Source organism: Vitis riparia, chromosome 15 (assembly GCF_004353265.1).
Source record: "Vitis riparia cultivar Riparia Gloire de Montpellier isolate 1030 chromosome 15, EGFV_Vit.rip_1.0, whole genome shotgun sequence".
Lineage (NCBI taxonomy): Eukaryota > Viridiplantae > Streptophyta > Magnoliopsida > Vitales > Vitaceae > Vitis > Vitis riparia.
The window spans coordinates 21,725,203-21,797,291 of NC_048445.1; the positions used below are offsets into that span (position 1 = coordinate 21,725,203).

General features: G+C 36.6%; 2 protein-coding genes across 3 annotated transcripts; one reads left to right on the forward strand and one right to left on the reverse strand.

Annotated features, from left to right (window-relative positions):
- The first annotated feature begins 5,341 nt into the window (after nucleotides 1–5,341).
- LOC117931598 (pentatricopeptide repeat-containing protein At5g15010, mitochondrial-like) lies at nucleotides 5,342–10,386 on the forward strand. Of its 2 annotated transcripts, XM_034852585.1 has the most exons (3): nucleotides 5,342–7,367; nucleotides 10,152–10,223; nucleotides 10,298–10,386. In XM_034852585.1, the coding sequence occupies exon 1, from the start codon at nucleotides 5,598–5,600 to the stop codon at nucleotides 7,299–7,301; it is 1,704 nt and encodes a 567-aa protein (XP_034708476.1). In that variant the 5' UTR covers nucleotides 5,342–5,597; the 3' UTR covers nucleotides 7,302–7,367; nucleotides 10,152–10,223; nucleotides 10,298–10,386. The 2 variants fall into 2 exon arrangements, with proteins under 2 accessions (XP_034708476.1, XP_034708475.1); XM_034852584.1 differs by lacking the exon at nucleotides 10,298–10,386 and having other exon boundaries at nucleotides 10,152–10,230.
- Nucleotides 8,743–10,283, reverse strand: LOC117931599 (endoglucanase 2-like). Its single transcript, XM_034852586.1, has 3 exons — nucleotides 10,230–10,283; nucleotides 9,938–10,077; nucleotides 8,743–9,166 (listed from the first exon to the last, which is right to left on the reverse strand). The coding sequence occupies exons 2-3, from the start codon at nucleotides 10,007–10,009 to the stop codon at nucleotides 8,834–8,836; spliced, it is 405 nt and encodes a 134-aa protein (XP_034708477.1). The 5' UTR covers nucleotides 10,010–10,077; nucleotides 10,230–10,283; the 3' UTR covers nucleotides 8,743–8,833.
- Nucleotides 10,387–72,089: the final 61,703 nt, after the last annotated feature.

A 72,089-nucleotide genomic window follows, 5' to 3' on the forward strand; every position in this document is an offset into this window, starting at 1 on the left:
TACTTGTTGCGATTAAGCCCCTAAAAGCAAGATATGATGTAACAAATTTAGACTTAACTATCCATCCTTTTGGTGTATTGACATTTATTTGAGGATTTAGTCCATGTCTCTTATAATGTACATGACTTAGGTGTATTAGGAGTTTCACGGAAGATACAAGACATGGGTTTCTTGTAAGTAGATACGTTATCTCCAATTGGTTCATGGATTTAAGTAATCCAATAGAGACTGTAGTGCATCACCTCCTAATTGGAAGGATGACTTGTCTTGGCCATCGGGATGGGTTTTCCATGGTGAGTGCATTAGTGTATGTGATGCACACTAGACAGGATCTACGGTGAATCATAACACAAGGTTATCAATTGTCATGATTCGCCAAGCTACTATGTTGCATGGACTCTCAACCTTGAGAGGATGTTGAGCATGTGCCAAAATCAATAAGAGGTTTTGACCTTTAGGTGAGACCTTAAAGTGGTCATATATCCCTATGGATTGGGTTACTATTGATGGAGGTTGGTGGCAATAGGTATTCTCAATATGGACACCATGATATCTCATGGGATTGAGATAGTGTGTCCCCTTGGGTGATTGAAAGGACATGTGACCATGAAACCAGTGGCTATAATAATTCTCTTAATTTAATTTGACATATGCTCTTTAGAGATAAAGTATGTCATTTGATCACATAATAAGTGGGATCTGTAACTCAAGGATCTGAGATCCATGGCAGCACCATAATGTTGATTTGAACTCAAAATCAGGACTACTTCTTGATAGTTTATTAGGTCAAGCTACACATGATTTGAAGCTTAGGAAATCACAAATCCAACGCTTCAAACGTATCGTAATTTGAAGTTGAAACGAGAGAGATATGACCGATTGGAGCAAGGATGTGCAAAGTGCATATAGTGGTGTGAAATTTGAGCCAAAATTAGGCTATTTCTAGTTAGTTTCTTGGGAAAATCACATATGGTTTTGAATCTTAGGAATTTAGGAATCCAATGCTTCAAATGGATCACAAGAGTTTCCAATTTGAAAAATAAATATTTTAAAATTTTTCATTGGAGATAATTTATCATTAAAAAATTATTACCAAAAGGCTTAGTAATTTGATGGAAATAAATTTTTTTGAAACATTTTCTAGATAAAATATTTATTAATTGGAATTGTGTATGGTAGGAGAATTTTATGAAAATAGATTTTAAAATTTTGAGAGTGAATATTTTATCAAAATTCTTTTTGAAAATTACTCTCATGGAAATTTAAAATTTTTCTTGTTGGTATTCTCCTACTATACTAGCTTTCTAATTAAGAAATAAATACTTTTGAAAATTTTCAAAGTAGATGATTTATTCATTAGGGAAATTACTAATGGTTTTAAAATGTTGTTATTTATCTCAAAAGACTAAGTGGGAGAGGGCCTTAGGCAAGCCCACGACCTCCATTGTTGAGCCCATCTTGATTTACGTTCATCACCACCCCCATGGTGGGTTAGCCCTAAGAATCAAGAGATATGGACTCTCCACATGGACAAGACTAGCTATGTCATTAGTGGGAGCGACCACCCCCATGACGGGGTCTTAACTTGGTGACATTGAAAGTTCAAGGACAATAATTATATACTTGGCATTGGATATGAAGTGGTAGAATTGCCCCATGCAGTCCCACTTGCATAGTCCATGGGCCAAATAAAATGTATGTTGATCTTGTCTTTAGATACCTTGATCGTTAAGGCAAGGAGATCAATCTAAGAGGGTCTCTAACTAGTAATAAGGTCATGACCTACCTCACGTAGGCTTGATTTTTATAATACTAGGATACCTTGCAAAATGATATATAGTTTGAAAGCGCTATATTTTTGCTAAATTAATTACCAATTGTCATGAATGCTCAATTATGTCCTATGCTTAGTTACTTTATTATAGATATCATGTTGGTTCTATTATCACTTTCTTTCTTACAATAGGCCAAACCCAACTAATCAATTGGACTAATTTTATTCTGGATATAGTAACTAATTGCATAGAAGCTAGTTTACGTAGAGCTAGCTATTCCTTATGAACTAACCTAGCAAAAAGAAAGAGTGGTATATCAAGGTGGTATTAGGTGGATTAAAAAACTAAGTGTCTAATACTTGAATCTTTGGATAATGTGTTGCAATAGCAACACATGTCTATTACTAAAGACTTTGATATTCTCTTTCTAGTTTGCAATGGTTATTTGGTGATAAGGGTAGGTCAGCTTTGACAAGCTACACTTAGGACTGTTATGAACACCATTATTCATATGATCTTAAAGACCTTGCCATTTTCTTTCGAGATGGTTAAGGGGATTCTCAAAGATTATAAGGTGTTCCATATAAAAGTCAAAGGTTCTTCAGGTTTTTCTCCCAAGAACAAGAAAGACAATATCAAATAAGGAAAGTTCAAGAGAATGAATAAGAGAGCAAGCTCAGGGGCAAGTGATTCCTTTGTGACCTTTTAAGACACTAGAAAAGGAATGTCTAGTTTACTTAAAGGAAAAAAGGAAAATATACATCACTTTCTCATTAGTGAGCATTTAGTGGTGGATTTCACCAATTATGGTGGACAGATTCCAAGCCCACTGTCTGTAAGTCCTTATAGGATATTCAACAAGTGAGAAGGTTAAATGATGGGATTATACTTACCTTAACTTCAAATGCAAGGTTAGTTATGCAGACTAGTAGGAGATAATATCCTCTTCTTTTGTATGTATTCCATTATCACTTTGCCAAGTTATGAGAATAGTTAGATTTCAGGATTAAACTTAGCACTAACTAAACATTTGGTTTCTAGACCTAGGTCATATTAATCTAAATATGATCCAAAGACTGTTAAATTCTAGACTCTTTGATTCTAGAAGATCTTTCAATTTACAAATCCTGTATAAATAGTAAAATGACTAAGAGGACTAGAGCCAAGGAATGATTGGAGTTAGTGCATACTGACATGTATGGAAATTTTAGTGTCCATGCATGAGGAGGGTATGGGTATTCATCACTTTTAGTGATGATTACTCTAGGTTTGGATATGTACATAGGAGATTCGATGCCTTGGATACATTCATTGAATTTAAGGCGGGATCAGATAACCTATTGGGTATACATACCAAGTCACTTTGATTAGATCAAGGTGATATGTTTAGTAAGTTTGATTCTTTCCGTTGGAGCACAAGATTATTTCCTAGTTATGTGCACCAGGGTCTCCGTTGCAAAATAGAGATGTGGAAATAAGATATCAAACTTGGATGGACATAGTGAGGATAGGTTTCTTCTCATCTTATCCCAAATTATTTTGGGGATATGTCTTATAGACTGTGTTATACCTCTTCTTCTTAAGAGGCATATCAATTTATAGGATATCTAAGAGTATTTTTGGGTTATCACCTTTATAGTTAGGATCATTAGAAGATATTTGTTAACATAAATGTTAGATTTTTTTATGAAGACTATATGATAAGGAATAAGACAAAAAGTGATATAGATTGGAGGATATATTAGAAGATAGTCCCATATTGCATAGGATACAATGGATCCAAAGGATTAGAGACATACCATTCCTATGATTTTCTAGTATTCCAGTGCCTCATTGTAGTGGGAGGTTTATATTCCATATATTATACTATTTTTAACGAGGTAGTTGTAATAGTCCAAAAGAATATTATACTATTTTTTCATTCACTTGGGTTTTTCTTAGTAAAGTTTTAATTAGGCATACCCTTGTAATCATTCAATGAGGAGTGTTATTAAATATGAGAATTTATCGGATTGTGGGAATTTGTGATGATAATTCATATTGATGTAAATCTCTTCCTAAATCTTTATAAAAGAAAAAGACCTACTAATGAAATAATATTATACTTTTCTTTAAGTATTTTTGTTTATTCTCTATTCTTTTCTTCTTCTCATTCTTTTATTTTACAACACAAAAAAATATATGAGTTATTTTTTCACTTATTCTTGAGAACAAAATGAAAATATAGAGAATTTTTTTAAAACAAATAAAAATTACATAAAGTAAAATAAAATCTCTATCTATTTCATTTTCTCCCCATCATTTAATACCTAAAATTTTTTAAATATAATTTGTCTATGAATTAAATTATTCTTTAACTTCTCTAATTTTTTTATTTTTTATTTTTTTTAAATTCTAAACTAAGCTGCGAGTTGGTGCATAAAATCTACTAATTTTTTAAAATAATAAAAATTGATTTTGAATGACTTTGATAATTTTTTTTACACATAATTATATATTTCCAGAATTTTTATGAGGAAAATGAATTAAAATCAAGCAATACTTAAGAGTGTGTTTAGTAGTGATTCTAAAAAGTGTTTCTAACCTTTATAACAGTTGAAAAGTTTTATCTTTTAAGTAGTGGAAAGATTGGAAACACACTTTTAGAATGCGTTTGGAAGTGATTTTAAAAAGCGTTTATATCATTTTTAACACTTAAATGATAAAAAATTTCAAGTATTAAAAATATTAAAAGCGCTTTCTAGAATCATTATCAAATAGGCTATTAGAGTGTGCTTGACAGTGATTCTATGAAATGTTTCTAGTCTTTTTGATACTTGAAAGATAAAAAATTTTAAGTGTTAAAAAAAGTAAAAACAATTTCTAAAATAACAGTGAACCGCACTTTTAATATATCAAGTTCATTACCAAGTCTAATAATTTATAGTAAAAATTTAAAACTTAAATTCCAAAATCATTAACATAAAAATTTTGGACAAAATTAGTACAATATGAGTTGTTTATCTTCTACACATAACTATAATTTTTCAATTTTTTTTAATTGATAAATGGACACCTAATTAAGACGGATTTAGGCCTATTACTTCTTGTCTTTTTGGGTTTAAGAAGAAGGTGAAACTGAAACCAAAGTTCCGAATTTTGAGGACACTAAAGGTTTTATTAAATAAAAATTTCTTTTTTAAAAAAAAAAGTCAAAATAGAGTTTTCACGAGAACATTTTTTCCAAGTTAAAAGTTTGGAAAAATAGCTATTTTTAATTAAGTTAATTTAAATAAGACCTTAAATTTATTACTAGAAACTAATTATTTTTATTTTTTTTGTAATTATATATATATTTTAATTTTTTTAATAAGATGTGAATTGAATTGAAATGATATTAATATAAACTGATTTTTTTTTTTTTTTATAAAATCAAAATATAAAAATCATATTTTAAACCAACTAAAACTAATTTATATCAAAGAGTTTTATTTTATTTTTTTGAAAACTGTTTTTAAAAGCAATTTGTGAAACCCTTTAATATGACTTTTTGAGATCAACTGTCTACTTTTTGGCTTTTAGCAAACAAGATGAAACAGCCCTCCTCCCTCCCCAGTCTCGATTCTCCATCCTAGACTCAAGAGCACTTATCTTGACACCTGGGAGTAGATTTCTCAGTGCCCTGTTTTCCTTATACAGAGTTGTTTCTGAGATCTCCTACTGGTTACAAGTTGCAACTAGGATCATGTTCTTTCAGTCATTTTCACAAACACCTTCTGCTCCCAAGTCCCTGTGCAAGTCTAACTGCTCCTCTTCCAATTCCAACAAATTCAATCCCTAAAAATGTGGAAAATATCAACAAGGCCGCCTACCAGGCTTTTCGCTTTCTCTCTTCTGCTTCGTTCCCATCTTCCCATTCAATCTCCCAAGCCCATACTCGTTTCTATTGACTTTCGGCCTTCTCTCACTCAAACCCACACCCCAACTCAACCTCTCCCGAGTGCCCCAACCCTCTTCTCTTCTCTCCGTTATTGCTCCAACAATGTAAACGGGAATTCAGACACCAACAACGGAGAAAACGGGGAATTCGTGAGGAGGATAGTGAACATATTACAGGAACCAGGGAGCAGCAGTATGTCCTTGGTGAAACATAAGCTTGAGAACTGCGGCGTTGCTGCCTCATCGGAATTGGTGGTGGAGGTCCTTTCTCGGGTCCGCAATCACTGGGAAGCAGCATTTACCTTTTTTCTGTGGGCTGCCAAGCAGCCTGGTTATGTACATTCCCTGCGCGCATACCACTCAATGATTTCCATTCTCGGGAAAATGAGAAAGTTCGACACTGCTTGGGCCTTGATTGATGAGATGAGAGGAGGTAGGACCGGCACTTCTCTTGTCACTCCGCACACCCTCTCCATCATGATCAGGAGATACTGCGCTGTCCATGATGTCGGAAAGGCTATAAACACTTTTTATGCTCACAAGCGGTTTAAGCTTGGTGTTGGGATTGAAGAATTCCAAAACCTTTTGTCTGCCCTTTGCAGATACAAAAACGTTCAAGATGCTGAGCAGCTGCTATTTTGCAACAGAAATGTTTTCCCCTTTGATACCAAGAGCTTCAACATTATTCTTAATGGATGGTGCAATGTGATTGGTAGCATGCGTGAGGCTGAGAGATTTTGGAGGGAGATGAGCAACCGTGGAATCCTAAGGGATGTAGTCTCATACTCCAGTATCATATCTTGCTACTCTAAAGCCAGTAACCTTAATAAGGTGCTCAAGCTTTTCAACCAGATGAAGGAAATGGAAATTGCTCCAGACAGGAAAGTTTATAATGCAGTTGTTCATGCTCTTGCTAAAGCTAGTTTTGTGAAAGAAGCTCGCAATCTCATGAAAACAATGGAAGGCAAGGGTGTTGCTCCAGACTCTGTTACTTATAACTCATTGATCAAGCCTCTGTCTAGGGCCAGGAAAATAAATGAAGCCAAAGAGGTGTTTGATGAGATGTTGCAGCGGGGCCTTTCCCCCACAATTAGGACTTACCATGCCTTCTTTCGGATTCTAAAGTCAGGAGAAGAAGTGTTTATGCTCTTGGAGAAGATGAAAGAGACAGGCTGCCACCCAGATAAAGATACTTACATCATGTTGATCAGAAGATTTTGTCGATGGCGCCAACTTGATAATGTCTTTAAGCTGTGGAGTGAGATGAGTGAGAATGGAGTTGGTCCTGATCGTAGCTCATATATTGTGCTGATACATGGGCTGTTTTTGAATGGAAAGCTGGAAGAAGCATACAAGTATTATATAGAGATGAAGGAAAAGCAATTTTTGCCAGAACCAAAGACAGAAGATATGCTTCAGGCTTGGATTTCAGGTAAGGAAACTGCAGATGTGCAGATGATAGATTTAAAAGACAATCAATCAGATCATGGTCAGTCTAGCAAAAAAACCCTAGTCACCTCCAAGAATGTTGATTTGGGAAGAGATTTTCACCAACAACCTGAGACCCGAAAAGTTACAAGAGAGAGGGGCTTTTCATTCTGGGAATAGTGTATGAATATGAATAAGGCAACTCAATGATCTTCAGCAGCAAGGTGCATGCAGGACTCCATACAGGTGCATAAGATTTTCTGTAATCACTTTGTTTGCCGGATTCCCTCTTATATATCTAACCCTTCCATTCCATTATTTACTACTGATAGTGAAAAAAATGAGATTGTGGAATCAATAAAGCCTTAGAAATCCCAACTAGCTAATGTTAGAAATGCTACTATTCAGTTGAGATTCTTGAGGCATAGCCCAAAGTACATAGGATGTATCAAATTTAGTAAATATAGGAGAAGCTAGCAGTTCTCTGGACCTTCTGATCCAACTGCTGCATTTTTTAATTTTTGGACGGTTATCTGTAAATATTTTGGAGCTTGCATATTAGGTTCAATAACACATCGCTGTTCAAATGAGTCTGACTTTAAATTAGGTTTTTTTTTTTTTTTTTTTAAAATAAAAAATTATAATTCCATATGATATCATTACTTAATGACATGATGTTGCTCCTAGTAATTATAAAATCTAACCTACATCTGCAGACTTTACATGCTTGACTTGGAACTTGTAATTTAACAGTTCTGGCTAAACTACCACATTTCATATTGCATAACAGGTTCAATTTTTTTTTGATCAAATTGCCATACTTTCAAGTTCTGACACAGCTCAAACCTGAACGCAGCTCAGTTCTTTCATAAGAAACTAGGATTTCCTTTTTCCTTCTTTGTGCTGTCCATGAAAGGTAGAAGAAGAAAAATGGGATTGACACAAGAATCTCAGGCTACCTGAAAATTTTTGGGGCGAAAAACTCAGTGGTAATGGTGTAAAAACATTTTATGAAAGAGGTGATTAGTGTGAAGATATTGGGCAGTAGCCAAACAAACTCAAGAAAATGTTTGAACTCTCTCTTCACCTTTTCTTTTCCCCCATTCATTTTCAGTAATCTTCTTTTGCAGTGTTGCACTCGGGCACTCCCAAAGCCCCAAAAATGGAAAATTAGGCATCTGACCAGTGTGGTGGTTCATTTTCTCTAAACGTAGTTCCCACTGAAGCTACTGGAGCTTGCAATTAAAACAGTATAAACAATTGGATGTTTAGAGAACACGGGCTCCCCATCAAACAGCTGCCTGCATTGTCACACTTAACTTGGGCCCTAGGGCAACGACAGTCTTCATGTGCAATGAGTCTGAAGGTCCAACATGGAAATGATGCTTAAAACAATTGCAAGTAGTAAATCAAACAAGCTATTATTTGTTTTAAGCATAATTTTCATGTTGGGTCTTCTGATTGATATAAAATGATGGTCATGCCCTTGGATTCCTGAGTTCAAGGAATGATATATCAAATTTGAAATCAAATTTATTTTAAGCAAAAAACCGGTCACTAGCATGATTCTTGACTTTAGCATGCATGCCTGTCCCCTTAGTGAGTGAAAAAGAGATCAATGTAGAGAAAAAATAGAAGCATAGGTAAATTGAATCAAAGACCTAGATTTCATCAGTGTAGCAATATTATAGAAACCATAAAGTTGCACAGGTCTAGGATCCGAAGCTTGCAGCCAAGTATGCTAAGCTTCCAACTAGAGGTGCATTGATGTATGTTGCAGGCTCTGATTGGGCATAGTTATCTTGATCATCGTAGAACTCGTCATCATGGTTGGGCCCCCCAACAACTGCTCCAATTAAGATGTTAGGATTTGGTTCAGAAGTGTAGTAGTAGGACTGGAAAGCATCGCCACAACCAAAAGGCTCAGATTTCTGTTGAAGACTAGGCAAGGAAGAACCTCTACGGTGGATCCTCTGAGGATATTTCTCCCCATACCCGACCATGCATGACATTCCTTTTGGGTTGCCACCAAGTATGTAATTTATCTGTAGGTAACCACAAGAATAAGATGGAAACATACACAATAGAAACATGAGTTTCTACCATCTGAAACACAAAAGCTAGCTCATTCTCCATTCCATCAATATAACATTGTGAATTTGAATGATAAGGGAAATGTGAGCCTGTACCATCTAAAACAACGAGAACTTTTTAAGAAGCGTTAGAGCTATTCACAAACAAATAACCCTTCAAGTGTGCACTGAAGTGAAGCAGCACATCAACCAACTCTAATAATAGAGTGTAGTTTGCTCAAGCCATCCAAAAGCATGTTTTGAGCTCAGTTCATTTGACAAAATAGGTGTGTTTGAAACTAACACATTATTCATTTGACATTGCAAGTGTCAAAGAGCTCTTCTTAAATTGCTAACTGATTTTTATATGAATGATAACCTTTCCCTCACGGATTTGTATATGATTAATGACCTATACAATTGGACACCACACACACACACACGCACACACATGTGAAGCATCATTTTTCAATGTTTAAAGATCAAGTGGCAACATGCACAGTGAGAAATATTTTCAATTGTATTTTATATGCACAGGCTTATTGTTTGTATATCATATTTCTATACAATTTTCTTTTCCATTCTCATTCTTTTGCAATTAGTATACAAAAACATATCTGCCTCTTTGCATGATGCCTCAACAGCGATGGCGTAATTACCATACTACCACAGCTAAAGGTTTCTTTGGAAGTCTTCAAGTACTTAGCATAGGCAGTGAATAGAAAAGTTGAGGTTGTCACATACTGTAAATTGGTGGCATTCATCTTGTACATAAGTCCACCTGGTGTATATTGCAAGTTGGGTAACACGCTGCATATATACCTCTTTGCTTCCTCACCGAATCTGGCAGCAGATTTATCACCCCCATCTGCTACCAATGAATACTGCAATAACAGTAATTATATGTTGATCAATTTGCTATACAGTTTAATTACTCTTACCTCTTCTGTTACTGTAGGTTGATTGATTACTTCAAAAATTGAATGGAAAAATGGGGAGTTAATTTCCAAATTAGTGAAAAACAATGAAGGTATACTCGTGATAATAGCACCCTAGTTCCTGGCAGCTTGTTATCCCAACTGAACGTGTCACAATCGTTTTCAGCTGCTGTGGAAATGGCATACTGGAGGTAGGAAGAATTTTTGGTAGCCTGATAAAGCCATGCTGCAGCCCATTGTAGTTCATCCTGGAAATTCCATAAAGACAAGTTAATGATGAAGAACAGTTTATTGCTGTTATGGAGAATGAGAACTTACAAGGTAGCCAGAGTATGAGCAGTAGAAAGGACAGACAGTAGAGTGGAGGGAGTCACTGTATTTGGCCCTGTCTGTTGGCAAAATCGAAAGCCTTCTCTGCAGTTTCTAAGAGTGTCTTAAGAGTAGTGAGCGTCAAGATGTTTGAAGACGCGAGAAGAAGCAGCAAGTGCAGCAGCTGTTTCACCCGCAACATCTGATCCAGGATCTGATGGTGACCTTGTACACCGTTCGTGGAGTGTCCATATCCTCTGGCCGTACCCAGCACTTGTGGTCGGCTACCGGGTCACCTACCTGCCGAAGAATTGATTGTTTTTTCTTAAATCCATTCGTTAGATCTGTCTGCCTCCTATTTCTATATTATGATACGACTTTCTTACTGAAGTTTTAATTTTTTATTTTTTTTTAATTTGTTTTGGATCGTAATTACTTGCGCTCTCTGATACCTAAACAATAGGATTTGATCTTGTAAATTAGGTTAAACTAACAACTGCATAATCTTAATGCCAAGTGGTTGGCTAATTTTTTTCAGAATCGAATCCAATTTGATCATTGACCCGAAAAATTTATTGGGTCAGGGTTCAATAACTTAACCAAATCAATAGTTCCAACAGCTAGCCCACCTGAACATAGAGAGCGTGTGGCAGCTGAGCAGAGGCCTTGAGGAGGTAATCAGTAGCCCAACGTATGGCTTCATGCACGTTGTCCACCACCTGGTTAGGTGGTGGTGAAGGCCATGGGCAGGCCAAACTTGATGTTATCTCCGGCATCATAATACCCACCAACCAAATCCACCTGATCCATATTCCATCCATTACATATCATATAGCCGGGCATATGCATATGAATGTTGGCTCACCATCTTCGATTTGTTGGCTCAAACCTTTGCACTGTTCTTCCTAAATCTTTTATGGAAAAAACAAGATGATGGAGGCAAGAGGAATTGAAGACGATAAACAGGGATCACAACCCGCATTTACCCACATTTACTCAATTCTGTGATTACTTTGACCTCTTAGTTTCAATTATTTCACTTTGGATCATCTCTTGGCTAGCATTTTTTATGAAGGGTTTTTCCTAATATTTTCAGAACCGGACCAGTGATTTAACCGAAAAAATTACCGGTTCACGATTCACTGGTCGGACCAATGGTCGGATTGTCGTTAAATTGATGACGTCATTAAACAATAATTTATAAATTATATAAAATTTTAAATAATTAGAAGAAATTAAAATGATATATAATTAAAAAATCTAATAATATTTTATTTTTATATTTGGCATATCAAATTAAATGATGAAGATAAATATAGATATATTAATATTTTAAATTTTATTAAATAGAACATTTATAATATTTAAATATAAATATATATTTAAAATGAAAAATTATAATATTCAATTTTTTTTGCATGTCTTTTGTATTTTATTATTTTGAGATTATTATATTAATTAATTTATATTATTTTTTTTAATTACATTATATAATTATTACAAAAATAAATGTGAAAGTGTTTTATACTTTTATACAATAAAATTTTGAAAAAAAATATTAATTTTGTTATATATTCTTTTTGCAAATATAATACAATGAAGAAGTTTCATAGCTTAATAGTTAAGCTTCAATTTTTACACCTGAAGGTCCCAAGCTTGCAAATTTTTTTTCTTCTCACTAACTAGTCCCACATCGAAAATGAATAATATAAGGATTGTGGCGTATAAAAGGCATGCAAGAATCATTAACTTGTAAGATAAAAGCTCATTGGGCTTGATGAAAAATGGGTTGGATGAGCTCCTCATAGAGTGATCCAGTTCCCTTAGGAAACGTCATTTTGGTGCAAAATGCATAAAAATGTTTTTTGGCTTAAAAAAAAAGTTTTTTTAGCTTAAAAATAAAAATAAAAATTGAATCGACCGGTTCGTTCGATTCCAACCATCGGTTCAACCGATTCGATCGTTGGTTCAACCGGTTCGACCACCGGTTCAACCGGTTCGACCACCGGTTCAACCGGTCCGATCGTCGGTTCAACTGGTCCGATCGTTGATTCAACCCTTGGGAGACTCAATTAGTCGGACCAAACCAAAACCATGACCGATCGGTCTAGTCTGATTTTGAAAACCATGGTTTTTCCTATTTTCTTTCTCTTTCATCATTTCTTCACTTCACATATATCATATAAATAGTAACTTAACTTATCTTCTTTTCAAAATTGATTATTTTTTTAAATATTAAAAGTGATTCTAATGAATACTATTTAATTAAAATTGTTCTCCTCTTATATCTTATCTTTAATGTGTATTTTTTTGTTAGACACAATATGCAAACATTTTGCAGACATTGGAATTACATGACACGCCATAATGTTTGCAAATAGATAGTCTAAAAGAACTAATGACATTTACCAAGTGAATATGGATACAAGTACATGAAAGTTAAAAAAGAAAAATTATATTTATAAAGAGGATAAATGAATTGTTTGACCCAAATTATTTATTATTTTTTAAAAAGTCAATATTTATAGAGTTTAGGTTTGGATAAATTACTTTTTTGAATTTGATTACGATTATAAAACTATTAGTTTAGGATTAACCTATAGGATTTCTAAAGAAAGGCGTCGAAAAAGTGAAGAGAGATAAACAAAGAGTATATCAGGTCTTAGATAGAGAAAGATTGAGAGAGTTTTATTGTGTATTTTTAAAATTTATTAATAAATTTGATCTTTCTCTTCCATGAATGTAGGTTATTACGTCAAACCATGTAAATATTTTTCTTCTCTATTTCACTTTATTTTTCTTATTGTGCTTGAGTGTTGCGATTTCCAACGAGTGGTATCAAAGTCATAGTGTAAAAATCGTGGAAAAATTATTTGAAGATGATGTCTAACATAAAATATTATATTAAGCACTTTGATGGAAAGAATAATTTTAGTACTTGACAAAGTACCGATGAAGATGTTTTAGTGCAAGGAGTACATCTCAAAGCATTATAAGACAAGAAACCAAAGAATATGAAGGACGAAGATTTGGAAAAATTAGAAGCAAGAGTGGTAAACATTTTTGGTTTAAGTCTAGTTTTTGAAATAAAAATATAGTATTTTAAATAAGAAATTTACTTTTGATTTATAAAAAAAATTAGAAAAAATTTATATGTTGAAGTTCTTAGCAAATAGGCTATATTTGAAGAGGCATTTATAAGAATTAAAGATAGATGAAGGAATAAATTTTAGGGATCATATAAATAAATTCAATAATCACATAACTCAATTATCGAGTGTAGAGCTCAAAATTGATAAGGAAGATTAAGTTATTATTTTATTATCGTCCTTAACAAATTCATATTAGACTTTGGTGACTACATTATTAGTTGAAAAGATAACATTGAGTATGGATGAGGTCTCAACTACTTTTTTAGAGATAGAAAATATTTGGCAACCTAGTAGTTAGCCTCATATTGAAGAAACACTTGCAGTGGAGTCTGAATAACTTCATTGTAGGAGTAAATGGTGCAAGAGATATTATGATAAGAGACATGATTGACCCTAATAACACTTTTGAAGGGATGTGGAGTGTTATCACTACCATAACAAGGGAAATACCAAGAAGTATAGTAAAAAATTGATGAAGCACCTAAAACAAAGAGAAAACCTAAATTCCAAGAGAATTTAGATTTTACTAATATTACTAATGAAAGTTTGGTAAGGATGATATTTTTATTTCTATTATAGTTGATGACAATTTTTTTGACTATTGTATTTTAGATTTCAAATATTCTTTTTGTATGTGCTTGTATAAGGAGTGGTTTGATATTAGTAATGAAGCTACTAAAACTTCCTTGAATTGTTTTGCTATTTTATTTTATTTTATTTTTTGGCAGTAGGATAAGGAAACTCTTTTCTTGACGTCTTTCTTGCCTTAAAGGCCCTTTTATAGCGTTTCTTTACATGGAAAGGATAGGGTTTATTCTACGCTATCCTTAAGCCTTTTTCCACAAATAGCTAAAGGTGGTTGAAGATATTTTTTCAACATCAGTGGTTCAATGTGATTTTCGCTAGTTTAAAACAAAAAGAACAAAATATGAAAATGATTTGACAATAAAATTTTATTAGAGCAAAGTTTAAACTAGCTTAGTCATTGAAACTTTTAGTTCTTGAACTAAAGAAATAAAAAAGAATTAATAGTTGTATAGCAGTTAGATCATCTTTATAGAGAACTTAGGATTAATAATACTAGAGGTAGGAATCTAGGTGTGAGTGCAAGGAATGAAACATATTTTTGGTAATTTTTGGGAGAGGTAGGAAACCTAGAAACTAAAAAAGAAAAAGAACATAAGCTTCCAAAGAGGAAAGTCACTGAAATTCCTTCTCTCAAACTCAATTCACTCACTTGGTCTTGACCTAGTGCTTATGGCTTTTGGATTAAACCAAGGTGTTGGCATCTTAGATCTAAGCAACAGAAGCAATATCAATATTTCAAAAATCGATCTTTTAGGGTTAAAGTACTAACCTCGAGGTATGGATGTTCCCAAACCTTAAATTCCAAGTGTTGAAGATGACTTTGAAGTTGTTGGAAGTCTTGTAAACCCACGATCTTCCGCTCGATGACTCAACCTTATTCTTAGCACACTTTCGATAGGAAGGAAAGAAGGGTGGAGGTTGTGGTTATCTTTTTCCCTCTGGATGGTGGAAGACAAAAGTGATGGAAACCCTAATCACTAGGAGGTATTTATAGGGTTCTTAATTGGGCTTAAGTGACTTGAGCCTACATAGGCTTCGGTCACTTAATCTAGCCCAAATTGGATCCTAATTGATTAATTAATCCAACAGAACCTACTAATTAATCAATTAAGTCAATCTAGAGAACTTGTTCACTTACCCCTTTGCAACCTTGCATAATTACCAAAATGTCCTTATGCATAAAAGTGAACCTAAAGCCAATCTGACCCTCATAACTTATGCTAATAAGGTATATGAACTCAAAACGAGGACCACTAAGACCATAGGAGTACTGGCTCCCTTAGAATCCAATTCTGAAGTTGATTCGACATTCCACTACAAAGAATCAATTGAACTCCAATATCTTATGTAAATAACAATGAGACAATATGTGTTCAAGTCCCTATGAATTGGTGTCCATAGTATAACAAGGTGAAAGCTACTAGCCTTTCAATACTATCTCTACTTTCATTGAGTTACAGATCCTCATATTGTGTGTTCAATTAACATGTCTTAACTTCTCAAAGAGCCTATGTCAAGTTCCACTTTAAGAACTACTATGACCATAGTTTCCATGAACTCCTCCTTAGGATCACCCAAGGGGACACTCTATGAGATTTCATGGAGCCTTTATTGAGAATACTTATTGCTTCTGACTTCCATCAGTATTGACCTAATCCATAGTGAATATATGATTAGCTTATGATGTCACTCATAGGTCAAATCCATTGTTAACTTTAGCATAAACTCAATATTCTCTTAAGGTTGAGAGACAACATAATGAAGTAGCTTGGTGAGGTTATGACTACTTGATAGCCTTAAGTTATGACTCACTGTAGTTGTTATCCAATGTGTAACCATACACACTAGTGCACACACCATGGGAAACCCATCTTGATAGTCAAGACTAGCCATCCCTCCAATTAAGATGTGGTGCACTACAACCTTTAATGGGTTGCCTAGACCCATAAACCAACTAAGATCAAGTCATTTAATTGCAAGGAATCCATGACTTGGATCTTCCGTGCAACTCTTAATGCATCTAAGTCACGTATAATACAAAAGATGCAAACAAGAATGCTCATAAAATCTAATGCATGGAATAACTATAGATAAAAGTGAAACTAGAATATCATTAAATAATAAATTCCAAATTTTGTTACATCATGTTATGCCATTAAGGGCTTTATCCTAACATTCTCTCACTAGCCCTCAAATCATAGTGCTATCAAAGCATACTAGATACTCATCCGAAACCTATGTTATCCTTATGACCCATAAAGACTCTCCCTATTAATGTCTTGGTGAAGGGATCTGTCAAGTTCTCCATAGAAAGTATCTTGTCAACCATTACGTCACCCCTCTATACTATCTCAACACTTTAGAACACAAGCACATAATCCTTCATTCTTCTAAGATACTTGGGTATATGCTTGACATAGCACAATTTTCCTATTCTTATAATCCCTAAGGGCTTTAAACCCAAGAATATATTACGTCCCTTCTAGAACTAAATAGAAAAACTAATCTTGATTGATGATAATATTTCTACATCATTCCCAGTGAGTAGATTTTCATCTATTTACAAGATCTTAGAGCACCACCACACTTCCCCCTTCTTGTACACACAAGGCCCTTTGATATGAAAATATCTAGTTACATCATGTAGATGTTAATATCAAGATAATCATTTAAGAACACTATCTTAACATCTTATTACAATATCTCATAAATGAGATACACCAAAATGGATAGGAGTACTCTAATGAATTTGAGTATGGATATTGTTGAAAAGGTTTCTAATAGTTGAAACAATGTTTTGAGTTATAACCTTTAGCTACAACCTAGTCACATAAATCTCAATCGTTCCATCTACTCCTTTGTTCCTCTTGTAGACTAACTTACACCTATGGGTTTATCCCTTCAAGTGCTTCTATAGGAACCCAGACTATATTAGAATCACAAGGACTATAACTATCATTTCATAGCTCATTGTCGAGTTATGAGCACCAACACGCTCATTGCTTCATCATAATATGTGGGGTATAAACCTCTCACTATGATGAGGTACTTATGTACTAGAAGTAATAGGAATAGTGTGTCTCTATACCTTTAAATCCATAGTGTCTTGTGTATAGTGGGACTATCTTCTAGTATTCTCCAATCTATGTCATTGTTTGCCTTATTACATATCATATAGTTTTCATAAAAAAATCTGGTATTTGTAGCAACAAACACCTTTTGATATTCATGACCATAAAGTAATAATCCTGAAATCCTCTTGGATATCCTATAAATTAATATATTTCTTACTGTTAGCCCAAGGGTTCTCCTAATAATGTTTTGATGATAACAAACCATGGTTCAGTTACTAATTGATTTGAATTATAAAGAATTTCAAGTGTTAGCTTGGAAATTCATCGAATGACCTAATGGATGCAAGATCAAGACTTTTGGAAGACCTTTAATCATAGGAAACATATGTAAGATGAATGCATGGGCGCACTTAGGATTTACATATCATTTCATGCATCTTTGAAAAACTCGATTTATGCTTTAAAGTTACATTTCCATCAAAATCCGAGATCTATCAAATGAACCTTAGGCAAAACATTTCAAAATTGGCATATAATTCTACCTAAATACCTTGCCTAAGTTCTAGAAGAAAAAAGACTAGAAAAAGATAGGTTTTTGGGCCAAAAATGGTGAATCGGTCGAGGCATTGGCCAAATCGGCTCAACCGAGTAGGGTACCGGTCAACCGGTTCCCCCTTCCTAATCGAGGTTCGGTTGAGAGATGCAAAAAATACCCTCTCTCTTCCAATAGCAATTCTTCCCTAGACACATTAAATATGATTGCCCTCTCTACAAAAGTGAAGCCAAGAAAAGAAATAAGAAGGCAATTATGGCCACTTGGAGTGAAAGTGAAGATGAATCCTCCGAAAAAGAAAAAAAGAAAGAAGTGGCAAACATGTGCTTCATGGCAATGAATGAACTTGATGAGGTAAACTCTAACCTTAGTGATGAAGATATACATGATGCATTTGAATAATTGTATGAGGATTTTGAAAAACTTAGCTTGAAAAATATTTCTCTTAAAAAGAAAGTTCAAGAACTTGAAAAAGTACTTGGAGAAGTAAAAGAAAATTTTCAAAATTTAAAATTTCTAAAACTCATCTTGAAAAAGAGAATGAGATTCTAAAAAAGAAAAATGAATGGTTGATCTCCTCTCTTTCAATATTTTCTTGTGGACAAAAATCTTTTGAAATGATTCTAGCTAGCCAAAAATGTGTTTTTGAAAAACAAGGGCTAGGATTCAAATCTTCAAAAAATCAAAAGTATTTTAAAAACTATTTTGTAAAGGAATCCACAAGTGCAAGTCCTTCCACTACTTTCAACTTTTATGAAAGATGAGGGCACATTAGTAGTACATGTCCTTTAAGAAATGGTTCTCAAAAGAATTCAAATGCAAAAGTAAAAAAGATTTGGATTGAAAAATCCAAGGTCACTAACCCTTAAGGACCCAAAAGGATATGGGTACCTAAATCAACTTGAGTTTTATGTTGTAGGTTTCAAAAAAGGATAAGTGGTTATTGGATAGTGGATTCTCAAGACACATGACCGGAGATGAATCCAAGTTTGCTTTTCTTACAAAGAAAAAGGGAGGATATGTTACCTTTGGAGACAATGCAAAATGAAGGATCATTGGTCAAGGCAACATTGGTAATGACACATTCTCTCTCATTGAAAGTTTTTTATTAGTAGATGATTTAAAACATAATATTTTAAGCATTAGTCAACTTTGTGACAAAGGTTTTAAAGTGATTTTTGAAGCATCTCATTGCATTATCAAGGATATTCAAAATGATAAAACCATCTTCATGGGTCATAGATGTGATAATGTTTATGATATAAATATTTCAAAATATGATGGCCATGATAGATGCTTTTCAACCATGCATGATCAAAGTTAGTTGTGGCATAGGAGGTTGGGACATGCTAACATGGATCTCATTTCCCAACTCAACAAAGATGAACTTGTTAGAGGCCTTCCCAAAATAAATTTTCAAAAAGATAAATTTGTGAATCTTGTCAAGTGGGAAAGCAAATAAAAAACTCTTTTAAAAGCAAAAACTTTATTTCCACATCTAGGCCACTTGAGTTGTTACATATGGATTTATTTGGTCCCTCTAGGACACCAAGTCTTGGAGGAAAGTCTTATGCATATGTTATTGTGGATGACTTCTCTAGATACACATGGGTCTTGTTTTTAAGTCAAAAGAATGAAGCCTTTTATGAGTTTTCAAAGTTTTGCAATAAGGTTCAAAATGAAAAAGGTTTTTCAATTACTTGTATAAGAAGTGATCATGGGAGAGAATTCGAAAATATTGATTTTGAAGATTATTGCAATGAGCATAGAATTGACCACAATTTTTCGGCCCCTAGAACTCCTCAACAAAATGGGGTAGTTGAAAGGAAAAAATAGAACTCTTCAAGAGATGACAAGAACCATGATAAATGAAAACAACCAAAATATTTTTGGGCCGAAGCAGTTAACACTTTTTGTTATGTTTTAAATAGAGTATTATTGAGGTCCATTCTTAAGAAAACTCCTAATGAGCTTTGGAAAAACAATAAACCCAACATTATCTATTTCAAAGTCTTTGGATGCAAATGTTTTATATTAAACACCAAAGACAATCTTGGAAAATTTGATGCAAATCGGATGTTGGAATTTTCCTTGTTTACTCAACTTCAAGTAAAGCTTTTAGAGTTTTTAACAAAAGAACCATGATTGTAGAGGAGTCCATCCATGTTATTTTTTATGAATCTAACAATTCTCTCCAAGAAAGAGAGAGTGTTGATGATGATTTAGGTTTAAACCTCCATGGGAAGATTGCAAATTGAAGATAGAAGACAATAAGAAGATAATGGAGAGGATCTCAAGAAAGAAGGATCACCATTGACACTACCCCCTCCTCAACAAGTGCAAGGTGAATCAAGCCAAGACCTTCCTAAAGAATGGAAGTTTGCCATCAATCACCCACAAGATCAAATTATAGGTAATCCATCTAGTGGGGTAAGAAATAGATCCTCTCTTAGAAACATTTGCAATAATCTAGCTTTTATCTCTCAAATTGAGCCTAAAAATATAAATGATGAAAATGTGATGATTGCTATGTAAGAAGAGTTAAATCAATTTGAAAGAAGTGAAGTATGGGAATTAGTACTAAGACCTTCATATCAAAGTATTATTGGAACTAGATGGGTCTTTAGAAATAAAATGGATGAAAATGGCATAATTGTTAGAAACAAAGCAAGGTTGGTAGCCCAAGGTTTTAATCAAGAAGAAGGGATAGATTATGAAGAAACCTTTGCCCCCGTAGATAAGTTGGAAGCCACTAGGATGCTACTTGCCTTTGCATGTTTTAAACACTTTGTTTTATGTCAAATGGATGTGAAAAGTGCTTTTTTAAATGGGTTTATAAATAAAGAAGTATATGTTGAACAACCACTTGGCTTTCAAAGTTTAAATTTTCCTAACCATGTTTTTAAACTTAAAAAATGCACTTTATGGTTTGAAACAATCACCTAGAGCATTGTATGAAAGATTGAGTAAATTTCATTTGGAAAAAGATTTTAAAATGGGAAAAATTGACACAACTCTTTTCATAAAAACCAAAGAAAATGATATGCTCTTAGTTCAAATATATGTTGATGATGTCATTTTTGGTGCTACTAATGTCTCTCTTTGTGAAGAATTTTCTAAGTGCATGCATAGTGAGTTTGAAATGAGCATGATGGGAGAACTCAACTTCTTCCTTGGACTTCAAACCAAGCAACTAAAGGAAGGACCCTTCACCAATCAAGCAAAGTATATAAGAGATCTTCTCAAAAGGTTCAACATGGAGGAAGCCAAAACAATGAAGACTCCAATGAGCTCATCCATCAAGCTTGATAAGGTTGAGAAAGGTAAATCCATTGACTCTACTAAGTATAGAGGCATGATAGGTTCTTTGCTATACTTGACCGCTAGTAGACCCGACATTATGTATAGTGTATGCTTATGTGCTAGATTTCAATCTTGTTCTAAAGAATCTCACTTAAGTGTCGTAAAAAGAATCCTCAAATATTTGAAAGGGACAATGGACATAGGCTTATGGTATCCTAAGAGTGATAACTTTGAATTAATTGGTTTTTTGGATGCCAATTTTGCCGGTTGTAGGGTTGAAAGAAAAAGAACTAGTGGCACTTGTAATTTCTTAGGACACTCACTTGTCTCATGGCATAGTAAGAAGCAAAATTCGGTAGCTTTGTCAGCGGTGGAAGCCAAATACATAGCAACCGGTTTATGTTGTGTACAAATCCTTTGGATGAAACAAACACTTAGTGATTTTGATTTATCTTTTGAGCATGTGTCTATTAAATGCGATAATACTAGTACCATAAGTATATAAAAAAATCCCATGCAACACTCTAGGAATAAGCACTAAAGATCAACTTCTTGATATATTTACAAAACCTCTAAGTGAAGAACAATTTATTAATATTAGAAGACAACTAGGGGTGATTTCTTTATGATCTAATGTTTGCTTAATGAATTCTTGATAAATATACCTTATGATTGCATGAATTTATGTCATATGCATCATATAGACATATACTTAGATAATGGTCAAATTTCGACCAAAAATCAAAATTCCCTTGGCATTGGGCATAAAAAATTGGGGATTTCAACTGAAAAGGGCAGGAGGAGGATCACAAAATGAAAAAGTGCACAAAATTGAAAATCCAAAATCGTTGACCACATTGACCATGCGGTCAATCGGACTAGGACCGGTCAATCAGTTCTTCGAGATTTGGGGATATTAAGAGACTCCCACGCTTCATTTTCTGCACCGTTCTCCTCCGTTTCTTTAGGGTTTTTTGGTTTTGGCTTCTAGAGACTGATTTTAGTGTGTTTTGGACTAATTGACCTAATTTTGGGAGAGTTTTAAAGACTTTGAAGGTTAGGGCTTCCGTTTTGGGTGGTCTTCTCTTAGGCATGTCACCGTTAGCTTTAGCATTGTTCTCTCTCCATTTCTACATGCCCAAGGTTTCAGGTGTGAGCCTCTCTCTCTACTGCCACTACTCCCTTCCTTGCTCGAGCTTCATCTTCCATATGGCTCCTAGATGAGAGCTTATTGCCTCTAGAGCACAAGGCAAGAGCCTAGCTGAGCCGTCTCAATTGAAGGCATGTCGAAAGGTGAGGTTTGACATTACCTTGTTCAGTTTCATGGAGGACTACCAGCGGTACAAACAACACTTTGCTTAGAGATGAGTAGTTCCCAGGGAAAAATATTAATTTTCCCCAACTTCAGCACTTCGGATTCGAGGGTCTATTCAATTAGATCAAGGTATTATGTCTAATAAGTTTGATTCTTTCTGATGGAGCATAAGATTATTTCCTAGTTATGTGCACTAGGGTCTTTATTGCAAAATGGAGAGGTGGAAAAAAATATCAAACTTAGATGGACATAGTGAGATCGTGGATAGGTTTCTCATTTTTTTCTAGATTCTTTTAGGTATATGTACTATAAACTGTGTAATACCTCTCGTTCTTAAGAGGTATATCAGTTTATAGGATATCTAAAAGGATTTTTGGGTTATTACCTTCATAGTCAAGTGTTGGGAACCCTGAATTACTTTATTCTCATGCCCTGGATCTCATATGGTGCATGCATCTATCCGTAAGGCTCTCTAGATCTAACACGACATAAAATAATGGCTTCAAAAGCGATTATAGAAGAAAGATTTAGAGATTTGAAACTCATACTTGTGATATGGATATTCCCAGATCAAAATTCATCTATTAAAGAATATGCTTGAAAAATTGGAGAGTCTCTCTCTCATGTTGTTTCCCAAGTGTGCATCCCATATGATTCCCATGCACAAGGCTTGTTGTGGACCTCGCATTTCGGCTCAATGCGTTTCCCACTCGATGGCGAGCTCGATTTTTATTTTGAAAAGTTGATTTATATTGATTAAAAAAAAATGACTTGGAGTCGCCACTTATTTTTGTTTTATTTTTAAAAGGGTAAACAAAATAAGAAAGAAAAACCCTAAGTGTGACTCCTTGTTTTGGAAAAGGTGGTCTGTGAAAAACCGGATCGGGTTCGGGGGTCAGGTTACTTATTGGGAAGGTACGGTAAAAACCGTAGCACCCCTCTAAGTCCCTAAAGTCGGGTCTCTACTAATAAAATGAAGTAATCGTGGCAGTCAACAAGAAAATCGATGAATACTCAAATCGATCATGCACAATATGAGAAGCAAAGCATGTATAAAGAATGAGCGAAATATGAATAGATGCGTACCTGGGCGGCAATCATGAACGTGCTATCATGAAACATGGTTAGTGAACAATGAACAGATATAATTAAACACATATCAAGGAATAGAGTAAATCAATCACGCATGTCAAATAAATCACTCAATCAGACAATCAGTCATGAAATCACCTATGTGGGGCCCCCACCACAGCCCGATTTATTTTGCATGAATTAATTCCAATAACTCCATTACTTGGAATTACGGAAATGAATTCTTGCTTATTTTAAAATGTTTTAATATGAAGGAGGTGTGAAAATTGTTTGCCAAAAGGAAAGATGGCAACAAAATTTTATTGGAAATGAGATTTTTGAGTGATCCTAAAAATTCTAAAGATGAAAATTTGAAAAATAAATAACTAAATAAAAATAAAATAAAATTATTTGATAGAAATGGAATTTGGAAAAACTATTTGAAAGCTAGAATTTGATGGATTATTTTAAAATCAACAAGGATAAAATAATAATGATAATAAAGAAAGTAATAATAATAATAATAATAATAAAAGATAAAATAAAATAAAAGAGATGAAAATAAATATAGTAATAATAATAGGAAATAAATAAATAAGCAAAATGAAAAAAAGGCACGCCCTGAGGAGAATAGCAAGAGTTGATTTATTGAAATTAGACTTATTTAAGATAAAAAAAATGATGAGAGATAAAGAATTAAAACCTAATAACAATAAGATTTTAATGAAAACCATTTTGAAAGAGTGCATGGGAACAGAGGAATGAGTCCTAAAGGTGCCATAGAAATCGCCTCATTTATTGCCTCAGCAGTGGCTTCAACATTCCATGGATTGACTTTAATGGCACCACATGTAAAACCATTTTGGATGTGACCAACTTCTCTTTCTCCTTGCGTCAGGACTGATATGATTTCCCCATCTGTTACATCTTCATTCCCAGACACTGCCATGTTTTCATTTTCACCAGTGGATGCATCAAGGGACTTGAGGTTCTTACGCTTGCTAGACTCTTCTATCTCAATACATCTAACTTCCTTGCAAAGGCCATCAGGATCTTCATCAACTTCAAGTGCAATTTCCTCCTGACCAAGACGTGGATCTGGCCTAACAAACCCATTTCTAACTGATGTCGGTAAAGAAGGTCCATCACAACGGAGAAGGGCCTTCAAAGTACTGTGGAAACTAATGATATTTTTCATGAGTATTACTCCCACTGCATCTGCCAGAATACTGAGTAGTATTGAAGCTTTTGACACCTATATCTCGACAGCCAGGATCAACCTCTGATACTGAACAATCATCTTCCTCATCTGGACCTTCAGAAATCCTCTATATATAAACACGTCCATTGATGCTTGCACCAGCTGGAAGATGAACGTCCTTAGCAAAGCAAACCGTGTCGGCCACTTGGATCGTCTTCCGCGGCAACATCGTTTATGAAATCAGATCCTGTCATCTTGCGTCTTGAACCGAATCCGACGTCCTCATCCTCGTTATCTTCTTCATCGACGAGAACTTCATCTTCCTCGGGTTTCAGATCATCGCCATCGTCGTCGTGTCTCCGGTGAGGCATGGTGTGGATCTTTCAGTCTCTTTTATATCATCAACATGCTACGTCTCTCTGGTTCTCCTTACTGTCATGTCGAAGCTTTGGTTTGTAATGTGGATAGACTTGAAACTTCCACCATTACCCACTATTTTTCTTCAGTATGGAACCACCATTCTCTTGCCATAGTATTCCCGTGAAACCACCAAATCTGCCATTCTTTTTATAAATTTAAGTACTAGCCTCTTACCTCATCTAGAGACATTACCTCCAAATATGACGTGCAGAGCCACAACTGCTCAACATATTCTTTAAAGACCCTTTTGGAGGCAAAGATTTTGCAAACACAGCTTTCATTCCTTAGGCTAGAATCCCAAATGGTGATACATAAATCAAAACATCCCTCAACTAGATGCCCAGAAGCCGAGAACCATGAAGAAAGAAATTATTTTAAAAAAAAACAGAGACAAAACGAAGGACTCGAGGATTTTTCTTTTTAGACAAAGCCTCGTTTCATGAATGGTAAACGAGCTGAGAACTAGTGGTACAAACTGAGAGCAACAATATGGTTACCAAATACCAAACCCGAAGATGAATCCGAACATTTACAGGGGAAAATAAAAATATGAGAGGGTACAAAACAGAGCAAGTGCGATGTGAGCTTAAATTCAACGAAACCCAACAAACAGTTTATGATCAACAAACACAAAGAAAGAAAACCCAAAAACTCAAAGCGAAAATACTCGAAATAGCCATACCTGAGCTTTTCAAGTGATGATGGTTCCTTATTCTCTTTCCAGTTTCCTTTCGTTGAAAAACTCTCAAACTGTTTTCTCTCTAAAAAAAAGTCCCTCTGTCAAAACTCTCCTCAAAAAACCCTCCCTAGCAGCCTGCTCTGTTTTTTTTTTTCTTTAGCCTTTCCCCCTTTCTCTCCAGTGAAAACCCTCTATATCTCTCTCCAAACCCGTCCAAAAAAGCCCACCTGCAGCTCTCTGTCTCCACTACCACACTAATAACAGAAGACGCTCCTCAAGACAACGGCCTGCAGATCCTCATGCCACCTGTCAACCTTCCATTGGCACTTCAAAAGCACCATATGATTCTGCACTGTCCTCTCAAAAGAAGACACGTGGTTGAGCAAGGCTCTTCCACGTGGCAAAATGAGCAGCTGCATGAAAGGCCCCAAGTGGGGGTCTACAAATATGCCCCTCTTCGGTAGAGTTCACGAGTGTAAGGAATATAAACACTGAAGTGACAAGTAAGTGTGAATAGTGAGTGGAATGAAGTGAACTCTACCGAAGAACAAAGGAGACCCCCATAGGGACACTAGCAAAACACGAACTCGCTCAGGCTGATAGACGAACACAAAGGCTCTAATCCTAAAACAAAATGATGTCTCAAAATGCCTCTGAAGCCACACTAAGGACCCAGACTCCCTCTAAAACGTCTCCGAGAGTGACTAAAAAAAAACATATCAAAGATGAGCAACGGTAGAACCACCCTGGAGTACATACAAGAACACGTCCAAAGGAGACTGCTCTAGGCGAGCTATATGAGAATGCCGAGTGTAGGGTGCCCAATAACATGACCAAAGTATGTGTCGTGATCTCAAAAGACCGTGTCATATGTAGTGAAAGGGGAAATCTAGAAGAGCATGATGAATAAGCAATAAGCACCAAGCAATCAGGTGAAGAGAACGACTCTAAACGCCCAAAATGAAGAGAAACAAGATGACTCAAAATCGAACAAGACTTAACTATGTAGGCGCGACTCGGAGGCGAACAAGACTCAACACAAACTGATAAAACAATGACCGATCGATATAGGTGCAGTCCCGAAAAAACTCAAACTAACATAGAAAATGACCGATCAATAAAGGTACGGCCCCGACTCAAACTCAACTGAAACTAACATAAAGATGACCGATCGATATAGGTGCGGTCCCAAAAACTGAACTGTCATGGAAAATGACCGATTGATATATGTGCGGTCCCAGAAACTGAACTGACATGACAGGAACATGGCCGATCGATATAGGTGCGGCCCCGACTCAAACTGACACGATAATGACCGATCGATATGGGTGCGGTCCCAGAAACTGAACTGACATGATAAGGAGATGGCCGATCGATATAGGTGCGGCCCCGACTCTGAACTGATAAGATGATGATCGATCGATATAGGTGCGGTCCCAGAAATTGAACTGACATGACAAGGAGATGGCCGATCGATATAGGTGCGGCCCCGACTCGAACTGACACGATAATGACCGATCGATATAGGTGCGGCCCCGACTCAAACTCAAACTGATAGGATGATGACCGATCGATATAGGTGCGGTCCCGACTCGAAAACTGACACGACAGGGAGATGGCCGATCGATATAGGTGCGGCCCCGACTCAAACTGAAAAGAACAATGACCTGATCAAGTGGCCCAAAGCCAAATGATACTAAGATGAAGACACCAGCAGACTCGGTCGGAGGGGATATGCCCCAGTATGACAACTCATGAGGATCGACGACTAGGTCGAAAGATAATGAATCCTGCAAAAGATCCGATGATCCTAGGGAAGGAGGGTATGCTCCAGTATGCAACTCTCGGAGGTCAACAACTAGATCGAAAAGGTGAATGAAACCTGTGGAAGGTCTAGTCATCTGGGGAAGAAGGGTATGCCCCAGCATGTAATGATGAACAGACAGAGATGCAAAATGCCTCAAAACTACTGTACTATGAGATATGCTCATCCATCATGTAATGAAAATGTCCAACCTCAGATAGGTAATGCCAAACAAGACCATGTATCGTGACACCATGCTGACAAAACAAAAATGACTGACTAATAAAAACAATGATGACCAGTGCTCAAAATGCGAAAAACAAGCAAATCAACACTCAACATTCCAACTGTCAAAGTGAAAACATCATCACTAATAAATCAACAATCTGTCAGGCCCTGCTATCATGGAAGATGTTGAACCTAAAGTCCAAAAGAATGTATGAAAACACAACCAAGGTGATCGAGGACTGATCTACATCTCCTCCTAATCGAGAAAAGGGTGAGGTCATGTGCCACGGTGGGATGTGTAGGATAAAAGAAGGTGATGATTAGGCTCTGGTAAGATAGAAAGCATGAAAGTATCAAGGGTGAAATGTCTGAATACAAAATGAAAGGTAGGGAGATATCTGAGATCACCCAAGTATGCCAAGAAGACTAGACCCAAGGCGTCAATAGCTCCATAATCCATCGAAAGCGGCAATCACAAACAGAAAGTCAAATCTCGGTGTCGAAACATCCAACTAGGTGGCTATGCCCCAGTATGCAGTGAGGACAATATGAAATAGTCCAATGATCCATATCATCTAGTAGATGCTCCAATGTAAAGAACCAATCTGATCTCTCTCCAAAAGACGGATATGCCCCAGTGTACAGGATCCAATAGGGTGGCCATGCTCCAATGAGAAATGCTCTCCATCCCGGCTATGCCCCAGAGTAAAGCAATGCATGCGAGTCAACAAATCGATCAATCTCTACTCCTGGTGCTAAAAATGGAAACCTCTCAACACAATCCATATGAATCAGAATCCCCGGGCTCTATGAATGTGAATGAGGTGGCTATGCCCCAGTATAAATCACCTGAAGTGACTATGCTCCAATGAAAAATACAAGTCCATCACCGATGAGAGGACTATGCCTCAAAATAAATCGTCATCTCAAAAATCAACCATCGATGAGTAGAGTGTGTCCCAATGCAGAGTATCGAGTAGAGTGACTGTATCTCTAATAAAAGCGCTCTCTGAAATAGCTATGCCCCAGTATAGGGTCATCCCATAACTCCTAATCCATCGTAATCCAAGTGAAGAAGCGAACTGACTATGCCTCAATGCAGGGCACCATCCCGAAAGAAAACGTCATCGATGAGCGGGGTATGCCCCAGTGTAAATCATCATCTTAACTCCACATCCATCGTGCACCGAGGAATAATCTCCGACTAATCTCGAGTATTGCCCACGTGTGAGCTGTCAAACACAATGTGAAGTAATGGCCTTAGGGTGGTCTTCAGACACGGGACGTAACGTAGGCTAAGGTAATAGGGTGAAAGAAATGAAAGGAAATTAGGCTCAAAGATCCCAATGATATAATCCCCATACCCCTCGTGCATGATATGCAATGCGTAGAAAACGTCATGAGTCCCGGACCTAGGGGTCCCCACACGAAAAGTGATGATAAATGAATGGTCACATCGAATGAACAAGTATGATGTGTGGATACTTAACCCAAGTCAAACATCAAGCAGGATGAGAAAAGAAAGAAATCAGATGAGGTAGAGTGGAATGGAGGAATAAAATAAAGATAGAAGAAGACGAAGAGATAGAAAAGTGAGTGATGGTCAACTCGCATCAAAGCATGAAAAATAGTCACATCTGAAATAGATGGAATGATGGATAGAGCAAGGATCCAGAGATACTAAAGAAAAGGTCGCTCGCCTCTCTCACAAAAATCGAACGGATGACTCATACTCTCACCCAAAATATACATCAAGATGAATCCCAGAAAGGAGCTCTCATACGAACTCTCTCTATCATATGAACTCAATGAAGCAACCTGTCACGTCCATACACATGCCCAATGGTGAATGATAAAATGAATAATGCGCTATCATTTTTTTTTCCTTTTTTTTTTTTTTGCGCATACTCTGATAAATAATGAATGACCTCCCATGAAATACATAGCCAAATGAATAAACTCTCCCCATATACTGATGTAACATGAATCCTCACTAACAAGACAACCTCTCAAATAAGATCCCTAGACCACTGCCCATAAGGCGAACGGGGGAAAAACGTGACAATCCTCCATGTAGTGACGTGTGAAAAACCACCACTCAAGGTGAAACACGGATAATGTCGAGTAAGCAATGATGAAAGAAAAGACAGAGAACAAACATCACAAGTGGGGATATGTGATATCGGAAAATAGTGATGAAATGATATCCAAATGGAAAATATCACAATGAAGAGTGAATAATGAGGCTCGAATAAGTATGTCAGGTCTGGAACTCATGACGTATCTAAACATAGCATGCAAGTACTATAGGGTCCCCAACCCGGTGTAATAGGTAAATGAGGTGATGAAAGAAAAGGCTATGATGCTCGTGCGAGGCTCAAAGGGCTAGCAACGGGTAACTCTATATGTGAAGGTGATAAAGTAAATCGGCTCAATGGAATGATGGCCACCCATCCTTTGACCACAACCTCAAACATCGTGCTTTCAAGATCTCACATGGTCAAAACTGAAGACTGGCATCCATCCAACAAAGTCATGGCGACTCCTCTGAAATCGCGCGAAAGCTCCCACTGATGCTCTATGATAACCATCAATGTCCTCTGAAAATCAACTCACTCCATCATCATAAGCCACTCATCATCGTCTCATAAAATCACCATCTCTAATCATTTCGACTCTCTGAAGTCATGTGCAATGGCTCAACGACATCGTCAAGTACTCAAACCACTCTCTCATCACGATCCATCTATCATCATGCAAAGCTCACCTCGGGTCAAACCATCTCGGACACTACCTGGTCAGATCAAGGAAATGATGGGAAGAATAGGCAATGGTACTGTAGTATGCTAAGGCGAATAGGAATGGTAAGGTCATATAGTGGTATCAGGGGATGGTGCCATGTCAAGTCCAAAATGGATAGGTCATCAAGTCCACAGAGTCAAAGTACAAATATGGATATGGTATTACTCCGAACAGAAGGTGAAATGGGTCACAGTCTCAAACTCCCTAGGTCGATCTCCTGATCCTAGGTCAATAGGCTCAATATCCTCCATGATAGGTCAGGCCAAAGTGATCGTGATGTAAGTGAAAATATGTCTCAAATCAAAAGCATAACACACATCAACACAAGATACGTGAAACACACTCATGAGAAAAAATGCCACATACTCAGATAAAATATCATATCACTAAATGAACCAACGAGTACATCATGTGTGAAATGATAAATGACTACAAACAATTGGACTCTTAACATGAAACTAAAAACAATGACCCTAAACCGAAAACAGGACTCAACAAAACAAAAACAACTCTGACGAACTGAAAACTGAACTCAACAAAATGGAAATGACTCCGATGATGACCATAATCAGAATGAAAATGCTCTGAACTGAACTGCTGCCAAATGATGTACCCACGTCGACTGAACCAAGTCCTCAACCTGGAAGATCCCAAAATACCATATGCCAACAGTACCATCAACATCCACATAGGTCTACTGAAGACTAGGAGGAGGAGGGACTGCATGTGTAGAATGTGTAGGCAGAGGATTGGTGGTCACATTTGGCCCAGCCAAGTCGACCAACCCCGAATCGATCAAGTCCTGAATCACATGATGGAGTGCCGAACAACGCTCAGTATCATGCCCCAGAATCTGATGATACAAGCAGTGCTCATGTGAACGGAAATGAGGAGGAATAGGATGGGGCAAAGGCCTCGGCGCCAAAGGAACAATCACCCCAGCGTCTCTGAGCTTCTTAAAAGCTCTAGTCAATGTCATGCCCAAAGGAGTGAACTGTCTCGCAGCCCTCTGTGTATATGGTCTAGGTGGCGGGTGAGTAGCGGCTCTCGGATGTGGTGGTCGCTGCTGCATGCTAGTCTGAGCAATGTAAGGCTCCTGAGCATAATCCAGCTGATACTGATACTGTGGAAGAGAGAAAGGAGCTCTAACTGTAGGAGGCCTATAAGCTGAGTGATGCGCGGGCCTCCGGTGTTGATAGCTAATAGCACCAACCTCTCCAGATCTACTAAATGGTCTAATCAGCTTCTTCCCCTTACTGTCAGGGGAAGGAGTAGTATCTGTCCATAATCCTCGAGCAATGGCCTCCTCAACACTAAAAGCTGCCTGAACCAAACTCCTGAGATCCTGAAACGGGATGCCCACAAGACGTCTCGCGAATCTCGGCTGTAGGTTCCGAAGAACCATATCAATCTGATCCTGCTCCTTAGGCCTATCTATCATACCAGCCACCTTTGCCCTCCAACGAGTGACAAAGGAAGAAATAAACTCATCTGGCCTCTGCCTGGTGGCCTCCAACTCTCGTCTAGATACATCAATATCGGCACTGAAAGCGAACTGAGTCAGGAACTCATGTGCCACATCCTCCCAGGTGCGAAGTCTTGAAGGCTCAACTAAAGCAAACCATTTCTGAGTTGTCCCACTAAGTGACATCGGGAATAGGGCCACCAACTGTGCATCATCTATCCCATGTGCTCTCATAACTGTGCTGTATAGTCTCAAGTGGATCTTGGGACAACCAATCCCACTATAACACTCAATGTCTGGCATGCGAAACTTGGCGGGCAAGCTAGCCGCCGATATGCCATCTCTATCATCCCAAGTCAAACCTCCGTCCTACAATCTGATTTGTCTCACCTTGGACTCAAGCCTCTCAACCCTGGCCTCCTGCTCGGCTAATCGAGTATCCTCGATAGTGGGAACCATGGGAGGTGGCACTGTGACAGTAGGTGGTGGAATGGTCTCATAATGATCTGCCAGATGGAATGGAGTATCAAGTGAAACCCCAGGTGGACGAGTCTGTGCTGTCTGAGATGCATGAGGAATCGTCTCGTCAGCGACCATGCCAACTGGATGAGGATCCTGGCGAGAACTCTCTATCTGATCTAAGCGTCTACTGACTCCGGCCATGAACTCCTGGATGGAAGCAAGTGTGGAAGCTAGCTCGTCCGACATCTCAATTGAACTGTCTGAACTCGGATATGAATCTGCTCTGATCAATCGTCCTTCAACTCTCCTCCAAGAATGTGACTCCAGACTCAAATGACTCCTAAACTGATTCCCTACAATGCAAACAAAACGGATGAAGGACACGAGATAAAACTCTAAAAGACGACAATACAACATGCAAGCACATGGTCCTGAGATGGCAATCTGAAATCTGGATGTATGACGAGAATTCTGGAGTCATAAAGGTGTCCACTGCGCGATGGCTACAAATGTGACTAGAGAATTCCCATCAATAATCCAAGATGAAAGAGGTGTGAAAAATACGCTATCACGAGATCAATACTCCATCTACAACCACATATCCTTGACTCAACTTCAACCCGAGCTCCATAAGAGAAAAAAAATGATAAGGTGATCAAGGCAAATCTTTCGAAAAAAGTGTGGATGTGAAAATGTGCCTTTCACCCTTCCGTAATGAAAATATGAGCGTCGGGTTAAAATTGAATCAAGTATCCAACGAAGAAATGAGGTACTGAGCCTGTGATAGGTGTATAGTGCTAAAACAAGATGATCATGATCGATGAACATATCCCGAAGTATCAAGTAAGTGACAACCAAGTGAAGAGGGTGTGTCGAGCCAAGAAAAGGAAGATGAAAGCCCTGAAGAGAAAATATGCTAAACTCATCGAGTGACAGGAACAAACTAAAGCGACAAGATGAAAGGTGATCCAACCGATACTCAAACTCATACCAATCTCCGAGCACTCTCAAATGGAGACTAAAAAGAGGGAATACTGGATCCGAACTGTAACTAAAGAGGCTCTGAAGGCCCTCAGATGCACCCACGTGTAGGGAAGAAGTCCTAATCGAAGGATCTATGGCTCAACCTACAAGGTCAAGGTGGCTCTAAATGGATATGGGTGGACTTTAAAAGATCCCTAGCAGAAGCGATCATACCCTCCGGCAGTACGCAACCCTCTGCATGCCTCTGAAGAGACGGGGCGCTTCCATGCAAGGTGGTCATCACCTCCACACATGCACTACCTCGCATCCCAAGGGGCTTCCTATGGTGAAACCTCTCAAAACTCTCAACGCTCAATGGTCGACTAGAGTGCGCAGTGAACGGTGTGGGTGCATCCGAAAATCCTATGAAACTAAAAGAAAACACACTGGCCACACAAATATCCTAAAATCTAGCTCTGGGCTATACAAGTCTTCAAAGTTCGGACTCCAATCAGCATCAATATGTAGACCACCTCCAGAACGCTCCCAAACATAGATATAGCCCATTGCTAGACCCTACTCCTGGTCACTAGCTCGGTCGAAGAGCGAACAAAGCAACAAGTCTCATATCAAATACGTGACCTCAAAAAACTAAGTCGACCGAGACTAAGGATTCAGAAATAAGGGGATAAGTGTGTCCCACATAGACACGCAACTCATGCAGTCACATCAGGATGAGAGGAGTCATGCAACAGACAGTCATGCAAAACAGGTATATATCATCCAAATCTGCACACAAACTAATCGAGAAGAATATCTAGCAATGATAGCATGCTCTATGATAATCAAGATAATATATAACCCAAAAGAATCAATCATGTCAAATCAAATGATATACAATGGTGAGTCTATACATGTGAGGTAATCAGAACAAACATGGCAAAATCAGAGTCACTATGCTAAGCAAGGTAAGATGATCAATCAACATAATCAGCATATCAAAGTCTCAAACAAATATAACAATGAAGCACGGGAAAAATCGCCACAATCGGAATCCTCAATCAAGATAAATAATCATCATAATCAACATGTCAATATCCCAAGTAAAAACAAACACCCAAGCATGCATCTAATGGTATCGGGAACTCTCAATGTGCAATCAAGAAATAGGTACCCACTGATCGACTCATCAAACGCCACATTTGCTTCATCTTAAGTTCAAGCTTGACCCTCTAAAGGATCCCCAGTGGAGTCGCCATTTTGTGGACCATGCATTTCGGCTCAATGCGTTTCCCACTCGATGGCGAGCTCGATTTTTATTTTGAAAAGTTGATTTATATTGATTAAAAAAAATGACTTGGAGTCGCCACTTATTTTTGTTTTATTTTTAAAAGGGTAAACAAAATAAGAAAGAAAAACCCTAAGTGTGACTCCTTGTTTTGGAAAAGGTGGTCTGTGAAAAACCGGATCGGGTTCGGGGGTCAGGTTACTTATTGGGAAGGTACGGTAAAAACCGTAGCACCCCTCTAAGTCCCTAAAGTCGGGTCTCTACTAATAAAATGAAGTAATCGTGGCAGTCAACAAGAAAATCGATGAATACTTAAATCGATCATGCACAATATGAGAAGCAAAGCATGTATAAAGAATGAGCGAAATATGAATAGATGCGTACCTGGGCGGCAATCACGAACGCGCTATCATGAAACATGGTTAGTGAACAATGAACAGATATAATTAAACGCATATCAAGGAATAGAGTAAATCAATCATGCATGTCAAATAAATCAATCAATCAGGCAATCAGTCATGAAATCACCTATGTGGGTGATTCATGCCTAATTGGTGTATCAGCTGATTCATGTCCAGCTGGTGCTCCTTGATGGAGGGAGTAATCAACAAAATTTATAACCTATTACACCATGAACTAGGGTAGCAAAGAAAAAGCTACTATAGCATAGCGGTTCTAGGATTGTTCATTGGGAAGGGTTTTCAAACTGAAAATGATACCAATTCAAAGTGAATTGGTGCTGTTTCATTGCAAGGTTAGTTTAAGAAGTAAAACACAAACTTTGGTTGAAAAAGGTTTAGATTTAGACTAACGGCATAACAAGTACTGGAAATTACTTATGAAGAAAAACATTCCTTGGAGATTTAGGTTCACAGGGGAGGTTCCTCATGCAAAAGCATAGCTCCGGTCAGTTGGTTCATTTCCTCGCATTAGAGAATTAACATAAAGTCAATTCTCTAACCGGTGATGCACAAATGCACCCCTCAATTGGATTTCAGCTCTAATTCTCTCTCACTGATGCAACTTGCAATGGTTCGAGCCTCTCACTTAGCCTTTACCATTCAAGGTGATCTTTAACCTTGGACTTCCTTTCACAAGCTCGCAAGAGATAACTAATGGATGTCTCCTTAGAGTCCAAAAGCTTACCAAGTGTTGGCAATTCTAGAAAATCCTACCTTCAAGTCACCTCCCAGAGGCTCGCAAGGGGTAAACTAGTGCATCTCCATGGATAGAGATCACTTGCCTTACCAAGTGTTGGCCCAGGTGACTCCAAGGCATTTTAAGTTAACTAAAAATATAAATACCATTAACGGGACACACTTTCTCTTCATTCATAGCTGAAACCACAAAGCTACTAATTCTTGCACTTGGAACCTTTCCCGGCAACCTTGACTCCAAGGAACTAAAAGGTTTAGTTACTCATTCTCTGGGGAAACTTCCTCAGAGAGTGCATAACTAAGTAAATGAAAAATACAATCAAAGTGAGAAGGTAAGGTAGAGCTCAAGCTCTGTATTTTACTTTCTTTCAAACTTTTACAAAAGGTTCGTCACCCTTAGAACAGGCTCTCCGGGCTCTATTTATATGAATATTACATTAATAGCTATTACATGGATATTTAGCCTTTTTCCTAACTTAAAAGCTAAGGAATCCTATAATTGGTGGCTTACAAGGAGAGTTTGGGGATTTAAACAACAAAAATCTAATGAAAAATATCTCACAGTGTCGGTTACAAATATCGGGAAGCACTAAGGACCATTTCGCAGGTGAAAATGAGGTCTGCGAGATTTCGCAGACGCACAAAAAGGGCTGCGAAATCACTTCACAGCAAAAGGCTGAATCCGCAGTGCTGCGAAGTTGGCTTTCATCTTGCGGTGTTTGGCTTCCATCGCGTCATGAAACTTCAGGGGAAAATCCACAGCACTGTGCAAAAAGGCTGCGAAATAATTCCGCAACAAAAGGGTGATTTCGCAACGCTGTGCAAAATTCTTCCTTCAGCTTGGAGTGATCGGCTTCCAATGGCTGTAACTCCTTCATTTCAACTCCGAATTGTGCACCGTTTGAAGCATTGGATTTTTGACTTCCTAAGATTTAAAATGACATATAGCATGTATAAATTGGACTTCAGGAAGTGCTCCAAAAGTGGCTGACATGACTGTCATCAAGAATGCTTCATGGCAGATTTCTCTTTGCTTCTCCTCCTTGCATTCCGGATTTGCTTATGGCCAAGGACTTCAAAGCTTTGGTTCTTCATGCTTCTGAGCTTTCCATTGCTTTTCCATGGATTCCAAATAACTCTCCTCAATCTTGTATTGCTTTGGTGATCAAAAAGCTATCAAAACACCAAAACTTAACACAATTTGATTAGAATTGATTGCAAGGGTCCTTAACATGTTAATTGGGTTAAAAGGTAATAACTATTACTCAAAAGTGTTTAAAAGAGTTAATTACAAGCTATGAAATAGCACTTTTTGAGTAGTAATCAGTGGGGCCCCCACCACAGCCCGATTTATTTTGCATGAATTAATTCCAATAACTCCATTACTTGGAATTACGGAAATGAATTCTTGCTTATTTTAAAACATTTTAATATGAAGGAGGTGTGAAAATTGTTTGCCAAAAGGAAAGATGGCAACAAAATTTTATTGGAAATGAGATTTTTGAGTGATCCTAAAAATTCTAAAGATGAAAATTTGAAAAATAAATAACTAAATAAAAATAAAATAAAATTATTTGATAGAAATGGAATTTGGAAAAACTATTTGAAAGCTAGAATTTGATGGATTATTTTAAAATCAACAAGGATAAAATAATAATGATAATAAAGAAAGTAATAATAATAATAATAATAATAATAAAAGATAAAATAAAATAAAAGAGATGAAAATAAATATAGTAATAATAATAGGAAATAAATAAATAAATAAGCAAAATGAAAAAAAGGCACGCCCTGAGGAGAATAGCAAGAGTTGATTTATTGAAATTAGACTTATTTAAGATAAAAAAATGATGAGAGATAAAGAATTAAAACCTAATAATAATAAGATTTTTATGAAAACCATTTTGAAAGAGTGCATGGGAACAGAGGAATGAGTCCTAAAGGTGCCATAGAAATCGCCTCATTTATTGCCTCAGCAGTGGCTTCAACATTCCATGGATTGACTTTAATGGCACCACATGTAAAACCATTTTGGATGTGACCAACTTCTCTTTCTCCTTGCGTTAGGACTGATATGATTTCCCCATCTGTTACATCTTCATTCCCAGACACTGCCATGTTTTCATTTTCACCAGTGGATGCATCAAGGGACTTGAGGTTCTTACGCTTGCTGGACTCTTCTATCTCAATACATCTAACTCCTTGCAAAGGCCATCAGGATCTTCATCAACTTCAAGTGCAATTTCCTCCTGACCAAGACGTGGATCTGGCCTAACAAACCCATTTCTAACTGATGTCGGTAAAGAAGGTCCATCACAACGGAGAAGGGCCTTCAAAGTACTGTGGAAACTAATGATATTTTTCATGAGTATTACTCCCACTGCATCTGCCAGAATACTGAGTAGTATTGAAGCTTTTGACACCTATATCCCGACAGCCAGGATCAACCTCTGATACTGAACAATCATCTTCCTCATCTGGACCTTCAGAAATCCTCTATATATAAACACGTCCATTGATGCTTGCACCAGCTGGAAGATGAACGTCCTTAGCAAAGCAAACCGTGTCGGCCACTTGGATCGTCCTCCGCGGCAACATCGTTTATGAAATCAGATCCTGTCATCTTGCGTCTTGAACCGAATCCGACGTCCTCATCCTCGTTATCTTCTTCATCGACGAGAACTTCATCTTCCTCGGGTTTCAGATCATCGCCATCGTCGTCGTGTCTTCGGTGAGGCATGGTGTGGATCTTTCAGTCTCTTTTATATCATCAACATGCTGCGTCTCTCTGGTTCTCCTTACTGTCATGTCGAAGCCTTGGTTTGTAACGTGGATAGACTTGAAACTTCCACCATTACCCACTATTTTTCTTCAGTATGGAACCACCATTCTCATGCCATAGTATTCCCGTGAAACCACCAAATCTGCCATTCTTTTTATAAATTTAAGTACTAGCCTCTTACCTCATCTAGAGACATTACCTCCAAATATGACGTGCAGAGCCACAATTGCTCAACATATTCTTTAAAGACCCTTTTGGAGGCAAAGATTTTGCAAACATAGCTTTCATTCCTTAGGCTAGACTCCCAAATGGTGATACATAAATCAAAACATCCCTCAACTAGATGCCCAGAAGCCGAGAACCATGAAGAAAGAAATTATTTAAAAAAAAAACAGAGACAAAACGAAGGACTCGAGGATTTTTCTTTTTAAAAAAAAGCCTCGTTTCATGAATGGTAAACGAGCTGAGAACTAGTGGTACAAACTGAGAGCAACAATATGGTTACCAAATACCAAACTCGAAGATGAATCCGAACATTTACAGGGGAAAATAAAAATATGAGAGGGTACAAAACAGAGCAAGTGCGATGTGAGCTTAAATTCAACGAAACCCAACAAACAGTTTATGATCAACAAACACAAAGAAAGAAAACCCAGAAACTCAAAGCGAAAATACTCGAAATAGCCATACCTGAGCTTTTCAAGTGATGATGGTTCCTTATTCTCTTTCCAGTTTCCTTTCGTTGAAAAACTCTCAAACTGTTTTCTCTCTAAAAAAAAGTCCCTCTGTCAAAACTCTCCTAAAAAAACCCTCCCTAGCAGCCTGCTCTGTTTTTTTTTTCTTTAGTCTTTCCCTCTTTCTCTCCAGTGAAGACCCTCTATATCTCTCCCCAAACCCGTCCAAAAAAGCCCACCTGCAGCTCTCTGTCTCCACTACCACACTAATAACAGAAGACGCTCCTCAAGACAACGGCCTGCAGATCCTCATGCCACCTGTCAACCTTCCATTGGCACTTCAAAAGCACCATATGATTCTACACTGTCCTCTCAAAAGAAGACACGTGGTTGAGCAAGGCTCTTCCACGTGGCAAAATGAGCAGCTGCATGAAAGGCCCCAAGTGGGGGTCTACACTTTGTGTGTCCTGTGCGGTTCACGTGTGCTATAGCCTTGCATCCAAGGAGGTCTCGTACACCCAAGATCTTTCGCCTGACGACTCGAACCATGATCTTGGCACTCCAAAGTGTGGGTTTTGGAAGGGAGGAGGCTATGACTCTCTCCTCTCTCTCTCTTTCTAGAGGTGGAAGATAACTCTCACTAAAAGTCATTAGGAAACCCTAACCATTAAAGGGGTATTTATAGGGTTGCCCATTAGGCTTAAGTGACTTAAGTCCATCAAGGTTTGGGTCACTTAATCTAGCCTAAAATGGGTCCTAATTGATTAATTAACCACGTAGAGTCATCTAATTAATCAATTAGCCCAAACCAGAGACCTTGTTCATTATCTTCTATGCAACCATTCAAAATTACCAAAATGCCCTTATACACAAGAATGAACCTAGAGTTAATCCAACCCTCATAAACTATGTCATCATGGTATATGAGCTCAGAGCGGGGACCACTAGGACTCATAAGAGCATTGGCTCTCTTAGAATCTAATTTTGAAGTTGATTCAACATTTCACTAAAGAGAATCAATTGCACTCCAATACCCTATGTAAATAACAACGAATTGAAGCTTGGGTTCATGACATACTATCCATTTCATGCAAACTCCTTATGTACTGGTGTTCGTAGTCTAACTAGGTAGTGTTATCACCTATCAAGATTACCTCTTCAATCCTTGAGTTACAGACTCTACTTATTATGTGATCAATTGACATACTAGCTTCTAGGAGCATATGTCAAATTCCACTAAAGGAATTATTATGGCCACAGATTTCATGATCACATGTCCTTTGGATCACCCAAGGGGACACACTGTCTCAATCCCATGAGATATCATGGTGCCTCTATTGAGAATACCTATTGCCACTAGCCTCCATCAACAGTGACCCAATCCATAGGGATATATGACCACTTTAGGGTCTCACCCATAGGTCAAAGCCTCCTGTTGATTTTGGCACAGGCTCGATATCCTCTCAAGGTTGAGAGTCCATGTAGTATAGTAGCTTGGTGAACCATGACATTTGATAGCCTTGCGTCATGATTCACCATAGGTCCTGTCGAGTGTACATCACATATAGTAGTGCACTCACCATGGAAAACCCATCCTAATAGCCAAGACAACTTAATCTTTTGAGATATATAAGAGCATTTTAAAACCATTAGTAATTTCCCTAGTGAATAAATTATCTACTATGGGAATTTCCAAAAATATTTATTTCCTAATTGGAAATCTAGTATAATAGGAGAATACCAACATGAAAAATTTAAAATTTACATGAGAGTAATTTTCAGAAAAGAATTTTGATAAAATATCCACTCTTAAAATTTTAAAATCTATTTTCATAAAATTCTCCTTCTATACACAATTCCAATTAATAAATATTTTTATCTAGGAAATGTTTCAAAGAAATTTATTTCCATCAAATTACTAAGTCTTTTGACAATAATCTTTTAATGATAAATTATCTCTAATGAAAATTTCCAAAATATTTATTTTCCAAATTGGAAACTCTTGTGTAATAAGGAAATTACCAATTTATGAGATTTTGAATAATCTTGAGAGCACCTTATCCAAGAAAGGAACTTTTGTTTTTCATATTAAAAAATCCTCATAAGATTTACTTTCCTTATTCCTTACACTTTTCCAACTTAATAAATATTTCCATGGAAATTTCATAATAATTTATTCAATTAAATACTACCAAGAATAGAACTTTTAAGTTATTCCTTAATGGATAAAATATTCTCCATGAAAAACTCCCAAAAATGTTTATTTCCAAAAAAACACTAAACAATCTATTTTGGAAAGTACTTTCAAAATATTTTTATCTCCATTAAATTACTAAAACTTTTCAAAGTTATTTTGGTAACCCTTCTTATCATAAATTATCTATCATGAGATTTTCAAAATCTCTCTTGTGCTAAAAGAATTGCTCTCTTATTCTTTATCGTTGAACTATCCAAACAGAACGGTTTCCTCCTTTTCTTTGGGGTGGAGAGCTTGGAGGACCAACTATAGGTATAGTTTTCCTTCTCTCACCAAGAAAGAAAAGGAAAACCTCCTAAAATTTAATAAACTTGATAAACAGATAGTTATAAAGAAATAACAATCTTCTTGGCAATAACCAATTTAAATAAATAATCTTGAAAAATATATTCTCATGAAAGTTTACTAAGAATACCAAAAAAAAAAAAAAAATACTTCTTTAGGTTCTAATACTTATTTTGGTAACCATTCTTAATTATAAATTATCGATCTTGAATCTCTAAAATTAACTTATTTTCTCTAAATTGGAATCCTGTGCAAAATACAAAAAATACTATTTTATAAAGATTTGGAAAAATAAGAGTTTTTCCTTAAAAGAAGGATTTTATTCTTAGAGATCTTAAAGATTTGAGAAGATTTTAAATAAAATTAAAATCTCTAAGAATTTATTTTTTTATTTTTTAAATTAAGAAAGCTCTTAAACCTTTTCCAACTTATCTTTTCTTTAAAATAGAATTTCCTAACCATGTACATTCCAATTTAAATAAGTTCTCCAATTTTCAAAAATGCATGAAAATTGGTTTCTAATTAAGAATACCAAAATATCTTGAGGCCGCATATGCAATTAATCAAGAGTATATAATAACAACAAGGGAATAAATAAATAGGAAATTTTCCCATGGCCTTTAAAGATCTTGTTGCATATTTGGTAATTAAAATTTGCATAAAATCCAAATTACCAAAAATAGCCCTGCAACAAAAATTAAGGTTAGTAAAAATAGAAAGCCTAAAAGGCCCAATTGCCACAAAAAATTGAGCCTAATAAGAGGCCCAAAATTCAGCCCAAACAACCAAAAGGAATTGGACCCGTGCACAATCCTGTAACAGCATGCTCTTTGTGTAGCATTGCTTTGATTAGCCATATCTCCCTCGTTTCAACTCCAAATTGCAATCCGTTTAAAGCGTTAGATTCATGACCTCCTAAGCTTCAAAATATGTGATTTTCCCTTAGAAAATTTATATAAGTAGTCCTGATTTTGAGTTAAAGTTTATGTCATTGTGTTGCCATGGAATGCTTCTTTTTTCTTTAACCACCATAGAATCTCAAAAAGAACCTTCAAGATTATTTCTTTTCTCTTGAGTCACCATAGATGAATATAAAAAACTGAAATTTTTACAATAATAAAAATTCCTATGCTCCTATAATGGAGCTTACAACCTATCTATGGAAAAGAAAAGATTTTTACAACCAAATAAAAATCTTATACCCCTTATGGGTGTACAACCAAATCTAGAGAATAAAAAAGCAGAGATGATATCCAATCATATTCATTCATTCAATTGAATCAATAACAATCAATTAGATTCAATATATGAATAATTAATAAAATTCATTCATCCCCTAGGGCCATGAGAATTAAAAAAATAAAAAATACCCTGCAAAACATAATTAACAACCTAGAACATATTTAACACACCTTAAAACAGATCTAACATGTTAGAACTTACCTAAGGCTTTAATACCAATTGTTGGGAACCCTAGATTACTCTGTTCCCATGCCTTGAATCTTGCATGGTGCATACATTTATCCTTAGGGTTGTCTAAATCTAACGCAATAGAAAATAATGGCTTCAAAAACCATTACAGAATAAAGAAATAGAGATTTGAAACTCATACGTGTGATCTAGATGTTCCCAGATCAAAATCCATCCACTGAAGAACATGCCAGAAAAAATGGGGAGTCTTTCTCCTTATGCAACTGCTCGCGTTTGTGTCCCACGTGATTCCTGCACACGCAGCCTATGCCTGTCTAGTGCAATTCTCATGCACATGTCCTATGCACATCTCATGCGCTATAGCCCCACATCCAAGAAGGTCTCATACACTCAAGATCTTCTACCCAATTACTCAAACCATGATCTTGGTATTCCAAAGTGTGGGCTTTGGAAGAGAGGAGGTTATGACTCTCTTTCTCTTTAGAGGTGGAAGATGACTAACTAAAAGTCATTAGGAAACCCTAACCTGTAAGGAGGTATTTATACGATTACCCTATCAAGGCTTGGGTCACTTAATCTAGCCCAAAACGAGTCTTAATTGATCAATTAACCACATAAGGTCATCTAATTAATCAATTAGCCCAAACTAGAGAACTTGTTCATTATCCTTTGTGCAACCTTGCTAAATTGCCAAAACACCCTTATGCATAAGAATGAACTTAGAGCCAATCCAACCCTCATAAACTATGTCATCATGGTATATGAGCTCAAAGCAAAGACCATTGGGACCCATTAGAGTATTGGCTCCCTCAAAATCTAATTCTGAAGTTGATTCAATATTCCACTAAAGATAATAAACTGCACTCCAGTACCCTTTGTAAATAAAAAAAAAAAAAAAAAATGAGACAACTTAGGTCCGTGACCTACTATCCACTGCATGCAAACTCCCCATGAACTGGTGTTCGTAATCGAACAAGGTAGTGTTATCACTTATCAAGATTACCTCTCCAACCCTGGAGTTACAGATCTCACTTATTATGTGATCAAGTGACATACTCTAGATCTAAAGAGCATATGTCAAATTTCATTAAAGGAATTACTCTAGCTACAAATTTCATGATCACATGTCTTTTGCATCACCCAATGAAACACATTGTCTCAATTCCATGAGATATCATCGTACCTCTATTGAAAATACTTGTTGCCACTAGCCTCTATCAATAGTGACCCAATCCATAGGGATATATGACCACTTTAGGGTCTTACCCATAGGTCAAAGCCTCCTATTGATTTTGGCATAGGCTCAACATCTTCTCAATATTGACAATCTATGCAGTATAGTAGTTTGGTGAATCATAACAATTGATAGCCTTACATCATGATTCACCATAGGTCTTGTCTAATGTACGTCACATACACTAGTGTACTCACCATAGGAAACACATCCTAACGACAAAGACAATACATCCCTCCAATTAAGAGGTGGTGCACTACAGTCTCGACTAGATTGCCCAAATCTATGAACTGACTATGGACAACTTATCTACTTAGAAGGAACATATAACTTGTATCTTTTGTGCAATTCCTAATGCACCCAAGTCATGTACAATATTAGAGGCATGGGTTGAATGCTCAAATCAATGTCAATACACCAAAAGGATAGCAAGGAGATAGTTAAGTCTAACTTTGCTACATCATGTTTTGTTTCTAGGGGCTCAATCCTAATACCGTGCAACTCGTAATGCACCCAAGTCATTTACAATGCAAAATATGTAAGCTAGAGTGCTTACAAGATATAATGCATGGAAATAGGATAGATAAAAGAGAACTGAAACTTTATTAAATAAATAATAAAATCCAAGAGTTTATTACATCATATCATGCTTTTTTGAGCTCTATCTTAACAATCCTCTACTAGCCCTCAAAACATCGTGCCTTTAAAGCATACTAAGTACACATCTGGCATATATGTTATCCCTATGATCATCAAAGACTTTTCCTTTCAATGTCTTGGTGAATAAATCTATCAATTTATCTACAAAAGGTATCTTTTCAACCACTACATTAACCATTTGAACTATCTCAAGAATTAGGTTATACTTCCTCTCAATGTGTTTACCTTGTCGGTGGTTTCTTGGTTCTTTAGATTGTGTCACAAAATAGTATCATGGGTTGTACAGCCAAGGGTACAACCCTAACTTCCATGAGAAACTTCCTAAGCCAAATGGCTTCGTTTGTTGCTTCAGAAGCTGCAACGTACTTGACTTCCATAATGGAGTTAGCAATATAAGATTGCTTAACACTTCTCCAACTAACAGCCACACCACCAAAAGTAAAAAAAATAAATCTGAGGTAGACCGATGAGAATCCTTATCAAATTAGAAGTTTGAATCTGTGTACCCTCTAGGTACTAACTCATCACTCTGGAATACAAGCATATAATCCCTCATTTTCCTAAGATACTTGAGTATATGCTTGACAGTTGTCTAGTGTTCTCCTAAGATACTTGAGTATATGCTTGATAGTTGTCTAGTGTTCTAGGCCTAGATTAAATTGATGTCTATTCACCATACCCACTACAAAGCAAATATCTAACCTAGTACATAGCATCTCATACATAAAGCTACCCATTATAGAGGCATAGGGCTTTCTTCTTAGGTGTTTTAGGACACTGATCCTAAGAAAGAGGAATTCCATGCCTGAAAGATAACAAACCTTTCTTGGAATACTACATCACATACTAGACCAAAAGCTTATCTATGTAGGTAGCTTGAGATAACGCTATTTTCCTATTCTTGTGGTCCCTAAGGACCTTAATCCCAAGAATATTCTACACTTTTCCCATATCCTTCATCTGGAACTAAGTAGACAATCAGATTTTTATTGATGACAATAGCCTGATTCGTCCCCAATTGGTGTACCTTTGATTCAGTCCTCAGACGGGAGTTATCAATAAAATTTATAAACCTATTTCACCATATACTAGGGTAGCATAGCTAGCATAGCATAGTGGTTCTAGGATCGTCTACAGGGATGGGTTTTCATTTCACACATGATATTAGTTTAAAAGAACTGGATTGGTGTTTTTTCTGTTACAAGTTAGCTTTAAAAGAAAAACATAATGATGGTTGAAAAATGGGTTGGTTTTAAGCTAACCAAAAATAGTACCTGAGATTAATTACAAAGAAAAGGTTTCTTAGAGTTTCAGGTCACTTGGTTCAGGTTCCTTATACAAAAGGGGAGATTCTGGATCTTTTCCTCGCATTAGGGATTTAACCTATAGTTATTCTCCCAACTGGTGTGTTACAGCTGCTTCCCATTAATAGTTTCAACGCTAAATCCCTCTCACTGAATCATCTTGCAATGGCTCATACCTCTCACCTAGTATTTACCATTCAAAGTGATTCTTAACCTTGGATTACCCTTCAAAAGCTTGTAGGAGATAACTAACGAATGTCTTTAAAGAGTCCAAAAGCCTACCAAGTGTTGGCTATTCTAGGTAATCCTACCTTCAAACCACCTCCTAGAGGCTCGCAAGAGATAACTAATGGATCTCTATGGACTGAGTCCGAAAAGATTACCAAGTGTTGGCCCAAGTGATTATAAGGGATTTTAAGTTAACTAAAAAATATAAAAACCATTAACGGGTCACAACCTTCTCTTCATTAAAAACTGAAACAAGGAAAACTCCCACTTTTGTATCCGGATCCTTTACCTAGCTTCCTTCAATCCAAGAAACAAAAAACCTAGCCACTCATCCTCTGAGAAAACATCCTCAGAGGTTGTTTGGCTAGAAATAAAATAAAATCAAAATGAGTAGGTAAGGCAGAGCAAGGCTCTGTATATTTCTTACTAAAAATGTACAAGTGATCCCCAAGAATTTCGTCCGAGATTCTGAGATAGATCTTACACAAAGAGATATCTTAAGACATATATAGAGAGATATTTTCAACCCCTCAATTAGATATCCTAAATATCTTAAAAGATCTATAGCTGATTACAAGGAGAGAATAGGTAATTACACAAAATATCTTGAGATAAAAATCTAACGGAGTCGGTTGATTACTACTCAAAAAGTGCTATTTTATAGATTGTAATTAACTCTTTTAAACACTTTTGAGTAGTAGTTATTACCTTTTAACTCAAGTGGCATGTTAAGGACCCTTGCAATTGTTTCTAATCAAATTGTGTTAAGTTACTATAGAGATACCATTTGGAGCACCTGATGACTCCAAGGGATTTCTTCTATCCCTGAGTAGCATTAGACTTTTATCAGTCTATGACTACACATCGCGTCTGGGATCCTACTGTCATCCACTTCACTATTGATGGACGCCATGGTATCTTAGGAGCCAGACACATTGCAGAGGCCCTGCACATTCCATATGAGCCTCTGAGTCCAGCAGATTACAGAGAGTGGGCTCATTTTTCTCAGAGAGACATGGTCCGTATATTATCTAAGGGGACCTCTACACGCTCATTTCTTTTTAGGACGGAGCTTCCTCCTGGGATGTTTCTTCTGGATGTGTTATTGCGCTCCAACATATTTCCACTTCAGCACATGGTGCAGAGGAGATGAGCTATACTAGAGGCCTTATTTAGGATATCAAAGGGTTTTTACTTTGGCCCTCATCATTTGATTATGACCTATTTTCTTTACTTTGAAGAGAAGGTCCATAGGAAGAAGCTACAGAGAGCAGAGGCCATTCCACTACTTTTTCCTAGGCTACTCTATCAGATATTAGAGCATTTGGGCTATCCTTCTAAGCCTCAGCTTGAGCGTCGATGCATTTTCCAAGAGATATTCACTCTCAACAAATGGAATCATATGACGACTTATGTTGCACCTCTAGGAGCCCCAGCTAAGCCAGCACATCCAGAGATACCATAGGACGAGCAGCCATAGCAGGCTGAGATACCTACGGAGATCATACCACCTGCCCTTGCAACACCTTCTACGGTGCCCACACTTGAGGCTACATCTTCTGCTCCTCCTACCACTCCTGAGACTCCACCAATCGTACCAGTTGCATCAGCGCCTCCTCTATTTGAGTCTACTATCACCATATCTGCTTCAGACTTTAGAGGCCTATGTCATACATTATAGACATTGACTACTACTCAGAGCGTTCTTGCCTAGCAGATGGCAGTCATACGTGCACATCAGGATCAGCTTATTGCCGTGCAGACCCACCATACTGCCATCCTTAGGCAGATACAGCAACATTTGGGTATTTTGTCGCCACTTGAGCATGATATGCCTGGTCCATCAGAGCCTACAGATCCATCTCAAGAGGCTCCTCCAGCAGAACAGATTGTGCCCCATGAGGAGACTACTATAGTAGAGATCGAGACTCTGATCCAAAGCACTCAGACTACCATAGTCGAGCCATCGTCTCCACACGATCCTCCCACCACTACCTAATCATCTATCTACTTTTTGTATTTACTTATTATAGTAGAACTCGTAATCCCATATTTTTTTTTTATGTTTTATATACTAGGATTGGATGTATTACTTGTTCATAGTTCATATTGTACTTTCTTAAAGTAATACATATCCATCATTTTTTAGTGTACTTGGCATACTATTGTTTTATTTCCTTTACTCATATTTTTTTTTTTTGTTTTTTGAATCATGTTGTTTCTCCTAGACGACTCAGACTCCATGTCACTCAGGAGCCACCACTTCCTTCCTCTATTTTCAATCTCTCTTGCCACATTGAGGGCAATGTTCAGCTTGGTTGGGGGGAAGAGAGTTGAGGAAGGAAGTTTTGTTATTAATGCCAAGTTATTTTGGTAATTTAGTTGTTTTTTGCTTAATTTTTAAAATTTTTAAAGTTTTTATTCTACTCTTCATGGTTATTAAGGAAAAATTCTCAAAATGAAATGGGATAAATTGAATTTTTGTCTTTTTACTTGACTTAGAATTTGTATTATGCTTATTAAAGTTGATGAATTGTTGAAACTTCTATTGAATTAAACCTTATTTCTTCCACTTTAAGTTATTCACACACTGTGCACACTAGGTTTCGATTATAAGATGAAAAACTATTTCACCCCCTTGACTTTGGAAAATTTAGACTTGATACTTTTGACCTCATTTTAATAGTGTTGGGACACCTTATAAAAGGCCAATGAGCCTTTGAAAAAAAGAAAGAAAGAAAAAATGTTTTACTTGCCTTGAAACCCAAGCAAGGTTTGAGGGGTATATGGTGAAAATCTTTAAAACCTGGTGCCCTAAGCCTTCATTGGTTGGGAGTCACCGACCTCAATTCTCATTACAAGGGTGAATAGGTGGAGTTTAACATACTATAGGTGCTTGGGTATTAAAATTCATTCTCAAAAGTCCAGGGTAAAATCTGAGGAGTTAGTGGTTGAAAGATTCTTAAAGCTTGATGCCCTAAACCTTAATTGGTTGGGAGTCATCGATGGACCCCCGTTACATGGACAATTTAGAAAAGAATACCTTTAAGCTTTGTACTCCTACAAGAAAAAAATATGTGAAATGAATGAGGTGCGTTCTTAGCCTATTGAAGGTTGTCAGTTTGCTAAGTTTTGAAAAAGAACTAGGTTGGGGGGAGAGATTAGTTCAGCATACTATATTCGAAAACTAATAAGTAACACATAGATTTTTGTGGAAGAGTTAGGATTGACCCTTTGGGAGTGGAAATTATTTTGAAGCTTAAATTTGCATAATGCCTTCTCTTCACGAATTGTGATTAGACAAGTTATTTGATAACTCTTGTTGAAGTTTGAGTTTTATATCTTTAATGTTCCATGAGAGAGTTTGATCATCATGCCACTTGAAATTCTTTTTGAAGTGATCATCATGATGTTGTAAATTATAGTATTGTTTATTTTTCTTTTTCTCTCATTCATTGTTAAGGGACTAGCAATATATCAGTTGGGGGGAGTGATTACTACTCAAAAAGTGCTATTTTATAGTTTGTAATTAACTCTTTTAAACACTTTTGAGTATTAGTTATTACCTTTTAACTGAATTGGCATGTTAAGGACCCTTGCAATCGTTTCTAATCAAATTGTGTTAAGTTTTGGTGTTGTTGATAGCTTTTTTATCACCAAAGCAATCCAAGAATGAGGGAGAGCTTTGTATAGTCCATGGAAAAGAAATGGAAGCTCATTTACATGAATAATCCAAGCTTTAGAGCTTTGTAGTCCTTTGCCAAACCCAATCAAGAATGCAAGGAGGGAAAACAGAGAGAGGAATCTAACATGAAGAAATTCAAGAGGAGAGCAGCTACAGGACATATTTCGAGCACTTTCTGGAGTCCATTTTATACATACTATATATCGTTTCGAAGCTCAGGAAGTCAGGAGTCCAACGCTTCAAACGGTGTGCAAATTGAAGCTGAAATGAAGAAGTTATGGCAATTGGAAGACAACCGCACCAAGCTGAAAGACAATTTCGCAAGTTGCGAAATTACAAATTCAACTTGCGAAATTTTTGCAAGTCATGTTTCAACTTGAGAAATCCACCTGTGTAATCCCAGATATTTGCGACCGACTCTGTTAGATTTTTTCTTCAGATATTTTTTGTTTAAATCCCTATTTTGTCCTAATAATCCACCAATCATAGGATTTCTTAGTTAGTAAGTAAGAAGGAAGGGTGAATAACCTTTCTATATAATCTATTGTAATTTTCTTAAAAAGCATCTCTCGGGAGTTTTTCTCAGAGACCAACTTTGTATAGTTTTGAAGAAAGTAAAACACAGAGCTTTGCTCTACCTTACCTACTCATTTTGATTGTATTTTTCTCACTAGCCAAACAAACTCTAAGTATGTTTTCCCAAAGGATGGGTGGCTAGGCTTTTTTTTGTTTCTTGGAGTGAAGGAAGCTGGGTAAGGTTCCGAATGCAAAAATTGGACGTTTTGTTGTTTCAGTTTTTAATGAAGAGAAAGTGTGACCCATTAATGGTTTTTATATTTTTAGTTAACTTAAAATGCCTTAAAATCACCTGGGCCAACACTTGGTAAGGCAAGTAGACTCCGTCCATTAAGTTACACTAGTTTATCTTTTGCGAGCCTTTGGTAGGTGGTTTAAAGGTAGGATTTTCTAGAATTACCAACACTTGGTAAGCTTTTAGACTCCAAGGAGACATCCATTAGTTATCTCTTGCGAGCTTTTGATGGGTAATCCAAGGTTAAGGATCACCTTGAATGGCCATTACTAGGTGAGAGGTATGAACCATTGCAAGATGATTCAGTGACAGGGAATTAGTGTTTGAATCCATTAAGGGGAAACATCTGTACCACACCGGTTCAGGAAATAACTATATGTTAAATCCCCAATGCAAGGAAAAGATTCAAGTGACCGAAACTCTCTTTTTGTATAAGGAACCTAAGCCCAGTGATCCAAAAACTCCAAGAAGCACTTTTCTTTGTAACTAATTTCCGTTACTTTATTATTGGTTTCACTTAAAAACCAACCTTTTCGAACATCTTCATGTTTTCTTTTAAAGTTAACCTTCAAAAGAAAAGACACCAAATCATCTTTGAACTAATATCAGTTATAATTTGAAAACCCATCCCAGTGAACGATCCTAGAGCCACTATGCTATGCTAGCTAATGCTACCCTAGTACATGGTGAAATAGGTTTATAAATTTTGTTGATTACTCCCGTCTGAGGACTGAAATCAAGGCACACCAATTGATTGAACACCAATCAACAAGACATACACCAGTTGGGCACGAATCATCGGTGCAAAAATATTTGAAGATTACAGGAAGATTTCGCAAGGTTGCGAAAATTTTGCAAGGGGTTGCGAAATTCATCAGTTTCGTAAGGTTTGCAAAATTCCTTCTTGGCTTGCGAAAATTTCGCAAGGGGTTGTGAAATTCCTTCTTGGGCAATTCACAAGCTTGCAAATATTTCGCAAGGGCTTGTGAATTTCATGAATGTTAGATTCCTTCTCTGATTCTCTTCCTTTCATACTTGATTGATTTGGCAAAGGCTTCGAAGCTCTCCCAAACTTGGATTCTTCATGTAATTTAGCTTCAATCTTGCTTTGCCATGGACTATACCAAGTTCTCCCTCATTCTTGGCTTGTTTTAATGATTGAAAAGCTATCAAAAACATCAAAACTTGCCAAAAACTAATTAGTAACACTTGTAAGGGTCCTCAATGTGCCAATTGAGTTAAAAGGTAATAAATACTACTCGAAAGTGTTTAAAAGAGTTTATAAGAAGCTATAAAAGAGCACTTTTTGAGTAGTAATCATAGCGCCACATCATTACTAATGAGTAGAATACATACAAGACCATAAAGACCGCCATGTTTCCATGCACCTTCTTGTATGCACAAGGTTCATCCTCATTTTGATCAAAGTCAAAGGTCTTGACTGCTTGGTCGAAACGTTTATTCCATGAGCAAGATAATTGCTTTAATCCATAAATAGATTTATGCAACTTACATGCCATATGCTCTTGACCATTTGCTATGAAACCATCTAGCTATATCATATGGATGCTCTCATCAAGATTTCCATTTAAGACTGCAATCTTAACATCCATTTTCCATATCTCATAGTCAAGATGTGTTGTAATGGATAGGAGTATTGTCATGGACTTGAGCATGGCTTTCAATGAGAAGGTCTCCTCATAGTCGAAACCAAGTTTCTGACATAACCCTTCGCTACAAGCCTAGCCTTAAAAAGCTCAATCTTTCCATCTACTCCTCTCTTCCTCTTGTTGAACCACTTACACCCTATGGGTTTTATCCCTTCAGGTGCTTCTAAAAGCTCCCAAACTTGGTTAGAATACATAGATTCTAACTTTGCTTTCATAGTTTTTTTTGAAACATGTGCATCCACATCGCTCATTGCTTCATCATAATTTATGAGATCGATCTCATGTTCCACTGCAATGGCCTCAAAAGACTCTCCTAAATACATGAATCTATCAGATTATACAACAACCCTCCCACCACGACGACAATTGGTGTGCTAGAAATAGGTATGGTTGATACTGGATCCATAGTATAATGTTTTGTTGTGGGAGTCTTATCTAGATTTAGAAAAACAACCTTACTCCTAACATTATTACTCATCATATAGTCATCTTCTAGAAATTTGGCATTTGTACTCACAAATACCTTCTAGTCGAGTTGACTATAAAAGTAATAACCTAGTTCCTTTTGGATACGCAACAAACTGGCAAACTTATGATCTTGGTTCCAACTTATCGACCTTCGGTTTCAGCATGTGTGCTAGGCACCCCCATATGCAGACATGGTGTAAACTAGGTTTACGTCCTATCCACATCTCCATAGGAGTCAAAGGTACTAATTTAGATGCAACTAGATTAAGAAGATATCCTATAGTTTCTAAGGCATATCCTTAAAAGGATATGGGAAGTGTTGAAAAACTCATAATGGATCTCACCATGTCCAACAGAGTTCGATTTCTTCTTTTCGCCACTCCATTTTGTTGTGGAGTATTAAGAGTAGTCAATTGGGATATAATCTCATGCTCCTTAATGAAAGAATCAAACTTGTATCTTTAGATAATGTGTTGCAAAAGCAACACATGTCTATTACCATAGTCTATGATATTCTCTCTAAAGTTGCAAGAGTTATTTGGTGATTAGGGTAAGTCAATTAGACAAGTTGCCCTTGAGACTATTATGAACACTAGGATTCAAGTTATCTTAGGGATCTTACCAAATTCCTTTGGGATGGGTAAGAAGATTCTCAAAGAGTAAAAGGATGTACATATGGAAGTCAAAGTTCTTCAGGCTTTTCTACCAAGTAGAAGAAGAATAACACCAAATAAGGAAAGTTCAAGAAAATGAATGAGATAACAAAATCATGGGCAAAGATTCCTTTGTGACCTTTTAGGACACTTAAAAACTGAATGCTTGGAGTGCCTAAGGATAGGCAAGTATACATCATATTCTTGTTGTTGAATACATAGTAGTGGATTTCACCAATTATGGTGGATAGATTCCAGGCCCACTATTTGTAGTTTTTTTATAGTTTTTTTAACAAGTGAGAAGGTCACATGATGGGATTGTACTTACCTTAGCTTTAGTTGCAAGATTAGTTGTGCAAGTTAGTGGAAGGTATTACCTTTTTTATGTAAGACTCTATTATCACTTTGCCAAGTAATGAGAATAGTCAAATCTCACTAAAAGAAAGAACCTAGCACTAATCAAACATTTGGCTTCTAAATCCTATGTCATATTAATCTATTTAGGATCCAAAGACTAATTAAATTAGACCTTCCTAATCCAAAATATCTTTCAGTCTATGAATCCTATATAAATGGTAAAATGACCAAGAGGCCCCTTTATTTTTAAAGGACTTGGAACCAAGGAATGTTTGGAGTTAGTGCATACTCAAATATATGAACCTTTTTGTGTTTATATATGGAAAGTATGGGTATTAGATCATTTTATTGATAAATACTCTAGTTTTGGATATATAGATAGGAAATCTGATGTCTTTGATAAATTCATTAAATTTAAGGCGGAATCAGATAACCTATTGGGTAAACATGTCAAGACACTTTGATTAAATTGAGGTAATGTGTCTAGTAGGTTGAATCCTTTCCATAGAGATCATGAGATGATATCTTAGTTGTGTGCACCAAGGACTCTATTACAAAATGAAGTAATGAAAAGAAGAATTGAATTTTGATAAACATAGTGAGATTGGTGATTGGTTTCTCATTACTTCCCATATTCTTTGGGGATATATCTTAAAGGATGTATAATACCTCTTTTTCTAAATAGGCATATCACTTTATAAGATATCTAAGAGGATTTAAGGATTTTTACTTTATAATCAGGATTATCAAAAGATGTTTGTTGTTATAAATACTAGATTTCTAATGAAAATTATATGATATGTAATAAGGCAAACAATGATATAGATTGGAGAATACTAGAAGAGAGTCCCACTATACACAAGATACTATGGATCCAATACCAACCATTCCCATTTCTAGTACATTGATGCCTTGTTGTAGTGGGATGGTTGTTAAACAACTAGACTAATTCATGTATTTGGGAAAGTCATTCGAGGCCATTCAGAAGGAACATAAGATCGATCCCATAGATTACGATAAAGTAATGAGCAATGTGGATGCACATATTTAGCAAAAAGCTATGAAGGTAGAGTTTGAATCCTTGTGATTCTAATGTATATTGGGTTCCTGTAGAAGCACCTGAAGGGATAAAACCCATAGGTGCAAGTTAGTCTACAAGAGGAACAAAAGGTTAGATGGAAAATTTTGAGATTTATGTGGCTAGGTTGTAGTTAAAGATTATAGTTTGAAACATTGTTTCGAATATAGGAAACCTTTTCACCAGTTGCCATATTAAGATCCATCAGAGTACTCCTACCCATTACAGTGTATCTTATTTATGAGATATTGCAAGGGGATGTCAAGATAGTGTTCTTAAACGATTATCTTGATATTAGCATCTATATGATGTAATCAGATATTTTCATAGAAAAAGGCCTTGTGTGTACAAGAAGATGCAAGGAAGCATGGTGGTCTTGATGATCTTGTATGTTGATGACATTCTACTCATTCTTAATGATGTAAGGCTATTGTCATCAGTCAAGATCAGGTTGTCTACTCAGTTCGAGATGAAGGATCTGGGAGAAGCATAGTATATTCTTAGGATTAAGGTCTTTAGGGACCATAAGAATAAGAAACTAATGAGATTAAGGTCTTTATAATCATATCAACCTAGGTTTTCCCATCGATTTCATCTCCAAAGATCTCCATCTTGTTAAATAGTGTAATCATAAGAATCATAAGATCTCTAATGGGAGTTCCTTCTGTCATCTTGGTGCTCATGATGGTCCTTAGAGTTGTTATGATAGAGCCCTTAAAAGCATGACACGATGTAATAAATTTGGAATTCGTTATTTATTTAATGATGTTCCAATTTCACTTTTATCTATCCTTATTCCATGTATTATACTTTATGACCATTCTTGCCTACATCATTTGCATTGTAAGTAACTTAGGTGTATTAGGAGTTGCACAGAAGATCTAAGTCATGGGTTCCTTGCAAATAGACGACTTGTTCACAACTGGTTCATGGGTCTAGGCAACCCATTAAAGGTTGTAGTGTGCCACCTCCTAATTGGAGGGCTGGTTGGTCTTAGTTATCAGGACGAGTTTCCTATGGTGAGTGCACTAATGTGTATGGTTACACATTAGATAAGACCTATGGTAAGTCATGGCTTAAGGCTATCAAGTAGTCATGACCTCACCAAGTTGCTCCATTGTGTTGTCTCTCAACATTGAGAGAATGTTGAGCTTATGCCAAAGTTAGCGATGACTTTGACCAAGGGGTGAGATCATAAGTTGATCATATATTCCCCATGGATTGGGGTCACTGTTGATGGAAGCCAGTAGCAATAGGTATTCTCAATAAAGGCACCATGATATCTCTTGGGACTGAAATAGTGTGTCTCCTTGGGTGATCCTAAGGAAGTGTGTTCATGGAAACTATGGCCATAGTAATTCCTTAAGTGAAACTTAACATAGGCTCTTTGAGAGCTAAGACATGTTAATTGAACACACAATAGGAAGATCTGTAACTCAAATATAGTAGAAGTAGTCTTTAAAAGCTGATAGCTTTCACCTTGTTAGACTATGGACACCAGTTCATGGGGAGACTAAACACAATGGATAGCAAGTCACGGACCTGAGCACTTAGTGTCTCGTTGTTATTTACATAGGATATTAGAGTTTAGTTGATTCTCTATAGTGGGATGTTGAATTAACTTTAGAATTGGATTCTGAGGGAGGTAGTATTCCTATGGATCCCAATGGTCCCCGTTTTAAGCTCATATACCTTGTTAGCATGGGTTATGAGGGTCGGATTGGCTCTACGTTCACTTTTGTGCATAAGGGCATTTTGATAATTACGCAAGGTTGCATAAGGGTAAGTGAACAAGGTCTCTAGATTGGGTTAATTGATTAATTAGTAAACCTCATTGGGTTAATTAATCAATTAGAACTCATTTTAGGTTAGATTAAGTGACCCAAGCCCATGTGGGCTCAAGTCACTTAAGCCCACTTATGAACCCTATAAATACCCCCTAGGGTAACCCCTAGCCTCCACTATCTTTTCATCCCCACTGAAAGTGTGCCAAGATCAAGGTTCGAGTCATCGGGCGGAAGACTTCGGGTTTACGAGACTTATGCGATTTTGATCTTCATCTTCACCATGTGGATTTGACTCAGGAACATCCGAATCTAAGGTATGGTTTTCGTTAGCACTTTCTAAATCCTTTTAAAGTACAAAAATGTTATTTTTCCATTGTGCATAAGTTCTAGAAAAAGCATAAGATAGTTATGCATGTTCCTAACCTAATCCGAACTTGGGAAACAGAGAGATCCGGATTTTTCCCTTCAAGAGCAGCTTGCTTAGCTGGCCTACCCTTATGACCAAACAAAAAAAAAACACCTCTAGTAGTCACATTTTGACTCCATAAATGATTAACTAAATTTGGGTTATTTATAAAATTTTTAAAATACTTTTCATACTTGGATAATGTTCTAAACTTCCTATATATACCAAATAAATATTATTTTGAATAATAATCCTTCTCTAAGCTAGTGAATTAAATTTGTTTTCCAAAATGTCCAAATTTGGCCCTATTTTTTTATTTTTTACATGCTTGTGTTATATCCTATTGTTGTGTATCTTGTGTATTTTTATTAATTTAACTTCCTTTTTGCAAACTTTTAAACTTCTTTAACATTGTAGCTATGTTGTACATGATAGATGAATTTTCCTTTGTATCACAATTCCTCTTTTGATATTTTAATTGAATTTATTTTGTGAGTGTATGCCTATTGGCCTATTATAAATCTATAAAATTGATTGTTGCACCTTATCTTTAGTACACTATCATTTCTTTACTACCTAATTTGAGTTGTATTTATGTTATATATTGTGAGACTTTTTTCATGATTTTATATCCATTATTTTACTTGTGAGCTATCTTTATTTTCAATATAAGTGTGTTGTTTGCTATTGAGGTACACTTCCTTTTTTTCCTCATTTATTTGATTCTATTGATATGCCTGACTTGCTTTGAGTATTCTCCAGCTATGCCTTCATTTGTTATCACCATTGCCCTCTTCTTGTATATATCATTTGGTATCCATTGCTTTACAAATCAATTGCTTTGGTTTCCTCCACTTGCTTAGTAGAGACGTCTTTAGGGCTTAGAGGAGTGCTACCCCATGGTACATTCAAAATAAGTAACCTGACCCTCAGATTTAGACTCGGTTTTCATAACCATGCTTTTCCTTTCAAAAGGAGTCACTCTTAGGGTTTTATTTCTTATTTTGTTTTCTCTTAAAATAAAATAAACAAAAATAAATGTCAATTCCAACTTTTTCAAAAATCAATTTTTCACGAAAGCAAGTCTCACTGTCGAGTGGGGATGCAAGTGATAAATGTGGGTCTACAAAATGGCAACTCTATTAGGAATCAAAGAGGATCAAGCTTAAACTCTAGTTGAAGGAAATATGGCATTTGATTAGTTGATTAGTGTATGTCCTCTCTTTGTGCTTTTTTTTTTGTATGTTTATGTGTTGCTTACACATTGAGGGCTTTAGCATAATGATTTATCTATGATGCATGCATATTCATTGTATTCATTTGTGAGCCTTAGCATATTTTTTCTTCTTGTTGTGTACATATCTCACTCATCTCGTCTTGTTGATTATTCTAGTTGTATTGTTATCCTATTCATCTTAGTATTGTTGTATACTTACTTTGCTCATCTTCACATGTTAATTATTCTTGTTGTATTCTTGTCTTAACGCATCCTATTCTTGCTTAGCTTATGTGTAGATATGGATGATTTACCTACTTTGTATGATTGTATGTTGCATGACTACCTTTCTCCTACATGATGCATGTTTTGCTTGTTTATATGGGGCACACATTTATCTCTTATCTTCGACTCCCTAGTTTCAATCATTTCCTTCTTTTCTTGTTCTCACATTTGGTGTACGTGGGAATTTGTATGTGTTTGTTTTCCTGACCGAGCTAGTGATTAGGAGTAAGGTTTGGTGATGGGTTATATGTATGTTTTAGAGCATTGCGGAGGAGGTTGTCACATTGATGTTGATTTGAGTTCAATCATTGAAGACCTATATAGCCTAAAGCTAGATTTTAGGATACTTGTGTGGTCAGTGTGTTCTCTTTTTTACTTTAGTTTCATAGGTTTGTTGAATGCACCCACTATGCAATTTAGATCATTGTTGAGTGTTGAGAGTTGCAAGATGTGCAAGCCAATAGGAGAGTTTTTTCCATTAGGAAACCCCTTGAGAGGTCGAGGTAGTGCATGTGTGAAGATGATAACAACCTTGCATGGACTTGTCTCTTTAAAGGCGTGTAAGAGGTTACGTACTGCCAGAGGGTATGATTACTTCTACTAGGAACCCTTTTCAACCAACCTTCTTTTTTAGAGCTACCTTGACCTTGTAGGTTGAGTTTTAGATCCTTTGACTAGGATCCCTACCTACACGTGAGTGCAATCAAGCTTTTAGTGTCGCTTTAGTCACTTCGTGGATCCAACACTCTTTTGGTCTTTTTTTATGCTCAAAGATTAGTAGGAGTTTGAGTATTAGTCAGACCACTCTTTATTGAGTTGTGTTGACTTTCTCTTTTCTCTCGTTGAGTTTAGCATGCATTCTCCATAGGACTTTTATCAATCTTCCTCTCTTAGGTTGTCACATTCTGCTTAGTGCTTTGGGATATGCTCATTGATCATGCTTACCTTTTTATATTCTACACTTATCATGGACTCGGTTCCTTATTCTTTGTTTAATGTACTTGATTCCATTTTCACCTCAATGCTCATCATGTTTATGAGTGTTTAGCTAGGTTGGCAATTCCGGACAAAATTTCTAAGTGCCTCCTAACTCAGTTTTTCCAATTCTTCTTCAGACTACTAGCCTAATGAAGGTCAAGTTGTTCAATTTGTTAAAAGGAAAAGGTATGTAGCTGAGGTTGGAGTTGGATGGAATTAAATCAACCATATTATTTAAATGTTGTTTTTCTCGAAATATTTTTAAAGGAGTTAGGAAGTCTTGGGAAGCATTTTTTTTTTTTACTAAGTGTTCAAAATGCCTTATTCCAGGATCAATCTAGCTTTAGGTTGGATCGATCTAGGTTACACTTTCTTGATGAAATCTCATCCGTTGGATCAAGGGTTTCCTTCATTTAAAAACTCAAAACTTGTTTCTTGTTCTGTAATGAGAAAGAGATAGCAGTAGCCATCCCTTTTAGTTCTCTTTTCCTTTCCTATTTTAGGGTGTTTGGTTGCCAAGAAAATCAAACTTTCCTATTGTTTTCCAAACTATCTTTAATGGATTTTCTTGACAAAAAATGGGTTGATTCTTCATTCATCTCTCAATTTCTAATCTATTTGGGTTTGGGTAAAAAAAAAAAAAAAAAAACCCATTTTCTTCTTATGTGGATTCAAGAAGAGGTCGAGATCGAGCTTGGTGTGGAATCCTAGTGTGCTCCAAAAGAAAAAGGTGAGAAATTGAAAGGAAAATGTACTAGTCAAGTGATCTGGGAAGGATTGGTAGGCTTGAGCTAGGTAAAACCTTGTATTCAGTTTTTGTTCTTCATAATGGACGTTTTTCGATCAATTGTAGGCTTGTGGTTTTTTATCTCTTTGGAAGTTTTCCAAGTTGAAATTTGGTTTCATTATCTTTTTCTCTCTTTCTACTCTTTGATTTATTTTCATTTTTTTATACCATTGGTTCTTGGGCATATATGTTGAATGAAATAAAAATGAGTTAAAATAGGTGTGATTATTCATTAGATAACTTGAATAATTTTTCTGTTCATTTTGGTTAATGATATCTTGTGGTAATTGGAAATGAGCTAAGGAGATAATTGTTTTTAAGAATTAATCTTGGGGAGTGTTGAAACATTTGCATGTGACTTGCATTTGAAATTTGTTGGAAGAGTGTTGTTGCATTCATATTTGTATATGATATTTAATTTGTGTTGCAAAGTGTTTGAAGAGGAAAGTAGACATTTGTAAAAATTTCTAAGGTTAGATATATTGTGTTGGGAGACCTTTTTAAATTTTTCAAAAACACCTATTCACCCCCATCCCCTCCCCCCTCTAGGTGTAGTCCATTTTTGAGATTCACTTTTCAATGTTCATTAAATAAATGTGAAAGGCACGTTTTCACATTTACATCTTTTTTTAGGGGTCCGCTTTGATCACCTTATCATTTTCCTTTATGGAGTTCGAGTTGAAAGTGATAGTATTGTTCTTTACACCTCATTCATTTTGGATTATTGACAAAAATTCTCTAGTCACATTTGTAGCCATCTCGTAGTGGACACCTTTATGAATCTAGAGTTTCTATCATACATCCAGTTTTTTCATTATTTTCTAAGAGCCATATGGTTCTTGTGACTTATGTTGTATTTTTGTCTTTAGTGTCCTTTTTTATGTATCTCATCTATTGTGCTCTATCATTTGCATCATAAGGAGTCGGTTTAGGTGTGAGTCAGTCAAGTCTGGATTCGCAGCATTGGAGGATGGTTGAAGACAAATTGGTCAAATCATCTTCATATTAGAGTTTAGACAAATCAATTAAGATGTTGGATGAGTTAGCTTCTATACTAGCTTCCATTCGGGAGTTCATAGCATGGGTTAGTTAATATTTAGATCAAATAGAGAGTTCCTACCAAGATCACTAACCAGTCAGTATGGGTACAGATGAGATGACTCTTCCTACATCCCAAACTATGCGGAAACCTTGATTTCTCCATTCCTTATCCTTAGATCTCAAAGGGTGCATGCATCTATCCCTAAGCATCTCTAAATCAATCATAGAGAAATAAAATGATAATAAAAATCGCAATTAACTATAGATCTAGAGATATTGTACTCATACATACCTGGATCTAGATGTTCCCAACTCAATTCTTTATAAAAAAGAAAAAGTTTGAAGGTCTCATACACCCAAGATCTTCCATCCGATGACTCAAGCCATGATCTTGGCATTCCAAAATGTGAGTAATGGTAGGAAGGAAGATTTGGTTCTCTCTCTCTCTCTCTCTTTGGAGGTGGAAAAAGGCTAACTGAAAGCCATAAGAAAACCCTAACCCTAAGGGGGTATTTATAGGGTTGCCTATTGAGCTTAAGTGACTTGAGCCCATCAAGGCTTGGGTCACTTACTCCCAAAATGACTCTTGATTAATTAATTAACCACACAAGGTAATTAATCAAGTAGTCGTTCCAAAGATCATGTTCACTATCCCTTGTGCAACCTTTTGTAATTACCAAAACACCCTTATGCATAAGAGTGAATCCATAGCAAATCCAACCCTTATAAACTGTGCCATTATGGTATATGAGCTCAAAGCAGAGACCACCAGGACCCATAGGAGTACTGGCTCCCTCGAAACCCAATTTTGAAGTTGATTTAACATTCCATTAAAGAGAATCAACTACACTCTAGTACTCTATGCAAATAACAATGAGACAAAGCTCGGGTCAATAACCTACTATCCATTGCATGTAGACTCCTCATGAACTAGTGTTTGTAATCTAATAAGGTAGTGTTATCACCTATCAAGATTACCTCTCCAATCCTTGAGTTATAAATCTTGCTTATTATGTCATCAATTGGAATACTCTAGTTCTAAGGATCATATCTTAAATTCCACTAAAGGAATTACTACAACCATAGATTTTATGATCACATGTCCTTTGGATCATCCAAGGGTACACATTGTCTCAAGCATATGAGATATCATAATGCCTCTATTGAGAATACACGTTGCCACATGTCTCCATCAATAGTGACCTAATCCATAGGGATATGTGACCACTTTAAGGTCTCACCCATAAGTTAAAGTCTCCTATTGATTTTGGCACATGCTCAATATCTTCTCAAGGTTGAGAATCCATGCAATATAGTAGCTTGGTGAATAATGAAAATTGATAGCCTTACGTCATGATTAAAATGGATAGCAAGGGGATAGTCAAGTCTGACGTTGTTAAATCATGTCTTGCTTTCAAGGGCTCAATCCCAACAAACTCCCATTAGCCCAAAAAGTATACTAGGCATTGTAAAATGATGATGGAAAAATCTTGTATCTATCTATCTCCTAAGCTCGGATCAGGTCAAGAACATGCAAAACTATCCTAGGCTTTTCTAAATCATATCCATAGTGAAAAAATTGCATTTTAATCTTTATACAAATTTAGAATATGAAAACTAAAAACATACCTAAGATTCGGATGTTCCCAAATTGATTCCATGTGAAGAAGATGAAAAACAAAGTTGCAGGAAGTCTTGTAAACCCAGAGTCTTCTGCTCGGTGACTCGAACCTTGATCTTGATACACTTCTAGTGGGGATGGAAGAAATGGTGGAGGCTCTGACTCTCTCTCTCTCTCTCTAAAGGTGGAAGATGGCTCTCTAGAAAAAACTATGGAAAATCTAACCCCTAATGGGGTATTTATAAGGTCCTCTACTAAGTTTAAGTGACTTGAGCCCATTAAGGGCTTAGGTCACTTAATCTAACCTAAATGGATCCTAATTGATTAATTAACCCAATAGGACTTACTAATTAATCAATTAGACCAACTAGAGACCTTATTCACTTACCATTGTGTAACCTTGCATAATTATCAAAATGCCCTTATGCACAAAAGTGAACTTAGAGCTAATCCAACCCTCATAACCCATGCCAACAAAGTATATAAGCTCAGAGTGAGGACCACTGGGACCCATAGGAAGTATTGGCTCTCTTATAATCCAATTCTAAAGTTGATTCAACATCCCATTAAAGAGAATCAACTAAACTTCAATATCCTATGTAAATAACAATAAGACGACATATGCTCGAGCCCGTGTCATGCTATCCATTGCATTCAGTTTCCCATGAATTGGTGTTTATAGTCTAACAAAGTGAAAGTTATTAGCCTTTCAAGATTACCTCTAATATCCTGGAGTTACAAATCCTCCTATTGTATGTTCAATTAACATGTCTTAGCTCTCAAAAAACCTATGTCAAGTTCCACTTAAGGAACTACTATGGTCATAGTTTCCATAAACACACCTCTTTAGGATCACCTAAGAAGATAGACTATCTCTATCCCAAGAGATATCATGGTGCCTTTATTGAGAATACCTATTGCTTCTTGGTTCTGTCTATAGTGACCCAATCAATAGGGAATATGTGATCAGCTTATGATAACACTCATAAGTCAAAGCCACTACTAACTTTAACCCAAGCTCAATATTCTCTCAAGGTTAATAGACAGCACAATAAAGTAGTTTGGTGAAGTCATGACTACTTGATAGCCTTAAGTCATGATTCACCATAGGTCTTGTCCAGTGTTTTATGAGGGTTGTGCACTAGTTCACACACCATGGGAAACCTATCCCATTAGCCAAGATAAGTCATCCCTCCAATTAAAATGTTGTGCACTACAACCTCTAATGGGTTGCCTAGACCCATGAACTGGCTATGAACAAGTCATTTATTTGTAAGGAACCCATGATTTGGATCTTTTGTGCAACTTTTGATGCACCCAAATCACATACAATGCAAAAGATAGAGACTAAAGTGATTACAAGGTATAATGCATGTAAATAAGATAGATAAAAGTGAACTAGAACTTTATTAAACAAATAATAAAATTCAAGAGTTTATTACATCATGTCATGCTTTTAAGGCTCTATCCTAACAAAAGAGTTTGCTCCACAATCATGTCACATTTTCTCTTCCAGTCATACTTTAGTCCTTTAAACTGTACCACCATCCCACTATTATAAAAAATGGGATCTTAAATGATATAGCCAAGGGAACTACCCGTAGTTCTTATAAGGAACATCTTAAGTTAAAAGGCTTCCTTTGATGCTTTAGAAGAAACAAAAACCATGCATACACATACTTAGAGGTAGACCTATGAGAGTCCTCATCAAACTAAAAGTCTAAGTCCCAATACTTAACGTGTACCAATTCATCACAAAGACTCAAAAGCATACAATGTCTCGTTCTCCAAAGATATTGAGTATATGCTTGAGCTCCACTCAATGCTCTAATCATGAAAAAGACTAATATCTACTCACTATGCCTACTACAAAGCATAAGATATCACCTTAATGCGATCTCTCTCCTCTGATGTCTAAGGACATTGGTCTTAAGAAAGACAGTTCCAAACCCAAAGGGTAGCAAGCCCTTCTTGGAGTTCTACATCATGCACTTTACCAAATGCTTATCAGTGTTTGTGATATAGCGCAATTTTCCTATTCTTGTAGTCCTAAAGGAACTTAAACCTAACAATATATTATGGCCCTCCTAGATTTTCATCTAGAACCAAGTAAACAGATAGATCTTAACTAGTGAAAATATCCCTATATCATGCCCAATAAGTAGATTGCCATCTACCTACAAGATCTAAGAGCACTACCATGCTTCCCTACACTTTCTTGTACACATAAGGCCCTTTGCTATGAAAATTTCTGGTTGTTGCATCTCATAAATGATATGCACTGCAATGGATAGGAATACTTCAATGGATTTGAGTATGACTACAATTGAAAAGGTTTTATATAGTTAAAACAAGGTTACAAACTATAACCTTTAGCTACGACTAAGCCACATAAAACTCAAACTTTCCATATATTCCTTTGTTCCTCTTGTAGACCAACTTACACCTATGGTTTTGTCTCTTTAGGTGCTTTTATAGGAACCCAGACTATGTTAGAATACAAGGATTCTAACTATCCCCTCATAGCTCCTTTCCAAGAATAAGCATAAAAACTGCTCACTACTTCGTCATAATTCCTAGGATATAAACCTCCCACAATGATAAGGTACTGGTGTACTAGAAATCATAGGAATCAATTCAAAGAAAACATTTGAGGCCTTATTTCTTATTGAGGATTTTTGTCCTTGTTAAGGATGAATTGCTATTATCCTACAACTTTTTGCAACAATTGTTCAAATACAATAACCAGATGATGACTAATCAACTTTCCATAGCTTTACCTTTTGTTTTCAAAAACTAATTTTGATAAATGAATAAGTAAAATAAAATATATAAAATTTGTTCCATGGAAAGGCAAAAGAAATATCAGGCTTTAATGTGTTATTTATTTATTTATTTTATATGTATCGTCAATTTTTTGTTATTAACAAAATAAAGAAGTTGGAGATACTTAGCTATTGAGGCTCACATCTTAAGAAGGGAAACATTGCTTAAATTTTTATCATCTAATATTATAGAGATTTGTTGTGTGGTTTGATTTATGTTGTATTCTTGGTATTTCCTTTTGAGTGATTCGTTGGTCCTTTTCTTATAGAGACACTCAGAGTTATGTTGTTAGATTGTGGCACTAGGAAGTTGTATTGTGATTATAACTTCATTTAAGATGATGTTTATTTGATGATGGCTTTACCTGCCTTCATAGAACAAAAAGAACTCTACTTCAACCAATCCAAGATCAAATCCTAGCAAACAAGACCACCAATCTAAAGTCATAAATGAGGTAATAAGAGCAATCTATCATATGTTGGCCTTGTAAGTTTGATAAAAACCTGTGGTTTGAATTAAAGTAATGGATTTCCTAATATGTGCAGCTCAAAGTGAAGGCTCGGAAACTTAAGAACACAAGAGATTACTCTTTTCTATTATCTGATGATGCAAAGTTTTTGGCTCCTAGAAAAGAACCTCTACCTTGAAAAGTTCTTGTCCTTAACTCTAGTATATTGCTACTTTACTATATCAAATCTATTTTGTGGTCTATGAGATTTAAAGCATGCTACTTCCATTGAGAACTTATATTGTTCTTCTTCTGATGTTGAAAAGGTATGGTCAGTTCAATTTAAAGCATGTTGTGTATGCACACATGCTTATGAGTTCATGTATTTGCATACACAAAATCACTTGCTCAAAACTTTTAGAATGTGGTGGTTGTAGCTTCTAATTGCTTAAATTGATAAAATAGGATAAATGATGCTCCATAACGATTTTATGATTGTTTCACATCCTAAAGGTTTCTTTGTGAATATCTTACTAGTGGCAAAATATGTATATTGGCCATATAACATTGTAAATTAAAGATTTTGTATCCCTTATTTATAATTTCTCTAATCACCATAGTATTACAGAATCTTATTGTTGCTAAACACTGATTTATTTGCTCACTGCACCAAAGGATTTTAGCAATACTAATGTACTTGCATCACTACTCATGCCTCACTTTCAAAATCTTTTTCAATAGACCTCATTTCAACAGGTAAAGGCATAATGAATCCCCCACACAATGTTTTTTGCATACATGGAAGATATTTTTTACCTTGAAGCTCAGGTTTTTAAACTTATTCTTATAGGAAATAGTTTTCTGATACCAAGATCTCATTATGAATTTGTTAAATACCTTGCAATCATTTGAGATAGAAGATGGTGAGTGGGCCATCCATCATTTCTAGGATATCTTATCTAATTGTGTTGAACTATTAGAGAAAGGGATGTTGAAAAAGTTAGACTGAAGTAATTCATTATTGTTTCAGTTTCTCAAAATGGTAAATTAGCCCCATTACCTCGGGGTTTAGAAAGGAAAAAACACTAGAGAAAAGTCATCTCCAAATTGATTATGCATTTGTCTTTAAATTAGCAACTTGATGGTTTATGACTTCTTTGTTGATATGGTCTATTGTCTTTAAATTAAAAATCCTAATAATTCTTTGACCATTTCTATGCTTGTTTCTCCATTCAATTGGACTAAAGGCACCACGATTAACTATCAACCAGAAACTTCATCTATCTAATATGCTAACTTGACAAGTAGATCCAAGGGCTTCTGAAAGGGAGCATTTGCTACTCTTCTGAAAGGGGCTTCAAATAACCAATTGGGTATACATACCAAGTTACTTCAATTAGATCAAGTTGATATGTCTAGTGAGTTTGATTCTTTTCATGTGAGCAATAAATGATTTCCCATTTATGTGCAGCAGGGTTTTTATTGCAAAATAGAGATGTGGGAAGAAGATATCGAACTTGGATGGCCATGGTGAGATCGTGGATAAGTTTCTCATTTTTCCCAAATTCTTTTGGGGATATGTCTTATAGATTGTGTAATACCTCTTTTTCTTAAGAGGTATATCAGTTTATAGGATATATAAGAGGGTTTTTGGGTTATTACCTTTATAGTTAGGATCATTAGAAGATATTTGTTAACACAAATGTTAGATTTTTTATGAATACTATATGATAAGGAATAAGGCAAAAAGTGATATAGATTAGAGGATATATTAGAAAATAGTCCCACATTGCATAGGATACTATGGATCTAAAGGATTAAAGGCATACCATTCCTATGATTTCTAGTACACCAATGCCTCATCGTAGTGGGAGGTTTATATCCCACATATTATGATGAAGCAATAAGCAGTGTTTATGCTCACTTACGGCAAGAAACTATGAAAAGGTAGTTAGAATCTTTGTATTCTAACGTAGTTTGTGTTCCTGTAGAAGCACCAAGAGGGATAAAACTCATAAGTGTAAGTTGGTCTATAAGAAGAACACAGAAGTAGATGGAGAGCTTGAGTTTTATGTGGCTAAGATTGTAGCCAAAAGGTTATCGTTTGAAACTTTGTTTCAACTATGGAAAACTTTTTCAACAGTGGTCATTCTCAAATCCATCATATTACTCTTATCTATTGCAGTGTGTCTCATTTGTGTAAGATACGATCACCAAAATTTTTCATAGCAAAGGGCTTTGTGTGTACAAGAAGGCATAGGAAAGCGTGATGATGCTCTAAGATCTTGTAGGTAGATGACAATATACTCATTAGATATGATGTAGGGATATTATCATCAGTCAAGATCTAGTAGTCTTCTTAGTTCTAGATGAAAATCTAGAGGAAAACGAAAGATATTCTTAGGGTTAAAGTCTTTTAGGACTACAAGAATAGGAAAATTGTGACATGTCACCTACATTGATGAGCATTTGGTCAAGTACATGATGCAGAACTCTAAGAAAGGTTTGTTACGCTTTGGGTTTAGGGTTGTCTTTCTCAAGATCAATGTTCTTGGACATCCGTGGAGAGAGATAGCGTTAAGGCGGTATCCTATGCCTCTACAATGGATAGTCTTAAGCATGCGATGTTATGTGCTAGACTAGATATTTGCTTTGTTGTAGGAATAATGAGTGGATATTAGTTCATTTCCTTATTAGAGCTTTGGGTGGATCTCAAGCATATACTCAAGTATGTTTGGAGAATGAGGGATTATATGCTTGTGAGTCTTTGTAATGAGTTAGTACTTTCGTACTATGAATTGGACTTTTAGTCCAATGAGGACTCTCATAAGTCTACCTCTAGGTATGTATACACTCTAAGTGGTTTTTGTTGCTTCTATAGCAACAAAGGAAGCCTTTTGGCTTATGGATGTGTAGACCCCCATTTGGGGCTCATTTTCTGCAACTTGCTTTTAGCCAAGTGTCACCATCTAGGGGAAGCCACGTGTCACATTTTGACTAGCTGCTAGAGAATCACAATAGTGGAGTTGGAGGAGCAATCAGGGGTTGACACCTGTAAAGGTGGTTCTAAGAATCTGCTGGCCGTTAGTGCAAGCTGGGGGGGGAGCGTATGAGAGAGGGATTCTGCAGAGAGAGTAGGGGAGCGGCGTTTCTGTTACAGAGCAGAGGTGAGGGAGAAAGGAAAAGGAGCAGGGAGCTTTAGAGGCAGGAGGAGATTTTTTCTGGGGAGGATTCCTTAAGCTTAGGCTACTACGGAGGGGAGGAGCATTGGGAGGAAAGGAAAACGGGAATAGAGGCAAGGAAGAAGAAGGGTGTTTTGTTGGGTTCTGGTCGATCTTGTTGGAGGCAATCATTTTCAGGTATGCTTTTCTTCTCTTTTTCTACTGATGCTCAGATGATGTTTGTGGATTGGGGCTGATGTTCATATGTTGCTAATGGTTTTGTTGTGGATTAGTTTGTTCCTGTTTTGATTCTTCCATGTGATATTTTGCAACCATGCTTTACCTTTTATTTGATACTCATTTGATTTCACCCACCCTCATCTAAGCCTGTTGATTAAGATATGAAGCATGGCTTGTATGGGCTCATTTTCTTGTATATGCTCTTTGTGCTCTGTTTTGTTATCTTCCTCTGCTCTTGGTATCCGTCCATGGTATGCATCAACTTTCTCATCTCCGCTTGAGGGAGCAAGGAACCACAGAGTATGTGCTCAGTCTATGGGTATGAAGTGCTATGACATGTTTGTCACGGCTGGGCGGCCTTATACATGAATCTGTTGGGTATGTGAACGAGGAAATCTGGAGTCTGTATGAGAAGTTTCAGTGGGCATTCTGAGTTCCTTCAATCCCTGGGTACCTTCACTGTTGAGAACCCACGGTTCAAGGATGCTTAGGAGAGCATTGTCCGGTTGGTTATTATCTAAGCCAAGATTTGTAAAGTTTATAAAACCGGCTTACCTTCTTAGTCCTGAATGGAAAAAACAACATGCTGTCATCATTGTCCCTTGATCAAATTGCAAAGGATTGCTCTAAGGTGATGATAAAAGAAAAACTCAGAATGGGTAGTATCAATGGTCTTGAACCCATTTCAAGGTCCACATCCCAGGGTATGATGGTCAGCTACTAATGCCCTTGGACGGTTGACAACGAAAACAAAGCCTTAAGCCACCTGGTAGAGACAAAAAGAGAAATATCTCTTAGAAGTCAGAGCAAAGGGTATTAGAAGGTTGGTGCTTGGTCAAAGAACAAGGCCAATAAGCAGACAGAGGTGTACATCTGAAAAATAGCACACACAACAAGAGGCAAAGACACATAGATGGGGCATACCAGAGATGCCACTAATGACGTGTTTCAAAACCCATGCTGCAATTTTTGATATACCTAATATATATCCTCTCAATGCCGAGTTATCTGCTGCATATGCCTCACTCACCAAGCAAAAATGGGTTCTCGCCGTTGGACAGAATTCCCCACCTGAAATATAAACAAGTCTCCATCTCTCTTTCTCACTTGCTTTCTCTCTCCTAAGGTTTCTCAGCGCCGTTTTGCGATCCGTGACTGCAGCATAGCCGTGGTTCCCAGGTACAATATGGCAATGGAAGTCACTCAAGGGCTTTTGAATGCACAATCAGTCAATGGAGACATTCGGAAACATGCAGAAGAGAGTTTAAAACAGTTTCAGGAGCAAAATCTTCCAAGTTTCTTACTATCTCTTTCTGGAGAACTAGCTAAGGATGAAAAACACTCTGTCAAGAATGGGTTTGTGAACTACAAAAGGAGTGCTTCTTCATGGTCCACATGGTGGTCGCTCTCTTCTGCCTCCTGCTTGTTATCGCCTACACCCACAAGTCAGACACCTTCGTCCGCATCAACGTCGGCATGGCCACTTTCATCGTCGGTCTTCTCGTGGTTCCGATAATGGATATTGTGCACGTTTTCTTGGGACTGTCCTTCAAACCATCACTCCAAATATTGGCTGCAACTCCAATCTTCGAGAAGCTTCGATCCGCTCCATCATACATTGACTCCGACTTCGATCCTGAAACAGACGCCATCTCTCAGTGTCTTCACTCCACTCATCCCGCTGTTGTCGACCAAGCCATCAGAGAATCATGTCGACAACGTCCCTCTGCTTCGACAAGCTTCCAGAAACA

What these genes read in the sequence shown, in the direction of transcription:
- LOC117931598 (XM_034852585.1), top strand. Translation starts at nt 5,598, where the DNA reads ATGTGGAAAATATCAACAAGGCCGCCTACCAGGCTTTTCGCTTTCTCT.
- LOC117931599 (XM_034852586.1), bottom strand. Translation starts at nt 10,009, where the DNA reads ATGCAGCGTGTTACCCAACTTGCAATATACACCAGGTGGACTTATGTA. An exon ending in ATGAATGCCACCAATTTACA is followed by an intron (nt 9,167 to 9,937) that starts GTATGTGACAAC and finishes GGTTACCTACAG; the next exon opens with ATAAATTACATACTTGGTGG.